Source organism: Marmota flaviventris, chromosome 14, assembly GCF_047511675.1.
Source record: "Marmota flaviventris isolate mMarFla1 chromosome 14, mMarFla1.hap1, whole genome shotgun sequence".
In the NCBI taxonomy this organism is placed as follows: domain Eukaryota; kingdom Metazoa; phylum Chordata; class Mammalia; order Rodentia; family Sciuridae; genus Marmota; species Marmota flaviventris.
Window position 1 is genome coordinate 82,962,109 of NC_092511.1, and position 69,583 is coordinate 83,031,691.

Sequence of the window (69,583 nt, forward strand, 5' to 3'; positions counted from 1 at the left end):
TCTGCCAAGGGAAGGAGCTGACTTTAGAAACGGAAAGGAGGAGGGTAGGGTGGAGCCAGGGTCGGATGGGGGCCTGCGGAGCCTGGGTCTGCTCCACTCCTGGGACTGGGAACTGGGGTCACTCTGCTTTCACTCTCCTGGGTAACCAGGAGCCTCCCTGGAAGGCCCCAGGCTGCACAAACTTCCTCCTCTCGGGCTGCAGAAATCCATCCCCATTCCAACCCTTTGCTTGGAAGAGCCCACCTCTTGGCCCCTGTGAGCTTGGGGAGTGGAAGGTTCTGGTTATGAAGATGGCCCAGGGGCCACAGACTAACTTCCTGCCCCTGCTGACCACAGCTGTGGCTGGGCCCCGGAGCAGCCTGGAGCTAGGAAGATGCAAGCCCGCCCCCCAGTGGCGGTATGTTACAACTGCATCCCCACCCGGCCTCCACCTGTCCACACAGACCCAGTCCTATGGACCCCGTGAGGCCAGCAGCCAGTCACCCCGTCGTGAAGGCTTCCCTTGCCCAGGTAAAAGGGAGGTGCAGGTTCTACATGAGCAAAGAAGAATCGGAGCAAAGCACCACACGTGCAGACTGACCTCCACCTTTTATTCTGGTGTCAGAAATGAAGACACATGTTCAATGAGGTCAAAAAGCCACCCCAGCTCCCTCAGCCTGAGAATACCAGGCCTGGACAAGTCAGGTCCACCTGATGCCGCGTTTCCACCTTAGTAAAAGTGACACTGGGCTCTCGGGTGGCTGTTAACTGCTACTATGCCTCAGTGACCTAAGTAGCTTTGAAGGCATGTACCCATTCCCCTGAGCAGAAGACTGAGCCGGAACCCCGGGGGAAAGGCAGGACTGTGGCTTTTCTATCAAGCTTCTCCAGCAAGATAGAATCTGTCTATACTGATGGCTGGGAGCCAGCGGGCAGAATTGTCAACTCACGGGGTCAGGGGCATGTTTAACTCATTTTTGGATCTCCTAGTACTGGCCTATATTGAGTGTCCAATGGTATCTGTGAAATGGACAGAAATGAAGGAATGGATAGAAATGATTCTTAGGGCCCCTCAACTTTGGAAAACCATAACTATGGTCCCATCATACACGGGAATGCCACACACACACACACACACACACAGCTGCGGCCCCCACCCTGCAGGTGGCCCTGATGCCCGCCCCCTTCTGCACACACTCATGCACGCTTCCTTCATGATGGCCTGTACTTATTGCACACCCAACGGGTGCCCCAGGCCCTGACAGAGACCCCATGTGGCCCCACTTTATGGAGCCCCAGGCCCAGGGCTGGTGACGAGCCTCGCCAGGAGGGAGGAGTGTGGCTCAGCAGGAAGGCGGGAGTGCCAGTGCGTCATGCAGGTGGCGGCAGGCAGCCTACTCACGCTTGGCTGGACAGAGACAATGGAGGCTGCCCCTCCAGCCAGCTCCTTCCCACAGGCTAAGCCCAAGTCCCCAAGTCTCCCGGAACCTCCCCTAGAGAACAGCCCCAGCTGGGAGGCTGCCAGGGCCGGCAAGGGGCTTTCCCAGGGGAGGGTAGCAAGGCCCCAGGGCACTGGCTGGGCGCCGACGGGGGGTCCTGGCAGCCATCAGGAATGCAGTTTTAGGGGTGCATAGGATCAGGTGCAGGGAGGAACCTCCAAGATGGCCAAGGACCCCAGACTCCAGCCTCCCTCCCCCACCCCTCCTCAGCTGAGCCTCAAGGGGACTGTCACCACTTCCCCCTCTACTGAACCTGAAGAACCCTCTTCCCTGCGCTGGGGAGACAAAGGTCCCTTGTCCCCAGCACTCCAGGGCTCTTGGCAGAACTCTGAGGCCCTGCCCCACTCAGGTCTTCAGAGGCTCCACTGGTCATCAAGTGGACAGGAAGCTCTCATGTGTCCCCGTGTATGGGTGATTATAATGGGAAGAGGAGCCACAGGAGACAGAGGCCTTACAGCCTCCCTGGGTGCTTGACACCTGTCCAGGTCCCTGCCAGAAGGGTGTCCCTTGGCGGGCAGGGCCTGAGTAACCTGAGTCATGAGCTGTGAGCTGAAGTCTCCCAAAAGTCCTTGCTCTGTTCTTCTGGGGCCTCCCCTAGCAGGTCCCTGTCCTCAGGGCTGTGGCTCCCTGGCTGGATGGCCCCAAGCTCACTCCCAGAAACCCAGGCCCATGTGCACAGGATACGAAATGTCCTGGATTCTGGGGATGGAGGTGGGATAGGTCCCTGGGATTGGAGCCCAGGCCCCACCTGACCTTCCTCTTCCCTGAGAGTGGTCAGGAGCAGGGACAGCAGAGGGCCTGGGGGGGGGGGTGAGCAGGCAGGCACCGCCAGGGAAGGACCACGGGGAAGAGCTTGGTCCTCCAGCAGAGGGTGGGCAGGCCTATCCCTCACCAAGAACCCAGAGAAATAAAGATCCTCCGTGGGTTCATTTCAGGTCCACCTGGATCAGGGCCAGTGTCAGAAGTGGCACCAACTTCACAGCTGATTGCGGGTCCGCTTGGGGATGATCTTCCGGTAGGTTCTGCGCTCTGAGATGTTGCGCTTCACCTTGGCCGTGGTGGGGGCCTCTTCCTGGTGCAGAGACGGGCTGGAGTGGGATTTCTTCAGGCTGGGCTTTGGCTCCCGCAGGCCTGCAGCTTCCCTCCCCAGCTGCTCTTCCCACAGGGCCAGGTCCCCGGAGGGACAGCGCAGCCGTGCCACCAGCAGCTGCACGTATGTCTCGTAGCGGGTTTTCTGCAACACAGAGGCACTGTGTCTTAGGCTGGGGGAGGCTGGATTCATAAGGGGCAACTCATGCTTGGGTGCACGAAGTAATGGTGACAGAGACCTCTGCAGAAAGAAGACGGCACCAACAGGGAGTGCATGTGCCTGAGCAGCCAGGCCAGAGCCCGCCTCTGACCTCAGCCAGTCCTGTTACAACCACTGGGGTCGTAGGGCTGCGACTGCCGTCCCCAGACCACGTTGAGCTCCGTGTCCCACTGTGCACAGGGTCTGTTAGCATACACGCACCCTCACATCTGGATGGAGCCCTCATGGCATCTGAACAGTGTTGTAGCAGCTGGCATCTGCGAGCTTGATGCCATCTACCCTGCCCTCGTCTGCGTCACAGGCAGTAAGCAGCACCCTTGGGCTCCCATTCCCGGTTTGCAAGGCCCTTTCCTACCCCTCCATCCCACGGGCTCCTCAGCCGTGCCCTGGGAGGCTAGACGGTGTCTCTGGTTTAGAAAAGGAGGACCTAAGGCCAAATGAGGGCTGACGGTCCCAGCAGGGCAGTAGTGGGAGGGGTTGGGTCCTTTCAGCCACACCCTGAGACCTCTGGGAAATGGGGTGCTCACAGCCAGGGGGGCGACCTAAATCAAACGGCTGACAGGGACCTTGAAAGCAGGCCAGGGAGGGAGCAGGCTGCATGGGCTCCTGCCGGGCACAGGCAGGACTTCCTTATCGCTCACACTGCGCCTGGCTTTCCCTGGCTGCCCACAACCTCAGCAGGACCGCCAGGACCTTGGACGAGGACACTCAGCATCAGGGTCCCAGAATGTGCACTGATGTGAGGCCAAAGAAGAACTGGGGTGTGTGGGGGGTCAGACTAGGTGCAAATACATCTTGGAATCCGTCACAGGGCTGAGGAAGGCCTTGCCTGAGCTAGGACCATAGGGGAGTGACTGGAGCGACAGGTGAACTTATCAGTTGCGTAGACTGTTAGCTCCCTATGCCTCGGTCTCCTGGTCTATAAAATGAGGATGCAAGTACCCAGCCCAGAGGCGTTAGATAATCACAAGAAGTAATTCGCGAGAGAAATACAAGTCCACATACACTACCTGTTATTATTAGGTAGGTACTGGGGAAATAATTCTGCTACAATAAAATTTGTCTTTCAACTTGGAAAAAAGCCAAATAAGCCCAGGAAGGAATATATATATATATATATAAAGAGACCTCCATCAGTTTTCAGACGGCATTGCTGTGCACCTCCAGGATGAGAGGTGAAGGGCCTGAGTGCACACAGACATACATTGTACACTCGTGCACATCTGTGTGCGCATCAGCACACCCCGGGCCTCCAAGCTGCTGGAGCGACGGCTGCAGGGACAGAGGCAGCCAGGAGGGGGCAGCAGAGCCTCACCTCGTACTCCAGGTACTCCTTCCGCAGGCGGTACTCCTCCAGCTCCCGGCTGCGGCCCCGCCGCTCAGGTAAGTTCCTCTGCAGATCTAGCAGGTCGTCAGAAGCCGCATCCAGGCAGTTCTCGTGGGATCGATGCTGCTCCTCCTAGGAGCAGGAGGCGGTGTAGAAGTTGTACATGGTAGTGGGCTGTAACACCACCGGAGGCACAGGTGTGCAGCCCTGCCAGCCCTCTGCACCCCAGCAGGTAGGGAGCCTACCAAGGAGCTCTGAGCAGGGCCCATAGGCAGGATGGGTCTCACAAATCGTCGCTGGGAGCCCACTGCAGCGGGGAAGGGCGGCGCCGAGTGCGTCGCTGCAGCCAGGTTGATGCGTGCGATCCAGGAGGTCATCTCCTTGGCAGTGCTGCAGGAGAGAAGCTCGTGGTCCCAGGGTCCCCCCGTCACCTGCTCCCCATCCCACACCTTCCGTGATCTACACAGCCTTCCATCCACTCAGAACTACCTCCCCAAACCAGCAGCCCTTCACTACTGGGCAGTTGCCCTCTGCCTGAGGTTTTTAATTATCAAAGAGGAAACTCCAGAGCTGCCTGGAGCTGCCTGTAATCCCAGACGCTTGGGAGGCTGAGGCAGGAGGACCAATCCTTGGAGGCCAGCCACAGCAACTTAGTGATCCTGTCTCCAAATAAGTTACAAGGGAGTTACAAGCACTGGTATGGTGCTTGCCTAGCATGCCCAAACCCTGGGTTCAATCCCCAGAAAGGCCGGAGGATCCAACAGATGTTATTTTAAATGTCAAAAATTGAGTGACCTCCTGGAATCCTATACCCAATACTGGGAGGCTTGACCTGGAATTAGAAGGAAACCGTGGATGCCTCAAGGAAGTTGGCCACACCTGGCTTCATCTCTGCATCCCCAGTATCTCTGGGGCCACGGCACTCTAAAGTTTCCTGGCCAGGAGGGTTGGGCCAGCAGGCATCAGAAGGGTCAGGCGGACAGGAGAGAGGCGAATTAGGGGCCCCGAGGCCTGGCCACTTTCCTCCCACCCTAGGGACTTACGGTGCCTGGAAGAGGAAGAGGCGCCAGTCAGCCGTCCGCAGCTGGAAGACGTGGGGCCTCTTGGTGTAATGGGTGGCGGGCGAGGCCAGAGAGTGGTGCACCCCCACAGGCTCGTCCACCATGTGCCCCACCAAGCTGTCCCCTTCCAGGCAGTGGTCCTCTCCCTGCCAGCAGGCACAGGGCTCAGAGACGGGTTTAGCCTCAGCTGCCCGCTCCAACAGCTGACCTCCCCGTACAGCCCCACCGCATCTGCCCATCAGGGTGCCGACTCCTTCCTACCTTCAGGAAGTAGAGGACCATTCCCCGCAGCAGAGTGTGGAACATCTTCCAGCCTCGCTTGCCCCACGGCGCTGTCCCAGACCAGACACAAAGGCAAGTGGCACGCCCGCACCCAGACACAGTGTGGGCAGGTCACCCTGCCCTCACCCTGCGTCCCTCCCCACCAGGATGCACATAAGCGCACAGAGAGCCATCACCAGGAAACTCAACGGCACCTCCTGGGTCTCCAGCCCAGTCCTGCTCCACCCAGCACCAGAGAACTATTTGCATACCAATGTGGGTATTTCTTCAGACCCTCTCTCGCCCTCACATCCCCCAAACCCCAGGCACAAACACAGCCGGGCCCAAACAGTTCCACTCAGACACCTTTCTGCAAGACACCCAACCTCCCAGGTCCTGCATGATGAGGAGCCACCTCCCTGGGGCCCTGCTCAGGCTGCTTCTGAATGTCACACTGGAATCTGCAATTCCAGAGGAGTCTATGGCGATGGCCAGGCTGCTGCCTTGGGCTGCTTGGGGCATGAGCCTTGCCCCAGTGCGTCCTCCAGGTAGAGTGACTCTGCCTGCTCTGTCCTCTGTGGGCGCATCCCCTGACCAACTGCAGAACTCCAGCTCCACTTGCCCCTCAAATTCCACTCAGGTCCACCAGTCACCTGCCCATTCCCCACATGCAGTCCCCAGAACAAAAACGAAACCCTTTGTTCCTCCATCTCCGAGCTCAGTCCAGCCCTCCCACCTTCACCTCGCTTGCTGACTTTCTTGCCTGATCTCTCCCCTACCACAGGGCCACAGCCCAGGCGGACAGGGGAGAGGAGAATTAGGGGCCCCGAGGCCTGGCCACTTTCCTCCCACCCTAGGGACTTACGGTGACCCCTTTCCCCTTCCCCAGCACCCAGGTCATGGTCATGTTCAGGAGGAAGCAGCACTCGCTGCCCATCCTCAGCAGGGCATCTCGCACACCACACACACAGGGTGGCCCCTGGGCAGCGCTTCCCCTCCAGCCTTGCTCATGGGCAGGAGACACTCACTCTTCTTGCCATCCGCATCCTGATGCATCTTCCGAGCCAGGATGCCCTGCTTGTAGGTGGGCGCCATGGGATCCTGAGCCAGCTGGAGGAAGGGGCTGCCCGTCTTGCCAGGTGGGGATGGCAGGGCCTTCTCAGGTCTGGCTGTGTCTTCCTCATCCCTGGATGTCAGAGAACCAGGCTGGGAGTGCTGAGTGGGCAAAGACCACCAGGAAGTTCCCACTGCCCCCCGGGGCCTCAGCACACTCTCTTTTGCTGGGGAGGTACATGGGATCCTCGTTCAGAGCCTACCATCAATTCCTGGGAATAGCCCCGTGGCCAGCACTTCTCCAAGATCGGCTGGCCAGCACTCTGCCTCTAGCTCCACCCCACACAGAGGGAGTATCCTCCCAAGACTCCGGTGACAGAAGGACAGGCCCAAAGGCAGGATCAAGGGCCAAGGAGGGGAGGGGAAGGGGATTTTCACTTACACAGCCCACTCGAGCTTCTCACTTCGGATAGACCAGTAGAGAGCCTGGAACAGAAGCACATGGTAGGCAGAGGGACCTCAGGGCTAGGCTACCTAAACTCACCCCTCAGACACAGAGCTAGGGGCATGTGTGCTGCCTGTCCTGGCACCCCCATCACAGGTATCCTTCTCCTTTGACTGGACAAGCACCTATCCACCTGTCCATCTATCTATCCACCCACCCACCTGTCCATCCATCTATCCATCCACCTGTCCATCCATCCATCCATCACCCATTCATCCATCCATCCACCTGTCTGTCCATTTGTCCATGCAACAAATTATTCCTGGAGCATTTCCCAGGTGCCAGGCCCGAGGCTGTATACTGGAGACACAGAGATGACCAAGGCAGCAAGTCCCTGCTCTGCCCAAACTTGGAAAGGCCTGAACTAGTTTTCTTGAAGGGGACATGCCATCGTGTACCAGCCAGCATGGAGGGATCAGACAGAGAGGGAATCAGCTAAGCAATCCCCACAATAAATGTCTGATCATGGAAGGAACTCATGAATGATGTGCTAGAATTCTGAATCAACATAGTGAGTAGTCCTGACAGAGGTGCATCTGGCTAGCTTGGTGCCCTCCAAATGCCTGGCAAAGTGTGCAGCATACAGTAAGCACTCAATAAATGTTCACTAGATGAAAGAACCAGAGATCTGCTTGGGAAGCAGGTGCTGCACCTGGCGAAGGTGATCTCATCTTGAGGAGGACACTATGAGGTGGGGATCTTGAGTGGCCCAGGGGTATGTTGTCCCACTCCCAAACCTGAGTTCGAGACATTTGCTGCATGAAACTTTGCCTGTCATCTACTCAGAGTGCTTCTCAGACTTCAAAGGGACAAAAATCACCTAGACGGACACTCTAGGGACTCCAGCCCTAGAGCGTGGCTCAGAGGGTCCAGGGCTAAGATCTGCAGTTAACCAATTCTGAGATGTCCCTGATGCTGCCACCAAGCCAAAATACATCCTCCTGGCATTTCAGCAGAGCCAGGCTAAGTTCTGCGTCCCCCTTGGGGCAAGGGACCAAGGACCAGGCTCCACGGGGAGCCTGGAGGGGGAGCCTGGACAGGGGAGCCTGGAGGGGGGGCCTCGAGGGGGGTGCCCGGCCACACCTTCAGCAGCTCCTTGGGGAAGTCACGGCCGTCCTGCAGGCCGTGCAGGTTGGTGACGAAGTCCTGGCAGCTCATGCTCTTCCCAATGTTCTGTGGCGTGGAGAGAAGAGGGACAGCTTGAGCACCCCCCACCCCGACTGAACACACCCCTGTCGGTCCCTCTGGGGGATCCTGCAGCGCCCCAGGCCCCTGTGCCCCAGGCCCTCAGCTCCCCGCCTCTCACCTGCCCGTGCAGGTCCGTGTTCAGGAGCATGATGGCACAGGTCAAGGTGTGCACAGAGTCTGCCCCAGGAAGAGAGAAGGGGAAGCCACGGAAATTCTGACTGCCATGTCCTCTGCCCACAGGGTGGGACGCACCCTCGCCCCGCACCCCCGCCCCACTTCTCGGCAGTCCCCACACGCCCCCAGCAGCCCCCGCCCAGGGAATGCCCCCAGCCCTGCCCCACCCGCAGCCGCCCACCCTACCTACTGAGGGGAAGGCCCCAGGGTTGCAGTGGTGGAAGCGCCGGGAGAACTGGTAGAGGACCCGCTCCCGCTCCTGGGTCTCCCCGCTGAGCACCAGGGCCTGGAGGAAGCCCCTGCAGGAGGACGCGGTCAAGGAGAGGCAAGTGGGTGGCCGCATTCCCAGGGCAGGGAGCCAACCCCATCCCGTGTCCCACGACTGCCCCCTCCACAGCCTCCCCAGGGAGGGCCCGCAGGTGGTACCGGAGGGCTCGGTCCAGGCTCTGGCCTCCAAACTGGAAGAAGGACAGGTACTCCTCGGCCACCGCCCTGCTGAAGTCATCGCTGCAGAGGGACAGCCGCCTGAGAGCTGGACTGGGGCAGGCTGGGCCTGGCCATGGCATGGGCCAGACATGGACCCCAGATCCCAAGATGGCAAGGGGCGGTCAGAGCTTACCTATCCCTGGCACCCACCCAGTGCTGTGTGGAGGGGCCTGTGGGTTCTGGGGTGGGCCGGGGGCTGGGCCGGGGCTCTAAGAAACATGGAGGGTGTGCAGCAGAGATGGTCCAGCTAGGACCAGAGGAAGCAGCAGGGGGCCAGAGAACTGGGGAAAGGCCGAGGGTGGGGTGTGGAGGAGGGCGGAACACTGGGAGGAGAGGCAGTAGTGGGCTTGGGGGTGGTGAGGAGGGGTCACAGGACAGGGAAGGAGGGGGACAGCCCATGCAGGGAGCCCGTGGGCAGCTGCCCTCTGTCCTGCCTCCCCTCTGGCCTTGCCCAGGCCTGAAGTCCTTACTTCTTCTGCAGGTGGACGGCCACTTCAGACTTCCGGAAGCCCTCCAGGTGATAGAGGCGTGAGGCCAAGTTCCACGCCGTCTTGTCCGTAGTCCGGAGGCCATTAGCCAGTTTGTCCCTAGCCAGTGTTTTCCGGCCTTCCTCTGGGGACTGCGCTTGGGGCGCAGAGCTCTCAGCATGCCTGGAAGAGTCCATCAGTGTCCTCAGACTCACACCTGGATGGCCTGCAGGCGTTCTGGGCCAGGGGTCCATGCAGGCCAGCCATGGAAGGGGGTGCCCAGAGCTCGGGGTTGGAGCTGGGCCCAGACCCTCACCCAGGGGAGACAGAATCTCAGCCTGCCTCACAGGAGAGTTGGGAGCCCCACACTTCCTCCTGGGGAGGATCTAAGCTTTCTCACCTGGAGCTCAGGTGCAGCCCTTCCAGGCCCCCAAGGTGTTCTGTCAACCAAGGTGAGTGGAGCGTTTCTCTCCCCTGAGCCCAGCCCTGTCCCCCGCTCCCACCCTAGCCAAGAAAGGCGAAGGCCGGGCTTAGAACAGGGAGCTAGACTGGCTTTGGATGGTGACAGGGGAGTCAAACAGGGGGGGGTTCCTGCCCTCCTGAGCCTGGCACTGCTCACCACCAAGAGCCTGGCGGGTGAGTTAAGCCAAGTGGCGCTTCACTCCAGGACCAGGAGCACTGAGCTCCACACCAAGGCCCTGAGAAGTCACTCAGCCCCATCTCTACCTGACTCTGCTGTGCTCCCTGCAAAGGTACCACCAGGTGTGGGTGTCCTAGTCATTCACATATTCATGAGCAAGTCGGCACAGTGACAGAGTCGCACAGAACGCAAATGTCAGCAAATATCATCACAAGATGAAAACGGCCGCCCGCAACCCGAGGGCTGATTAGACCCCCGAGGGTCCTCTCCACCTCTCGTGAACAGGTCCACTCTTGGCTGATAACTGCTCTGCTTCCTGAGTCTCCTAAACATCCCAAAATGCAGGATCAACATGACAGACACTGAAGAGCAAAAGGCAGGTCTTGCCAAAACCTGTAGGATTTCAGGAAGTCCATGAAAGTGACCCTGGAAGACTCCAGGAATCCCACAAGAAAGCCACTGACAGACGGGGACTGCCAGAGTTAGTCCCCCAGAAAACTGAAGAGGAAGAAATAGAAATAATGACACAATTGGCCAAGTAATGAGAACTATATGGATAATAAACTGATAAAGAGCCAGGTGCCGTGCCCATGCCTGTGATCGCTCAGGAGGCTAAGGCAGGAGGATCACAAGTTTGAGCCCTTGAGCAACTTGGCAAGACTCTGTCTCAAAATAAGAAATAAAATGTGAGGATGTGGCTCAGTGGCTAAGCACCCCTGAGTTCCATCTGTGGTACCGAAAAAAGAAAAAAAGATCTTTAGGATCTCACTATGAAAGGTGGCATAAATGAAAGAGGCCACCAAGGCTGTGTCAAGAAAATTGAACTTCCTACAGTGTGTTAAATGTAAGACTAAATAAACTTACTTATATGTTTAGCCAAGATAAAGCCATTCGCCAAGATAAAGCCCAATTAACCCTTTTCACCATTTATTTACTATGAAACTAGAGTTGTCACTTCAGGTGGAGTTACTTTTGCTTTGGGTTGGATTAACTAGTCTTTGGTATCTGCAGCCTCCCTTTTTGGAGGCTGAGATTTCTCTGGTTACCTGGCCTCTGAACAGCCCCATGGCAGGGAAGTTTCCAGAAGCATAAGGAAAGTGGTTCTGTGGTTTCTGGCACTGACTGACGTTTGTCATCGTCACCCAAGCACCCGAGATGGGAATAGGGCTGGCCTGTCGCAAGCCACCCATGGGCTGTGTGTGAGCTATGTGCATTTGAGCGTCTGAGGGGACTGGTCTGGCGTTACAAGGTTTTTGGGCTGTGTGACGTTTGTGTCATTTCCTCTCGCTCTGCCTGTGATCCCACACAGCACCTGTGATGGGTGTGACTTGCCGAGATGTCAATCAATCTGCTGACCACAGACATCACCAGGCGAGACTCCACCCTTCAAAACCCAACCCCTGGCCTTATTTGGGTGGAACTTTCTATTGAATGTCTTTTCCCCAATAAATAGAGGGGTTTGGGGTGCACTCTCTCTCTTTCCTTCCCTGATCCCCTTGCCTTCCAGCATGGAGCTGAGGTCTCAGGGCCATCCCTGACCCCCCAAAAAGGTATTTCTGTGTTTGTGTGGTTTTCTTAGTTGTCAGCCTGGCCAGCTGGTGACACTAACCCCCCATATCTGCACCATCCGGTCCAATATGCCCCTGTTAGCCAACCAGAGACAAAGCCCCGCTCCCCTGCCAAGTTCCAGGGGTCAGGAGTCTTGACGCAGCATGGGGGCTGGTAGTCAATGAGGTCCGCTTCCCAGGTGGCCTGCTCCCACCTCTGGCCACAGTCCTGAGGTGACACCTACCTGCAACGGGCCCCAAGAGCCACTCACTCAGTCCCCACCAGAGCTCCCCTCCGAGATCAAAGCCAGCACCCTGAGCCTAGGCTGTCAGGTGACTTTCTCCCAAACACTCCCTCAGTCCAAAGCCATCTCTAATCCCCACGTCACTGGACTACTCTCCCCCAAGGCGGCCAGGGCCCGGTCAGCTCCCCACAACGCCTCCCTGCCTTCCTCCTCACCTGGCGTCCAGCTGTGGACACTCCCCAGGGTCGGGCCTCTCCACCCTTCCACCTCCACCTGGGACCATCCGCCCATTTGTTTCTTGAGCTTCTAGACCCTCTGGTCCCTATCAGCTCTCTCCTGAGGCCGTTGAGACAGCCCAGCTGTGAGGCTGCCAGAAGGACTCATGGCCAGATAGCTTTACCCTCCATCCAGAGGAGGGCTGGGGGCTTGTGGATTCCTTTTCTTTTCTTTCCTTCATTCTTTTTCCTGGTGCTGGGGTTGAGCACACGCTTTCTCACATGCGAGGTAAGAGCTCTTACAACTGAGCTACTTATTTACTTGGAGACTCACTAAATTGCCCTGGCTGGCCTTGAACTTGCACTCTGCCCACCTCAGCCCCCCACCCCTGGTAGCTGGGATCACACGGCCAGCTCCACGCTGGGTACTCTGAATGCAACCATAACTAGGAGCCAGGGCGCCAGTTGGTCTGAGACTCACCCCTCCGCAGCAATGGAGTCCTCGCCAGGCTCAGCACCTGCAGCCTCTGGAGTCCTGGCTGGGCCCTCGCTCTGTGCCTCCTGCCCTGGGTGTGGAGCTTTCCCCGTCACCTCTTTCTTCAGGGAACTCGGCTCTGCCCCATCCGACTCCAGAAGAGAAGGGTGTGGAGCATCTCGTGACCACTTGGGGAAAGTGCCAGGGCTGTGGCGCTGGGACGGTGGGCTGCTCTCCGGGGAGGTGGAGGGGCTGGGCCTGGGGCCGAGGCCTCTGTGCTCAGACTCTGGGCTCCCCCAGGGCCCAGGGGCCAGGATGCAGGGGGCAGGTTCCTGGGGACGCCCGGCATCCCTTCCACCTGAGGGAGAGTGTGGAATGAGCAGGCACAGGGCAGGAGGCCCAGCCGGGCAGGCTGTCCTGCAGGCCTTCCGCCCAGGCACCCAGCTCTCCCCCTGGAGCCCCGCAGCCTTATCCTCCCTGGGGCTGTGCCTCTGCCACATGGGCAGCAGCCACCAGGATTCAGTCCCTAGGTGACTAAGAGCCCCAGACTTTTTCTGAACCAGTGAGACCCAGCCATTGGGAACGGAGGGTCTTGAAAACCCTTTTATTGGCAACAAAGTCTGGATTCAACCTCAGACTCTCTGGCTCCCACACAGAATGACGACCCCAAGAACCACCCCCGCTTCCTGCCACCGGACCCCTGCGTTGGGTCTCACCTCTATCCTGGGAGATAAGAGGCTCCTGGGGCCAGGAAAGACCCTCTTCTGTCTGGCAGGCCTCAGGGGTGGGTGGCTCCTGTGGAGATTTACAGAATCCCATAAGCCCCAGATTCAGAGTGAGGGGGAAGGGGAGAGAAGAACACGGGGCACCCGGAAGCCCCTCCCTCCTTGCCGACCCCCACCCGGAATACACAGGCACCAATCTGGGTCCTCAGTTCTGAAGAGGATCCCGGATGGGAGAAGACCCACATCCTAGGAGAGTAGAAATCAGCAGGTTCTTGTTCCTCCTTCATAGATGGAGAAGGTGAGGCCCAGAGAGGGGAATTGACTTGCCGAAGGCTGCACAGGATGTGTGGCAGGGCTAAGGTCAGCTCCATGGTGTGCAGTCTCCCAGGCCAGTGCCCTATCTTCATACGGTACCGCAGGTGAGGCCAGACGGGGCTGGTCCTCCAGAGAAGTCTAAGAGGAGGAGGGTGCAGAGGAGAGGTTTGACCAGAAGGAAATTATTCCCAGGATCTTTGCATATCCTACAAGTCTCCTCACCTCACCAGACGCCTGCTCAGGCAGTACTTGCCCTAGAGGGGCATGGGTCCAGGGAGGGTGCTGGCCCTGGGCACAGGCCTGGACGGCAGGCTCAGCCAGTGGGAAGGCAAGCCCCAGCTCCTCCCAGGCTTCCCTCTGAGGTCCTGAGACAGTGCCCCTCACAGGACGCAGCCCAGCCACCCCCTGGGCCCTGCCTGCCGGGCTCCTCGCACTCCATGTTCTCTGGAGAGATTAGAGAGCCACAGCCCCTCCGCCATCTTGAGCCTCCTTATCTCTGAAGGAGGCCTCCCTGGGAAAACTGTTCCCTATTGTCTCGTCCCCAGGGCTGGGTGATATCCCAGGCCCCCTGCCATGGTCATATGAGCCTGATCTATTGATCATGGATGGGGGACAGTGGAAGATGGGGAGCTACAAGTAACAGAACCCCGGTATCCCTCGGGACACTTTCTATTAGGGCAGAGGCCAGTCCTGCTGGTATTTGGGACAGTCTGGGGGGCGGGGAAGACTCAGAACCTGCCTGGGACACCCTGCAACGGAGGAGCTGTCTGTTCTTCACATGTCTCTAGACACAGCCCCTCGGAGATGGGGACTTCTGTGGACCTCACTACCATGGTCTTGGGCCGACACTGTGGCAGTGATGACCTTCCCATGGTTCTGAAGGCCACACTGGTCCTGCTGGTCAGCAGTGTACCTCAGACAACCAGTGGACCCTGCATTGAAGAGTGTTCGGCCCCAGGAAGGCCCTCCTCTGCGTGTCCCCAGGGCAGCCCTGGGAGTGAACTCACCTCGCCCTCCTGCGCGGCAGGTGCTGTGGGAGCCCCGTGGGTGGCCCAGCAGGAGGTGTGTAGCTTGTAGGAGGGCACAGGGAACGGAGGGGTGGCACACCCGCTGGACTCCGCGGTATTGCCCTTCAGGTCTGGCTCACTGCCCAGCTCCTGGGGCCCTGTGCCTCCCAGGAGCCGAGGCTCCAGAGCCTGCGGGCTGTGGGGCCTCGTCCTCACATCCAGGCAGGAGTCGGAGAAGCCCCAGGAGAAGCATTCCCCAGAGGCGCTGGTGTCCGAGCAGGGGCTCTCCAGGAAAAGGGGGTTGTCGAAGAACAGGCTCTCCTCCTCAGCACCCCACTCTGGGGAGGAGTCTGCTGCTCCCTCCAGGGCCCAGGCCTGGCTCTCCCCCTCAGGCCCACTACTGTCCTCCCCGGAGTCCTCCTCCACTGCTGGGCTGGGCCGCAGGTCCCTGTCGCCAGGGAGGCCCGGGGAGGACGAGGGCACGCAGCACCTCAGCTCAGCCCTGAGCCCTTCCGTCTTCTCCAGCTCCTCTTCCAGGTCCAGGACGCACATCTGGGCCTGCAGGATGCCGGCCCAGAACACCACCTGAGTGGAGGAGCTATGGTTCGGGCGGGGGCTCCCGGTGGGACAGCTGCCCCCTGGCGTTCCTGGGGAGGAGCAGCGTCCCACGTGCGCAGGCTCCACACCAGAGACCCTGGCAGGAGCGTCAGGCCTGCTGGTCTCGGGAGAGTCCAAGGCCCAGGTGTGTCCCCCGCAAGGCTCAGGAGGGCCTGGCTGGCCATGGGTCTCCCTCTGGCACACTCCTGGGTGGGGCTGCAGGTTGTCTCCCAAATAGAGGTTGAGCAGTTCCACGGGCTGCGGGTGGTCGGGGAGTCTCCTGTCGCCCATCATGCACAGAGCTCAAGCCGCACAGGAGCCTCTGGAGTGTCCACGTTCACCATCCCACGGGGTGTGACAGGGGATGTGTCCACCATTGGGGGCCACCGGGAGTCCAGCTCTGCCCTGGAAATGCCCAAAGGAGCGCAGGTTAGAGAAGTGTCCTGGGAGTGAGCACACGTCTGCAGCGTGAGGGGTCTGGAGGGCCTGCCGTGTGCAGGAGGCTGGGAAGCAACCCTGCCCGCGCCCTGCGGTGGAGCAGAATGTCCTGCACGTGCTGTCCGGTCCGCAATCTCAAGCCCACACCAGGGAGCCCCAAACACACCCATCTGCCGGTTGAAGGAACACCGTGTGGGTTAGCCAAGGACGAGCTGGCTGGAAGCATGGTGGAGCAGTGGCCAGTGAGAAGGAAATGCAAACCAAATACGCAGGAGACGCAGAGGCTGGGAGGGGAGCGGCCTGGCGGGGGAACAGGCACCACCCAGGAGACAAAGGCCCCAGCCCGCCTGACCCTGACCGTCCTGTCCTTGGGGCTGCACCATTCCCAGGGCTACTCCCAAGGCTGGGCTTCTGGCCCTTGCAGCCCGTAAGCAGCTGGGCGGAGGTGCAGCAGCAGCAAGGAGCTCCAGCCCTCTGCCCCGCGGCAAGGCCACCTGCAGCTCGGGGAGGGCAGCCTGGCCTTCTGGGAGCAGGCATGGCCACATCTGCCAGGAGCTGCCCACCCACGCGGGCTGCCCAGCACATCGTCCACAGGACAGGTCTGGGTGGGCCCTCATTCAGCACAGACCCTCCCAGGTGTACCCGAGGACGTGTGTCCACGGGTGCTCCACCCTCAGGAGTGATTCAGATACCCAGGAGCCGCAGCCCCTTCCACCCATCCAAGCCCATCCCCAGCCTCCACTCGCCAACCCAGACAGGGAAGGCCGGCGGGCACCTGCTGTGCCCTGTTTCACGGGGAGGGAGAAAGCCCGAGGCTGGCTCAATGTCCCCGCTGGGAACAGAGGCCAGGCCTGACCCCAGACCACCCACCCTCCAGTCCACAGCTCCCTCCTCCCACCCCCGCTGCAGGAGCCTCCCTCTGACATGGAGGGGGGGCTGCCAGATGGCCGCCCCAGCCCAGCCCCCTGCAGCACCATGGCCTGTCCTTGTCCAGGGCTCCAGACCTCATCCAAGGCCCCACCCAGGCAGGCTACAAGAAGGTAGGGCCAGACCTGGTGTGCAGGCCCAGAAAACCACAGGGACAACTTCTCCCTGCCTGGTGGCAGACAGCAAGGGCCTGGCCTCTCAATCTCCCTCTGCTACTTAGAACTGAGTGACAGCCGGGGAAGTGCCGCAGCCCTGTGGGGCCCAACTCAGAGGGGAGCTGGGGGAGCTCAGCCTTCAGCCCAGGTTCAGCCCACCACTGGACACCCAAAATGGAAACCCCACAACCCTGCAAACAAAGATCAGACAGGGCCCCCTACTGTTTAAGGCCACCAGAGCCAGGGGCCGTGTGTAGGCCATAATCCCAGGGATTAGGGAGGCTGAGGCAGGAGGATCACAAGTTTGAGGCCAGCCTCAGCAATTGAGTGAGACCCTGTCTCAAAATAAAATTTAAGAAAGGCTCAGTGTATGAGGCCCTGGTTCGATCTCCAGTGCTGGGGGAAGAAGAGTCCCCGAGAAACGAGGGAGTATTAACATGCATGTCAGCTTCTTACTCATCTTCAAACTATTCTCCTAACACTTCCTCAAAGATAGAGTCCCCTCCTAGGTTTTTACCCACTTCTGTTCTACCCCACGTCCCGTACTTTCCGTAGAACAGGAATCTGGGCCTGCAGAGGCTTCAGCCACTGAGATAGGTCACCTGATGTCCTTTATCAGTTAGTGATAAGTCAGCTCCGGTCCTGTTCTCAGCCCCTGTCCCTCTCCAGGCTCGGCTCCAGAGGCACCACCATCTCACGGCTGGAAAGGCTACTCATGCAGCTGATGCTCTGAAGCGACCTGAAGGGACGTAGCCTTGCCTGTCACCCTCTGCTCACCCCTCGCCCCACCCAGATCTGAGTGGCAATGCCTGCCCCCTCCCCCCCCCAGAGCTGCCCATCCCCCATCCTCACTTCTCTAGGTAAGAGGCTGGGGCCATCCTGGTTCGTTGGAAAAGGGACAAGGGGGCCCTGGGGCCGGCTAGGGTTTGGGTCTGCAGTGTCACTCAAAGTGCCCAGCATGGTGCTACCGGGAGGTGGTAGAAAGTGTAAGCAGCGGGCCTGGTGGGAGGTCTTCGCGTGGCGTGGGGAGGGGTCTGGGACCCTGGTCTCTTCTCTCTTTCCATCCCCGGCATGGGGGGAGCAGGGCAGCCCCCACACACATGTGCTCCTGCGGATGCCACAGCCCAAAGCAAAGGTGCCAATCAACCGTGGACTAAATCCAAGCTAAAATCAACCTTTTCTCTTCTCTTCACAAGCTGATTGACCAGGGCACCCCTGGATCACGATTCTCCCTCCTGGCCTGCTGGGGGGACAAGGACCATGTGGTAGCCAGAGGCAAAACAGCCCTGCTGTCCTCATGGGGTTGAAAGCCCCTAGGACAGGGCAGGCCTGGAGTCCAGGGAGGGAAGGTCCTGGACCTGCAGATCCCAGCCCTAGCCCAGCCTTCTGCCAGGCCCCAGGCTGCTTCCCTGCACCCCTCCCTGCCGAGACCCCTTGATCTGTGTCCACCCGGTTCCTCCTGAACCCCTCCCTCATCCTCATCTCCAGCCCCGACATGTTGCATCTGAACCTGTGCCAGCCTCACGTCCCTGTGGGCACCGTGGCAATTTGACATCAACTCGCTTAACAGGACAAGTTCACAAGCCCATGATGGGTCTGGGAGCAGGGGCAGGGCGGGTAGAAAGGGCACCCTGGATTTTTATGAGACCAGAGGGTGACCCACTTGGCTCTTTTTGCAAGTGTGCACTTAGGCACAGGGGTATGTGAAGGAGAAGTTCTGAAGACACATCATTACCCTGCAGTTCAAGTGGACCTGAAAGTTACAGGTCAATGCTGACTTGAGAAGTTCAGGTCCACTCCTGGACACCTGAGGTTCCATAGCTGGGTGGGAGGTAGTCCTAGTTCCATAGAAACCACCGGACACGAGCAGCACACACCTTCAAGGTGGGGGTGGCCAAGGGTAGCCATAACTGTATGAGGATGCCCAACATCTGGGACATACTTGTGCTAACAATTTATTCACTGTTTATGAGAAATTCAAATTAACTGGGCTTTCTGTCTTTTATCTGGCAACCCAACCCCACAGGGAAGGTATAAACAATGTTATCAAGCCCCTGCCACGTGCCAGCTCTCAGCTGATTCCTCTCTCTTCCCAACCACACCATGGCGAGACAAGTGGTGACATCCCTTCCTTCCTAACAAAGAAGCTGAGGCTCAGAGAGGTTCTGAAGTTGCACTAGGTAACTCAGCTGTAGGCAGGGGGCAGGGGTCTGAGTCCAGGTCCACAGCTCTCTTAGCCAGCACCTTCTTCCCATCCCCAAATCAATCCCCTTGGATAATCATGAGGTTCATGAAGGGGAAAAGTGCTTCTTCCTTCTTTTCTTTTTAAATCTGTCCCTCCTTCAGGTGGAAAGGCCTAAGGGTATGGTCACGTCTGAAAGCCACTGAGGTGTCCTGCCACTTACCTGGGTGAGGACAGAGACCAGCCTTTGCTTCCTGGAGGTGGGATGGCCCCTCTTAAGCAGAGACAAGGCAAGAACCCATGTCTTATGCATGCATCTAGAATTTTCTTTTTTGACATTCCCAGGTCCAGAGTTTAGTAAAAACCTCTTTTGAAATTTCCTGTGTCCAGTACGGAACAAAGAGAGAGGAAGGGATTCCGCAACAGAAGAATGTGGCACACGCCTGGTCTGGTGGCTTCTGTCACCTAATATAAAGTGGCCCTTTGCTTTTCTGCACTCTGCGATGGCTCAGGAAGTTTAAGGATAAATTCCGGGATATGGAGACTGGCTCTGCAGGATCCCAGAAAGAGATCTGGAGCAGGGGGAAGGGAGCCGCAAGGGGAAGGGAGCCGCAAGGGGATGAGGCGGAGAAGAGGGAAGACCCCATTCAGCTGCAGTGGGTCCCAGCCCTGCTCTCGAGCTTGCAGGGGACCCTCCTGGGGATTCGCCCTGGAGTGAAAGTGTCCCACCCCCACCCCAGGGCTGTGGTACAGTTTCCTTTTGATCTTACAGGGCAGGAGGGAGCCCTGGGGACACTGGACTGGACTTTGCTCTTTACCCTTGGCTTGGGGGATAAGCCTAGTCCTCTGGCTGAAGAATGGGGAGGCCCAGGCCTGGGTGCAGCTCAGTGGCAGAGCGCTTGCCTAGCACCTAGCATGCAAGTCCCCTCAGCCCTAGGCCCTGGGGACCGTCCCCTGCACCACCAAATAAAAATAAATGGGAAGGCCAGACACAGACTTGGGATGCGACAGGCCTGGGAACTTGGCCCACCTCCGTCCCTTGCCCACCTCGGAGTCATGGTGACCAGCAGTTCACAGCTAGAGGCACATCTGAGCTCTATGCCACCTGCCCAGCCAGGTGACTGAGAAGAAAACCTCACCTGAATGTGAGCTGGCGCCCTGAGAGCTCTGATCAGGGAGGCCCCACATCCTGCCCCTGAGAAGGAGCCTTCATGCAAATGTGCTCAGAGGTGGGGAGAGGTAGCTAGGGGCTCCTTGGGGGAGCCAGCTGGGGCTCAGGAAGGGAGCAGAAAAGGTGGGGAGGAGGTGGGGGTGTGAACCAAAGAGCCCCAGAACACCTAGTACTGTCCCCTCACCAGACTCCGGATGTCACCCCTCCCGCCACAAAGACCCCAGCAGCTGGCACCCATCCCTGTGCTGGGTGCTGCGTTGGCCTCAGGAGGCCGTGAGCAGCCCACAGCCCAGGGGCAGGTCTTTCAGGCCTAGCTGAGGTCCAGCCCTCTGAGGCGCCTTCTGGTCAGCTGAGGACAGGTCATCTTCCCAGCCTCCAAGCAGCACAGTGACTCCAGCGGGGGGACTTTAGCCTCTGGAGTAAAGGGGCAGTAGCTGGGCCTTCCCTCCATGAGACTCTACTGACCTTCAGGGTAACAAGTGGCCTTAAAGGATCTCAAACAGGGACACTGAGAGTGACAGCGTTCCTCCTGCACATCAGGACAATAGGCTTAAGCCAGAGAAAACAGGCAGCGTCCCCCACCCTAACCTGACCTTCCTGGGTGGGGCCTGGATGCAGGGTGAAGCTCCCCCTAACGGCAGGGCCTGCCTCTCCAACCCCACAGCCACCGACCGCACCCAGGCCAGCACCAAGACCTGGGCTCCCTCCCTGGGGTCCCGGACCAGGGCTTGCTCAGGGCCTCAGCCACAGAGGCCCTGGGGCTCTGGGAAGGCTTCCCCAGCCCCTGCCCTTCACTACTGCACACCTCTAGGGGCTCTGGGGACAGGGAACATCAGAGAAGGGCTGGGGAGGGGGTGTTGCCGGGTGGGAGGATGGAGAAGAGAAAGGGGAGGGGAGGGTCCAGGCCCAGGCCAGGTGCATGCAGTAGGTGCACACAGTGGGGCCCAGGCCCTGGCTTCCTGCCTGCCCACCTGTCCCCAGCCCCCGTCACAAGAGCCCCACATGTGGCTCACATTCTAGGCTCCATCCCCTCCAGCCCCTCCCCAGGCAGGTTCCCCCAGCTCACCTCCAAAGGGTCCAGAAGTGAGGAGCTGCCCTGCGCCCCCCAGTCCTGGGAGAACTTCCTGTCGAGCAGTCGTCTGCCCCACAAATGCGGCCGCTGTGCTTCCGACTTCCGCTCGCTCCCCTCATCACGATGACACACACCATCCTGCTCCCCGGGGCTCCCCAGGGCCCAGCACCTCACACTTCCTGCCCACAGGCCAGTCTTCCGTGCCCAGCGGCAGGCCTCAGCCCCTCTCCACATCCCCCTCGGGGGGCCCTTCCCAGCCCAGGAAGGACCTGCCATTGCTCTGCCTTCACCATGGAAGGGCCTGGAGAGGGAAGGGAAGGTGCTGGACGGGGACTGCGGCAGGCCCCTCCCCCTCCCTCCCTGCAGTTCTGCCCAGCTCAGCCACCTGCAGGCACCCTGTGGAGACAGGAGGGGGTCCCAAGCCAGCCAACTTTCCTTTTCCCTTTTAACATGACATCTCCATTTCTGCACGGCTATGTCTCATAATGACACCTGATACAAGCCTTGTCGTTACAAAGTGTCGCCAACTCTCCTTGCTGGGTTCTCCCACCTGCTTTATGATGCTTCACTGTGCCCACTCTACAGAGCGGGAGACGGGCTCCGAGAGGTCACACCAGCTCAGATGGGAAGTCACAAAGCCGGGGTCTGAACTCAGCACCTCTGAGCACAAGAGCCACCTCTTGCCCCATCTGTTCCCCACGCAGGTCCTGGGCACCAAGGCTAGAGGGGAGCCACCCCCATGGTCCCCTTCTCTCAGGCTACCCTGTCCACTTCTCCAGCCTCAGCCCCCGCTGACTTCTCAGACCACACCCCAAGCTCTAGACCGCCAGTCCACTTGCTGCCTAGGAGCCTCTTCCTCAGTCAAGTCCAAGGCCTTCAGTCCCAGGCCACCTGGGCCATTGTCAAGAGGGCCCCATTCTAGCCACACCCCTCCCCAGGGAACAGGGGAGTCCAGAGGAACATGGCTCCTGAAGCCCAGGCTCCCCTTCCTCCACCACACCAGGTGCCCAGGACCCTGGAACTCTGCCTCTGGGGCTGTGTGGCCTCCTCCTCCCACGGCCCCAGGCCTCGCTGCTCTGTGCAGCCCCGACTGGGGAAGAGAGGCCAGAAGGCTGACTGTGGACCAGCAGGGGGCCAGCAGGGGGCCATGGGGTGGGTAGGACTTGGGGCCATGGCCAGGTCTCCACCCTGTAGACTTGTGACAGGAGGCAGGGTGGGGAAGAGGAGGGAGGGGAGGCCACAGGAGAAGGCACATTCACAGGAGGCCCAGATTTCAGCTGACGCCTGGCCTCTGGGCTGCTCTGGAGTGAGGTAGGCGATCAGGTAGAAGAGGGCAGGACTCCCCTCCACCATGGGTCTCCAGCTTCATCTACACCCCTCACTTTCTGAGACTGACAGGCAGGCCTAGCTCACAGGCCCCTCAAACTGTGTGACACAGGCCTGGCTACGGTTCCTCACACAGATTTCACAACTCTCCGCCCCACTGGGCAGGCCACACCTGGTCACCAGGACCTTCATGCAAACCCTTCTCTCAGGCCCCCAGCCCTCAGGGCCTCTGCAATACCAGCCCAGGCCAGCACCTGCCCTGAGCATTCTTTGCTGGAAACTGCTAATCCATCAGGAATGACCACCTAGGAGCCTGTCCGCAGGGAGCTTCCAATCTGGTGACGCAGAATAAATGAGCGGGCTGAGGGTGAGTGGTGATGCAAGCTAGGGAGAAATGACAGCCGGTGGCAGGGCTGAGTGAGTCACCAAGGGAGGTCAGGGGGGCCTCTGCTGCCCTTGGACAGGTTGTCCAGGAGGAGGGCCAGTCAGGGAGGGCCAAGGGAACTGTAGATCTCACTCTTGCCTGGGGTGGGAAAGGTCTCCATGTGCTCAGAGTGGAAGAGATGGGCCCAGGGTCTGCAGGGGCAGAGCCCGACACGCCCCACCAGGTCTACAAAGTAAGCCAAGATGCCATTCAAGGTGGGCCAATGCCAGGTCAGAAAGCATTTACGTATCTGTGACTTTGTTCTTAAGGTCATCTCTCTGCTGTGCGGAGAACAGAGGGCAGGTAAAAGCAAGGAGACCAGTCACGTCTCTGTGCATGTCCAGCAGAGGGAGGGCAGACCTGGGGCTTGGGATCCACCCTCAGGACCAATGGTCACACTTCCTGCTCAAAGAAGAGGAGGAGAGATGGGCGAGTAGGCAAGGCAACTTCCAGGATTCCGGCTTGAGCCCCTGGCTGAGTGGTGACAGTGACATGTACAGAAACAGGAAGAACCGGGGAGAGAAAGCACTGGGCTGGGACTGTTAAGTACTGGGTTTGAGCTACTTGAGATATTCAAGTCCGCAACCGAAGATCGTACCTGGCCTTAGAGAAGTGTGTGACCAGAAGTCATCAGAGCCAGGGGTGGAGGAGCCCACCGGTACGGGAGGGGACAATCTGCAAAGGGGCCATGAAGTCGGTGAGAGAGAGAGAGAGGCGGGGAGAGAGAGCCCTGTCACTAAGAGGAGAGGCGGCTGCGGAGGAGGAAGTGGCCGGCTTTGTTGAAAGCTTCTGCAAAGTAGAGAAAGATAAGAAGAGAAAGTGGTAGATTGAGAGGGGCCACCCAGAGGTTAGGGCTAGCGAGGCTGGAGGGGACAATGGGGCAGAAGACGGGTGGCTGTGAGGGGAGGACGCACCACCTCCTTGCCCAGGCTGTGCCCCTCGGGTCCAGCTTCCCTGGCCCTCCCTAGCACCCTGCTCCTCAAAGCCGGAGTGCCACCTGGCCGGATCTGCACCCCTCCCCAGCTCTGCCCCCACTCGTTCCTGGGTCCATAGCTCCCCTTGACTGTGAGCTACTCAAGGGCAAGGACAGGTGCCGTCACTGTGCACCACAGCCGGGTTCCTGTAGATGTGTGATGTGTAACTAACACTCGAGTCACCTCAAGAGGACACCACAAGCAACACCAGCGCCCGTTGCTGTTCCAGGCCGTGGTCTGGGCGCATCCAGCGTGCTGGAGGTGGGCTGAGAGGTTCCCGCTTACACCAGGTTCAGGATGAGCCTCCCAGCCCTGCAGCACCTGCTCCTTCCTGTCTGCTTGACTCTTGTCTTCCCAGGGCCACAAGGAGCGTCGCTCGGGCAGAGGATCCTCGGTGGAGGACAGCGGGGTGTCCAGCACCGGGCAGGTTCCCACGCCCAGAGCCCTTCCAGCTGTCAGCCTGGATGCTGGGTCCTCCTGCCCAACTCCTGGGCTCTCTCCTGGGCCTCCTGCACCCCTCCCCAGGACCTGAGGCCACACGGCCTGTACCCACAGCCCTGGTGAGCAACTTCCTGTTTGCCTACAGAGGAAGCTGCTCAGCAGGTTGGTGGCCAGGTGGCTTCCCATACCCTGAGCCAGGAGGGGAAGCGGCCACCTTCTAAGAAGGAACCCTGGGTATTTCAGCAGAGTCTGGCCCTCCTGGGAGGCAGAGGGGAGAGAGCAGAGGGCAGCAGAGGAAGGGACATGGGCACTTGACTCACACCGCCCTTTCCTGAGGCCCTGCGTGCTGACCGACAGGCCCTCCACAGCACCTGACCAGACTCTAGGGGTGTGTGGGGGAGGGGTGTCTGAACCTACACCACAGACAGGGGAGGAGACGAAAGGTCACAGCTGTCACTCACGCTCACAGGCAGTCGGTGGAGAAGCCTGGATGTAAACCAGGGAGCTGACCCCAGCAAGCACACCCTCCGCTCTTCCCTGGCCACCCACGTGCCTCAGGGGGGTGAGCCAAGGCCGCCCTCCTCTTAAGCCAGCAGAGATGCTAGGGTGGGGTGAAGCCATTCCTCTCAACTCGGGCTTACTGTAGCGCTCAAGCTGATGGAATACTGTCCTTCTGGGGGGACCAGCCACCTGGCAGGGTGAGAAGGAGGCCTGGAGCAACTCAGAGGTTCCAGGACCCCTGAATTTGACACTGTGAACGTTTGTCCCCTTGGGGAAGCCTGGGGGTAAGGCAGCCAGGGGCTTCTCTCTTCAGCTCTGCGCCTCTGCCAGGCCAGGCCCCAGCAAGGCCAGACAGGACGCCTGCGCTCCCTCTGCTGAGTTAGACACTTATCCCCCATGGGCCTCTGAGGGTGGACCCCATGGCCAGAGCAGGGAGCTGGAGGTAGGCCTGAGGGGACAAAGGCGCCCCCTCTGGAGGGGAGGTCTTTCAAGGCAGGAGCAGGAGGACAGGGAACAGTCCAGGGGTAAGTCACTGCCCACTTCCCAGCACGAGCCTCTACTACTGTGTCTGCCACTCAACCAGAAGACCCTCTGTGTCTGCAGACAGAGCCTGGACACAGCACCAGGCTCTCACTGCCCCAGCATGAAGGTTTGCCTGGCCTCCCCTCTGGGCCTCCCCTCTGGGCCTCCCCTCCCGGCCTTTCCCAACACTGTGAGTTTTAAAGATGGGCACTTGCCAGGCAGCCTCTAGTTGTGGATCTGCCCTCTCAGGGTTGGGCTCTAGTTAGCTCTCCATCTCCCAGTCCCCTGGCACCAGAAGTCATCCACAGAACAGCTCCTGAAACACACGTGTGCGTCATTACTTACAGTGACAAAAATGCTCAGCCTTCAATATCCACAACAGCGAATCAGATAAATGGTTGGGGGTGGGGGGGCGGCTGTCACATGGCCACATGCAGACCCAGGCACCCTCTAGCAACCTCGTTTTTGAGGAGTATTTAGTGAAGTGGAAAGATGCTTATAGCATATTAAGTAATAAAACTATTTATATATTCATATTATCTCTACTTTTAAAACCTTGTTTATTTAGGCAATAAAACAGGAAAACAGCAATTGATAATCTGCATGGGAACCGAATACAAAGTTTTCATTTCTCTATGGAAATTTTGCTTGGAATGTACCTAATTTGGAAAAATAAGTATGTGTTTATCATCATCAAAAATAGTAAAGGTATCAGCAAATTAAACTCATTGGATTAAATAGTGATTGGTTCCTCCGTTCACAGGGCGGCTGGCAGACCCTTTCCAAACCTGTCTCCCCATTGCTAGTGGAGGCTGAGACACAGGGGTCCAGAGGGTCTGCACAGGTGGGTCTGGTTTTGTTTTGGTGGCACTGGGGGTTGAACCCAGAGGTCTGTACCACTGAGCCCCATCCCCAGCCCTTTTTATTTTGTTTTGAGATAGGTTCTCGCTAAGTTGCCCAGAATGGCCTTGAACTTGCGGTCCTGCTGCTCAGCCTCCAGGTAGCACCGGCAGTATTTGCTCTACTTGACCTAAAGCATCACTGTCTCTCAAGTGGCTGCCATGGTGACCTGTCAGATGTAGGTGTGGGAATCAACTTGGAAGCCCAGAGTTGGCACAAAAACCACCTAAAGGTGAAGACATTTGAGATTTGACAGCGACAGAAAGGGTTCTCCTGGAGCTTCTCTTCACGACTCCAAGCAGCAACGTCTGGGGAACAGGCTGCCCTAAAATCCTTGTCAGGAGTAGCTGTTCCCAGAAGGGAGAAGAGAAGTGAAGGCCACCCCAGACCCTTCCCTGTGACGGCTTTGTAGCCCTGAAGGCCATGGTGAGATCATGTCTGCACAAACGTTGCCCATAACTTTGTCTCTCATCTGTTCTCCTAAAAACCCATCCGGTTTTCCTACGGAAACCTATTTGTCTTCCCACAGAAGGCTTTTCTGCCCCTATTAATGTGTCTTTTGTCAGTTTAATTCACAGGTCCCAGCTACTAAGTCTAAGAGGGTAGAGGAGAGGGGGTTTCCCCCTGCCCAGGGTGGGGAGGAGGAAGCCCTGCCCCAGCGCCCCCTCCACAGAGGGAAAGCTCTGTCTGTCTGTCTGTCTGGGGGGTAACATGCGCACTGCACAGGTGCTGTACCTAACTACGTGAACCGGACAAAATACAAGTGGTGTACAGACCTATAATCTACCTCATGGATACACAGTAGAGTGGACAATGCCCACTTGATGAGAATTCAAAGAAAAAGATCAAACAATATTACAGGAGAGAAACTGTTGTATCAGAGGTCACGAGCAGGACAGGTAAGCAAGCAGACACCTGGTACGGCTGCGTTTGACATTTCCAGCATTGGGAGAAGGAAGGGGAAGGGTCCCTTAGGACGATCATCAGCCCTGAGAGGCCATCGATCATGGAACAGGAACCCAGGTGTGCGTGAGGAGCAGAGGGGTATCAAACAGAGCAGGCAAAGCAAGAGGGCAACTCAGAACAGGGCGATGCCTGAGCCACATGTTCTCTTGGGGGTGCCCACGCTCAAGCTGGGCCCTAGTACAAAGCCCCGAGCCTTTCAGAGCCCTCTCTACAGTCACCTTTGGGAGACAAAGAGGCAGCCTGGCTGGGCAGCTCCCAGCAGGGACTGTGCTGGAACCTGTGAGCTCTGCCTAGGGCTTTAGCCTGCACACCTGAGCTTCCCGAGGCTACCTCTGCCCCCTCTGCCTCAGCACGTTGAGGGCCCCCCGGGCTGCACCTCCAGCTTCTTGGAAGGTAGGATGGTTACTTGGGCCTTGTTGTGTGCAATCCTCACACCTCTGTCCAAGACGCAGAATGTTAAAGAACTGGCTCCAGGAGGATGCTTTCCTAACCCCTCAGCCAGAAAATGCTCTGGGTCTCCTGGGCCAGCTCAGCCATCCACCCACTCCTCCTGCCCGCCTGCCTGCCCCCGGCGCTGTTCTGGATTTTTCTCTCTGGCTCTTCACACTCTTCCGGGGAGACTTTACTCCCATGTATCCACCTCCAACAGTGCACTGCAGAGCCACAGACCCCTCTCGGGCCCAGAGTCCCAGATGCTCATGGGAATCTCAAGCAGGATCCAGACCTCGCGGCCTGTGCAAGGGCCCTGAGCGCCTCCCTAGCCCTGCGCGGGGCCGGCCCCTCTGGGCCCTCACATCTGCGCGCTGCCATGGGTCCCAGCACACTGTCCAGTGCAGGCCCACTGCCCTCCCTGGCACAGCCTCTAATCCGGGGAACTGCAGGACTGCCCACCTTCAGAGTCCATGTCCTCAGCCACCCCAATCCCCACTGCCAGGAATCGCTCCCACCCCGGAAAATCCTTACGACTGGATCCCCTCCACCCCAATGCCACCCCACGGCCTCTCCCTGGTACTTCAGGGACCATCTGGGACCTCCCACCTCCCTCCAGGACCACCCCCTTCCCCCACCCTAAGTCCCAGCAGTCCACCGGCCCTTCCCTAAATGTCCCAGTATGTGTCCTCACGCCATCCTGTCCACTCACCCAGTCCTCTCCATCCCTCAAGGTCCCCCTAACACCACTTCTCCAGACAACCTTTCTAGACCAATCCAACAAGAACCGGCTGCTACAATAATTCCATTAGCTCCAGCTCCAGCACAGCCTGACCATCAGAAGCAACAAGCTCAGGATACGCCTAGCAGTCAGATGCATCCTACCAAAAAAAAAAGCACTGTCTTGAGCTAGGCCTGGTGGTGCACACCTGTAATCCCAGCCGCTTGTGGATCAGGAGGATCGTGAGTTCAAAACCATCCTCAGCAACTAAGCAAGGCCCTGTCTCTAAATAAAGTATAAAAAGGGCTGGGGATGTGGCCAGTGGACAAGCGCCCCTGGGTCCAATCCCCTGTTCAAAAAAAAAAAAAAAGAAAGCATTGTCTTTAAAAAGTAAGGAAAAGTGTTGCTCCATAGCACAATGCGACTTATGTAAGTTTAAAATAGATACAGATATAAATAAACACCATATATTTTTCTAAAATATGCCCAGCTCCAAGGATAAGCCAGTCAGAAACATATCAGAATGTACACTCAGGAGAGTAGGGGTGCAGACATGAGGACATTTGTGGGACTAGGGATTTTTTCAGAGAAAAAAAAAGACCTCTTTTTTTTAAACATACTTTTTTTAGTTGTAGTTGGACACAATACCTTTATTTTATTTACTTAATTATTTTTATGTGGTACTGAGGATCGAACCCAGCTCCTCACACGGGCTAGACAAGCGCTGTACCGCTGAGCCACAATCACAGCCTGGGAAGACCTCTTATATTCAGTAATCAATAACAAAGACCAAAGTCTGATTTAACTCACAGGCCAAGGGCTATCGTCCCCCAAGTCCCAGCGTTAAAGGCTGGGTCCACCGTCCATGTGCTACTGGGAGGTGGTGTGGCCTTTAAGAGGGAGGGAGGCCTGGTGGGAGGATTAGGTCACAGGTGCACTCAAAGGGATAATGGTACCTCACCCCTTGCTCTCCTCTCATTTCCCCACCATGAGCTGGGCAGCTTTGCTCAACACAGGCTCCTGCTATGATGTGCTGCCTCACACAGACCCTAAACTAAAGGGCCAACTTGTGACAGAGACCTCCAAACTGCAAGCCAAAATAAACCTTTCTTCTTTATAAGTTCGTTGACTAAGGTATTTGGTTACAGTGACAGAAAACTAACACACCAAGGATATGAACAGTACACATAAAGACAAACAGCTTCAAACAAATGTGAGACTCACTAGAAAGAAATGCCCATTCAAACTACAGTGTGATGACATTTTTTTTTTATCCGTCACACTGGCAAGAAAAGAAGTTGGTGATACAGTGAGTGGGTGGCACTGTGGGGAATCAGCACTCTCACTAGTATAGTCACGTGCATCTCTGGAAAGCAGACTGGCAACGTCCACCATGATCTAGATCACACATAACCTGCGTTTGTGTATGAACCACATTTATGAGTTCTCCTGCTGGAACAGACACAGAAGTGAGAGAGGTGAGGTACACACAGGCTTAATGCATTTTGTCTATCATAGCAAACAATAAAAACAGGGAAAACAACTATAAATAAACCCACAGTGACTGGTTCCATAAACATGGTACATCCCTTCAAGGAGATATTCAACCCTTCCTGATAAAAGATGAACTCCATCTACGACTTGAAGATGAATTGTTCAGGATGATTTAGTTACTTGAGTATTAAATTCTGCTATTTATGTCCCAGTACACAGCTCTTGAACATCTCCTGCCTCCAGAATCATGGGCTAAATGAACATTTATTCTTTATAAATTACCAGCCTCAGGTATTTTGTTATAGCAACAGAAAACAGATGAAGACACCAACTGCCTCCAGACCACTTCACCCCACCTTAACTAAACTGCAATGGAGTCCCTGATCCAGGTGTCCCAGAGTGGACTCGGGGAGAGAAAGTGGTGGGAACAGGGCTGACCTCTAAGGCAAGCATGCGATGACAGCTGAGTTGCAACAGCAACCGGAAACTCAGCCCTGGGCGCCGGGCTGGACCTCACACTGGGGCAGAACAAAACAGAATCTAGGAGCTGACCTGGTGTGCACTTGATAGTGTTCCCTGTGTACCCATGTCCTCACTCTAGCCTGCGACTGCAGTCGTAAGAATAAGCCACATGGCCACAACTGCTTTATGAAGGGACCAACTGCCTTCATCAACTCTGTACCTCTCCAACAGCTGGGCCAGCAGAAGGAGCTCCACCTCGCTAGACTCTCTCTGTGGAGACTCCCGCAGCGTGAGCCTGAGGTTGGCTCTCGGACGTTAAAACCGCACAGTGGCTAAGAGCACTGGACAAAAACCACACCACCTGACGGTGAGTTCTGATTCTTCACTTACCTGCCTGCAAACCTTGGGCAACCTTCTTAGCATCTCTAGGTCCTTTTTCTCATCTGTGAAATGGGAGAGCAGAAGCATACACCTGCTGGGAGGATTGTTTGCTTTTTCTGCACATAAGGTGCTTAAAGGAGGACCTGGGTACAGCACGTGCTCAACAGGTATCCATTACTACATGCTCTCCTGCTAGAAGTGTTTTATAGAAGGGCGATAAATTCTCCTAATTGGATCACATAATTAGCTTTAAGACAAAAGACTAGATCACTGGAATTGTCCCAGAAGACAAGCTCCAATTCTCAGGGCCTTTTTTTAAAAAAATATTTTTTAGTTATAGACGGACGCAATACCTTTATTTTACTTATTTATTTTTATGTAGTGCTGAGGATCGAACTCAGGGCCTCACACGTACTAGGCGACCGCTCTACCGCTGAGCCCCAGCCCCAGCCCCCCCAGGGTCTTTACTGGTTCCAAACCTTGGATCTGCATCCTGGTTCTCTCTGTGTAAACAGACTCTGCTGCCAGGAGGCATGCTGTCCACCTTGGTGACCACCTGCCCTGCTTGGTGTGAACTTCCAGGCCTCACTCTGAGCTCTGGGGGGAGCTTGTAACTCTCCCACATCTTGCTGGGATGCTTTGTGCTCGGGCTGAGCTCTCTCAGATCCTGGGGCCTCCAGAGCCCACCTGCCTTTGCCTTCCTCCTCCAGACATGCAGCCTGCTCAAGCCTCCCTGTTCCCTGGGCTGCAGTCTTCTTCCCCCGGAGTCACATGGCTGAGTCCTGTCCTCATTCAGGTCTCTGGTCAATTTCACCTCCTCTGCTTGGCCGGTGTTGACGACCCTCTCTTGATCACTGCAGCCCATAACCTCCAAACCCTCACATTGTTTCTCCTGCATAGCACTCACCTAACATGGCGTAAAAATTATTGGTTGTTTTTGGGGGTTTTTTTTGTCCATTTGTCCCCAACAGAAAATAAGGATCCAGGGGTATGGGGGAGGTGGGTATCTTGATCACTAATGTTCCTTTAAAGCCTGGACTAGTACCTGGAACTTACAGACCAGCAATAAACATCTGTTGAATGAATGAAGAAATGAGTGGCCAAGGACACTGCAGAACATGTCCTCAAGATCTCCACCTCAGGCTGCAGCCTCCCAACAGGACACACTCGAGGACATTCTGTCCTGTGCCTCCAGATCCTAAGGGCCTGAGGACAGTCCCACTTCCCCCCCTCATCTAGAAAGTCGGCTTGCTGCCCTTTCTTGCTCTGGACCAATGTCTCTCATTTGTTTCACTGTTCTTGCTGTTTGTTTGCTCGTCTTTTGTTCTTTGCAGCACTTATCACTCTCTGAAACAATGTGATTCATCTGCCTCTCCCTCCTTTCTCTCTAGCAGCCCTGTCAGTGAAAGCAGAGCCTCCCAGCCTTCAGTGCAGCCTGGTGACCTACTGTGCAGCCTAGTGACTGCAGCCGGCATGGGTAGGTGTGTCTTGAGTAAATGAATGAAGGAGTGACTGCACACTCTCCAGCAAGAGGAAATGCCACGTGCAGGGAGGGAGAATGAGTCACAGCACTACAGCTGTCCACACCTGACCTCAGCATGTTTCTCAAGTAGTCTCTTCACAGACATCCAATTAATTGCTAATTACATTCAATCAGCTGTGGGCCTGGGGAGAGACAGGCTAATGATATTCAGGGGCTGGTGGGGCCTGGTGTCCTTCAGGACTTCACTCCTGACCTACACAGCAGGCCTGGGACACCGGGGTCAGGTGTGCATATCCACCAAGCGGCAAAATGCATCTTGTGGCCTGGAAAAGTCCAGCAAAGAACTCACGTCCCTGCTTCCATCATCCTCCCACTGAAAGGCTAGAGACAATTCCAGGGCCAGAAAGGAATCCTGGAGAGGATGCGCCCTTATCAGCTGGGCTGACACAGTGTACCGGGTCTCCCATGCCTTCTGGCCAGACAGACCAAACAGACCAGGGTAGGAAGAGGGGCCAGCATCCCCAGGGCGGGGGTTGGGGGGAGCCCCCAGCTGGCCTCACCCCAGTGTGCAGACCTGAGCTCCCACCGCGCCGCACCTAGCCTGGACGCAGGCACAGGGACCTGGGGAGATTGGGCGCAAAGCCCTGTGGGTCGCTGGGCTGGGACCCTGAGCTCTCCAGGCTCCCTGCTCGCCAGCGGGGCACGGAGCTCCCCACCTCAGGCCCAGACGGACTCTCCCAGGGGAGCACGGCCAAGCCTCCCGGTGTCCCAGTACCGCCGTCCGGCGAGGCTGGATTCTCACGGTGCCCTGCGTGCCCCTGAGCCTCCTGCAGCCTTTCCAGCTCCAGGCCCCTGACCAGACGCGCCCCGGCAGGTGCTCCCGGATCGCCGGCCAGCCCTCCCCGCGTCCCTTACCCCAGTCCCGCCGGCTCCTGCTCCCGCCTCCCGCCGGCCGGGCGCACCATGGCTCTGCGCCCAGGCGCGGGCGGGCCCGGGAGGGCTGCGGGCTGCTGCGCGGCGGGGCCGGTGCGCTCGGGCGCTCGGGGAGGGACGCGCTTCCGGGAGGCCGGGCCGATCCGGGCGGCGCCAGGCGAAGCCGTCGGACTGGTCTGGGCGGCCGCGCAGGCTGGGAAGGGCCGGGCCGGGCAGGACAGGGCCTCCCGCGCAGCGGGCCCCCCTGCGCCCCTGCCCCGAGCCGAGCCGCGGGCGCCCCTGGGCGCTCTGGCCTTTGTGTTTGCAGCACAGACACCGGAAACTGAGGCCAGGCCCAGACACGTGCGCCGCTGGGACAGGCGACAACTGAGAGTCCCTGCAAACCATTATTCGCTACTGATGGTGGAGGCTCTCTCTCTCTCTCTCTCTCTCTCTCACACACACACACACACACACACACACACACACACGCATTATTTGGGCTCGGAAACTCAGCCCTGTAACTGAATTTTGTTAAGTGGCTTTGGGGTTGGTGGCATGCTGGCAGATTGTTGTGACTTGAAGTTGAACATATCCTCAGACAGATTGGCCCCAGAGAGAGGCACTTATTCTTCAATACCCACTTGATGGCACAGTTGGCTTCTATTTCTGTTACTACAGAGGGCACCAGAGGTGAAAATCTGAGCTAAGTTATCGCTTATTTTCTACATACCCAGTGACATTTTAGCTCCCTTACAAATTGGCAACCCAGAAAAGCCCATCTTTTAATCTGAGGTTGCCTGGCACAGAGCTGACTGGGCTCTGTCTGGGTAGGCAACAGGAGCCACCAGGATGTCCAGCATCTGTGGAGTGCCAAGTGCTAGGTCATGAGCACTCTGTCTTAACAGATCTAATCCTCCCAGCAGTGCCGTGAGGTGGGGCGCTTTTCATATAATGAGGAGACCGAGGTATCAGAGATTGAGTCAGCGTCCCACCATCCCACCGTGAGACCCCCAGGACCCAGAGGCCATGCTCTGCAACACTGTGTGACACCCACTTTGTCTAAGATGGGGCGAGGACGCTAGGCTGTGGTCCTGTGTGAATATTCATTGTGCACCTGCTCCACACATGCAAGGCATTATGGGAAGGGAGGAGGAACCAACACTCTGAAAGCTGAAGTAGTATAATGCCCTCTCGCAGGGGTGGGCAGGAAAGGAGAGAGCCAGAGCAGGGAGGCCAACACATGCTCCCAAACTGTTTTCGAATCCCTGGCAGACTCCTGAATGAACAGGCAGGGGGCAAGAATCCCAATCACCCAAAGGAAACAGCCGTGAGCAGAGCCCTGCCCAGCTAGCCACCTGCTGCAAGGGGATGGACTTCAAAGCCTGCCCTTTTAGAGGGTCTTGGGAAACACTCCAGGCAGAAATTGAAATTCCAGAGCAGTCACACCCAAGGGAAAAGACTGCAACTCAGGATTAGGAGCTCTACTCTCGGATTCAGGACAGAACCAACAGAAATCCATCCAAGTACAAGACCAAGGCCCTGTGAAGTCCAGGTGAGCTTCCGGTGACTTAATTCCCTATGAGAAAAGGACCTGATGCTTTTCAGAGGAGAACAACAGAACAGGGAGCACCTGCAATAACACTTTCAACGTCACCATACGGTGTATTTTTTAAATAAAATATTAGACAGCCAAGGAAACAGAAAACTGTAGATAATCATCAAGAGGAAAAACAACAGCTGTCCATTGAGGACAACTCCCAGACAACCAGGATGTCAAAATGAGGAATATGGAACTAAAACGGTGATTGATATAATCAAACACAGTGAGATCTAGATAAATCTGCTCCAGCCAGGATGATATCTCTAAATTTATTACCTTAGAATGAAGTCACACGTCTCAAGTTTTGCCCTCTACAGGGAAGACAAGCAGACTGTCGTCCCTTAGGCCCTAAACAAGACCAGGCTTCCTGCTGTTGGGGGTCCTCACCTGTGGTTACTGCACTGTGGGTTCAGGCCATGCATGACCCATCACCCTGGTGTTAGCCAGCTTCCCGTCTGTGGTGAGCTCCCTGTAAATGACTTCAAAAGAGGGAAATTTGTTTGGGCTCAGGGTTTCAGGAGCTGTAGTCTGTCTTTCCCTGGCCCCGCTGCCTTGGACCTGTGGCAAGGCAGGACCTCAGGGCAGGGAGGCTGCTCACCTCATAGTGACCACTCAACCTTAGAGAGAGAAGAAGATGCCAGGGTCCCAGTGTTCCCCTCAATGACACCGCCCACCGTGACCTAGGTTCCCTCTACTAGGCCTCGCCACCTCCACAGCACCACAGGCCACTGAGCCTTTAGAGCAGGGGCCTTTGGGTGACATTTAAGATCCAACCATAGCGTGCACCACTGTGGAAATCGGTGCTCAGGGAGTCCATAGTGGTGTTTCCCTGATATTGCACTGAGAAATAAACTGCCATCTGCTACCTCCCGTCAGGAGGACCTGTGAGATTGTGGCAGGTTGACAGGTCACCTTACCAGCAGAATGAGGACTCAGACCCTTTCACTTGCCAACTTAACAGAGACAAGAGAAAACTCCTAAAATCCTCCAGAGGCGGGGGCATCAGAAACCCCTCGTCAGAACGCATGCTGGCCAGGTAGCAGGGAACGTGGACTTCCAAGGCTGGGAGAGAGTGACTGCTCACTTACAATTCTGTATCCACCATCTTTTTTTTAAAATAGGAAGCAAGATGTTTTAAAATAAACAAAATCTGAGAATATCATAAGAAAATGAAACAATTCAAGATGAAAGGAATGATATCAAATAAAAATTAGAATCTACAATGAAAGAACAAGGAGCCGCAAATAGGTGGATAGATACGAGAGTGTCTTTCTTGTTTGTATTGTTATTGAAAGTCCACTGACTAAAGCAAAAGTAGTCACATGTTGTAAGATTTATTAACACAGTGGAAACAAACACTCAGTGCGAACAGCACCAAGCACAGAGGAGAAGGTAAATGCAAGTTCTGACACTATATGTGGAGTTTGGGGATATTAATTCAGAGTCAAATCCAACTGAGTCACTAAAGAATAACTAACCCAAAGAGATTAGAAAAGTGAGAAAAAGAGAGAGAGAATAGAAGTTCCTGTAAGACAAACAGGAAAATGTATCAATAGTGACATTAGTAAGAAAAAAATTATCAGTAGTGACATTAAATGCCCCAGTTTAAAGGTAGTGCCATCAAATGAGCCAACTGAGTAGTGTTCACAAGCATCACACTTTATATATAAACACCACAGAATGGCTGGAAGAAAAAGGATGGGGAGATCTACGATGCAGTGTTCATTTTACACCAAGTAGATTTTGACACATGAGTATTATCAGAAATAAAAGGGGTCACTTTAAAATGATAAAAGGGTCAATGTATCAAGAAGACAATCCCAAATGTATATGAACCTAACAACGGAATTTCTAAATATCTCAAGTAAAAAGTGAAGGGATCAAGACAGAAATAGAAAAGCCACAATCAGAGTCAAAAATTTAAACCTCATATCAGTAATGAATTAAAAAGTACAGAGAAAAACCACTAAGGATGCAGAAAATTTAAACAACACTAGGATTCAGTTTGACCAAATCGACATAATAGAATATTACACCACCAATAGAAAGATATATATTCTTTTCTAGTACACATGGCACATTCTCCAATACTGACCACACAGAGGACTATAAAAGAATCTCTAAACTTGAATGGATAAAATTATAGGATCATGTTTTCTGAGCCAGGCCTATAATCCCAGTTGAGGCTGAGGCAGGAGGCCAGCCTCAGCAACTTAGTGAGACTTTGTCTTAAAATCAAATAAAAAGAGCTAGTGATGTAGCTCAGTAGAAGATCACCCCTGGAGTTCAATCCAGTCCTAGAAAAAAAGTGTTTTCTGATCACAATGGAATTCATTGAACAATCAACAATGATATCTTATCTAGAAAAATACACAAATATTTGGAAAACAAGTGAGACACTTCTAAGTAACTTAGGAGGTCAAAGAATAAATCATAGGAAACATGAGGAAATGCTACAAACTGAAATGGCATACATTGAGGAAAACAGATCAAAGTAACAGAATTAGAATGTCCAGATACAGATTCATATATCCTTTGACATAGGTGTCAAGGTACTTCATGGAGAAAAGAAAACAGTTTCAACAAATGGTGCTGGAATAACTAGAAATCTATCTGGTGAAAAAAAAAAATGGCCCTGGACCCTGGTGTTTATCATATATATAAATTTAACTCTCATAACCAATATAAAAAGATGGCTGACCCAACAGAGGCCAAGGCCATGAGCAGACGTTTCTCTAAGGAATACGTACACATGGAGGATGCACACCTGGAAAGGTGCCCACACCATCAGCCACAGGGAAACACACATCAAGACACACATCAAAAACGCATACCAAAATAATCAATGCATATAGCCCCTTGGTATAACTGATATTTAATTTAGGAAGACACACAGTGAGACGCATCAGCCAGGCTATGGGAAACTAGAACCCTCAGGCACCCCTGGTGGGGTTGGTAAATGGAGCAACTACTTTGGAAAACAGTTTGACAATTGCTCAAAACCTTAAGCATGGTGTTTCCATGACTCAGGAATTCCACTCTTAGGTGTAGACCAAGAGGAATGAAAACTATGTCCTCACAAAAATCTCATGCACAAATATTTATGGCAGTGTTATGCATGGTAGCCAAAAGGGGGGAACAACCCAAGTGTGTATCAGCTAGTGAACAGATGAACAAGATACAGTGTGTTCATACACCAGAATATTATTCAGCCAGTAAAAATGAAGTACTGAGACATTCTATAATATAGATGAATCTTGAAAGCATTATCCTAAGTGAATGGACTCAATCACAAAAGAATGATGTCATGCATATAAAATGTGCAGAATAGGCAAATGCAGAGATGGGAGGTGGATCAGGAGTTGCCTAGGCTGCAGAGGATGGAAGGCATGGGGTGATGGGTAACGGACACAGGTTCCTTTTTGGGACTGATGCAGTTTTTACGACATTGATTGTGGTCATGATTGCACAGCTCTAGGGATACACTAAACACCCTTGAACTGTACACCTCACGGGTGAATCACGTATTATATTGTTAATAAATCTGTCACCCAACAAATGAACCTTGGTTCTTTCTGCACACCATATATATATATTTGAACTAAACAATGGCTAATAAACCTAAATATGAAAACTAAAACTGCAGAACATCTAGACAAAAAAACAGGAGAAAACCTTGGCCACTTTAGGGATGGCAAAGATTTCTTAGTAGAAAGGAAGAATTGATGAATTGGACTTCATGAGATTTTTTTCAAATTCTGCCCATTGAATGCCCTGTGAAAAACGTGAGTTATGGATTTTAAAAACTCATATGTTTATAAAAATAAATAAAATTCTTATAAATCAGTAGGAAAAAGACAGACTGGCAGGAGACAGACAGACATGAGGGGTGGGGACGTGGGGTTAGTGGACCGATTCTGTAAACTAGGCCCACTGTGCTGACCTCACAGGCTTTCTTTTCTAAGAAGCCATTTCCCTGTAGCCCTGCCAGGCTTAAATCAATAGGATATGTTACTTTCTTTCTTTCTTTTTAAGAGAGGAGAGAGAGAGAGAGAGGGACAGAGAGAGAATTTTTTAATATTATTTTTTAGTTATCGGCGGACACAACATCTTTGTTTGTATGTGGTGCTGAGGATCGAACCCGCATGCCAGGCAAGCGCACTACCGCTTGAGCCACATCCCCAGCCCCAAGATATGTTACTTTCCTCAGCAAACTTCCTGTTATCTGCAGGAAAAATGCAGACCCCCAAATGTCAATAAAAAGAACACAAGTGACCCAGAAGAGGGGACTTTGGTCACATTTATACCAAACAGATCCCAGAACTCAGGGAGATAAGGATAATTCCCCTTATCATAAAATCTATAATAACAGCTTCCAGATAGAACTGGTCAGCATGGGCCAAAGTGACCTGAATGGTCATGGCCAGTGGGGACTTGCTAGTTTGATGTCACTCTGCTATCAGTCAAAAGACGAGAGGTGGACTCTGGAAAGTTCCCCAAGACCTCCAACAAAACTGGAGAGCAGGAGAGGCACGCTGTCCTTCTCCTCTCTGAGAGGACCCATTCTCTCCCTTGAGAGTGTCCCCTTGTCCCCTTTCCTATCCCTTCTAATAAACTCAGGCCTGTTACTCTGAGCAATGTGATTACAAGAATCGGGGTTTGAAAGGGGAAGCTTCCAAATGCCTCAGTTTCCTAGGAGGGCCCCACCCTGTAACAAGGCCACTTGATTAAAATTATGCCTGAAAGTCTTAAATAAACACTTTACAATAAAAGATAAATAACTAAGAAAAGATGCTTAATAGCCATGGTGGATACTCAAACCCTGATGAGGGTCCTCATGGCTCTAGGGGGATTGTTTGGCCCAAAACTGCCTCCTGGATATTTGAAGTTTGGCCGCAGGCTTTCTCTCTACCTAGTAAGCTGCAACCTAACTTGACGTGCAACCAGACTGTAATGGGCTCTTGTGACAAACCATGAGTCTCAGCCAATCACAAGTAGCCAGTTGTTCAACAGAGCCGACTGTCTCTGAACATTTCTGTACGTCATCCCCTTTCTCTGATTATAATTATAACCTCCCTGGGGTGACTAGAGCACTCTGGAGTCTTTTTGGTCAGGAATGCTCTCCAGTCCTAGGATTCCAAATACAGCTAATTATGAGATGCTATCATTTTCCCCTTTCAACAGTTCCCCACCAGAATGATTAAGATTTAAAACACTGATAATGCCGACTATGGACAGGGGACTTGCAAGTTTGATGTGGTGGTGGTGGTGGGGGGTGCTCGTATTTAGCCATGGGAGTGGAAAAGAGCTTGGCAATTTTTGGTAAACTACACATGCATTTGAGGCAGATGGTCCAGTCCCAGGCATTTATTCAAGAGAACTGAAAACCAGTCTCAACGCGAAGAGTGGTGTGGAAGAGCCGCTGGCTGTATTTGTCACAGAAACAAACTGTGGTAACAACCCCAAGTCCATGGGCAAACTGTTGCGATTAATGTGTAAGCTGGGTCCTCCTACTCAGCAGTAGAGAGAAAGGATCTGCTGAATCCTCACAGGGCCTGGACGGATCTCATAAGCATAGTGTTGAAAGGAAGAGCCATTTAAAGGGTACATACTGCGACTCCATTTATATGAGGTTAAGGAGGGCACGACTGGTCTTTGGGGACAGAAATCAGATCAGAGATTGCGTCTTAGGAGCGGAGATTTGAAGAGATTGAAAAGAATTTTCAAGACTTATGAAAATGTCCTAAATTGGGATGGTAGTCAAATGAAAGAATCCATTTGTCACGACTCAGGAAGAAAACGTTTAAGATCTAATGTATGTAAAGTATGCTTCAATAAAAAGCATCAATCAGCAACTCAGGGGGCTGAGGCAGGAAGATCACGAGTTCAAGGCCAAACCTTAGCAACTCAGCCAGACCCTGTCTCTAAATAAAATAGAAAAAGGACCAGAGATATAGCTCAGTGGTCAAGTGCCCCTGGACTCAATCCCAGGAGGAGGAGGGGAGGGGGAGGGGGACAAGGGGGAGGGGGACAAGGGGGAGGGGGACAAGGGGGAGGGGGACAAGGGGGAGGGGGACGAGAGGGAGGCGGACGAGGGGGAGGAGGAGGAGGAGAAGAAAGATAAATGGACATAATGAAACACATCTGGGGCGGGTGGATTTTTTGATCTAGGCAAAAGAATGAGACTTCAACTAAGTGTCTGCAAAGAAAATTCATTCTCCAAAAAAAAAAAAAAAAAAAGGAGAGAGAGAGCTGCTCAGAACAGGAGCCGCACGCTCTGCTGCCTCCTCTTTGTCTCTAAATCGACATCCGACTACAATGCCTGCAATGCCTCCCACCTGGGGAGGATGAGTCTTAGGAGATGAATGATCACCCAGGACGCACGACTGCTGGGTGGGGACACAAGCGCCACCTAGTGGCAGAAGGCCGGGATGCCCGTGTTCTTTCTGGACCCACTTGGTCCCTGGAGAATTGGCGGCTCGGGGCTGCCTGCAGGCGGTGTGTTTGACCCAGACCTTGATGGATAAGACAGAGAAGAGGGAAGTGTCAGGCTGAGGTTGTTGAGAGCCATGAGTGAGGTGCCTTACCTGGGTCATCTCAGAAAAAGGTGTTGGGGACACGTCAGGAGCAGCGAGAACTTCCAGGGCTTCTGAGTCAGGACCAGGACATTCAGATGAGTCACAGCTGGAGACACCTGGTGACCCTGAGACATAACACCATCAAATCTGTTTTTATAGCAAGCTTTCACACAAAGCACGTGGACGTGCTATTCAATTCTCACAACCAATCTGGGAAGTATCTCGGTCTTGATTTTCCAAGTGAATAAAAACAGCCTCAGGAAGCCTAAGTCCTTCAAAATCGCCAGGGGGAATCCTTAAGGGGCAGCTGGACCTCGTTCCTGAGGGCCCTCACTTCCACCTGGAGACCCTCCTGTCTGTCTTGCTGTGTCCTGTGTGGACCCAGGTGTGCTGGGCAGGCTCCCCTCCCCTCCGCAGCCTGGTCTTCCTGACGGAGTTTCTCAGAAATGGTGGGAGAGGACCTGTGTGCTTTGGCAGGGGGTCTGAGAGGACAGAAGCTCTGCCCCCAAAGAACTTGATAATAAGACGACTGTAACGTCACAGTTCTGCTCCCCTGTGGAGGGGGCCCGGGGCCCAGCACTGTACTTTGGTCTGTGTTTGGAGACCAGTGACACCAGGGGCCCACTGGGGTGGCAGGAGGTGGAGAATCGCGCGGGCCAGCGCTGGAGAGGGCCGGAGACCGAGCAGTAGGGCTCCTCAGGAGCCTGCCTCACGGGGCAGCCAGGGAGCCAGGTGCGCAGGACACCTCAGGCTCCAGGGACAATGTGGCCGCCTGTGCTGGGAACTTTGTTTGCTTTTTCTAATTTTTTTCTTTTTATTCTCTTCAGTTCATTGTATCTCATCCTCTGTGGTATCTCTGTGGCTCTCTAGAGGGAAGGCGCTGGGGACCCAGGGCTTGCTCTGCACGCTGTGGATGGACACAGAGACCCCAGGTCACTACAACCACAAGAATGGGATCCTAATTAGAATCAGCTATACTCCATGTACGTGTAATATGTCAGAACACTCTACTGCCCTGTGTATCTACAAAGAACAACTAAAAAACGTAGAGGACATTATACTAAGTGAACTAAGCCAGTCCTGAAAGGGCAAATACCACATGATTCCACTTATAGGAGGCATCCACAGCAGGAACACTGACGAGAGCAGAATGCAGAACTGTGGTTGCCAGGCTGGGGAGTGGGAAATGGGGAGATGCTCTTCCACGGACATAAAATTTCTGTTAAGCAAAATGAAAACGTTCTGGAGATCTGCTGTGCAACCTCGTACTTAGAGTTAGCCATGCTATATTATATACTTATAATATTTTGTTTGGAAAAAGAAGAAAAAAATTCTTCATTATTGGAGATCTTGATGGTCCAGAGACCAATATGTGCAAAAGCCATGATATTGGCCGAGATTTAGAAGGATCAGCTATGAATGTGGTGTCATTTTAGAAATAACTTAACCAACTTATTGAGTTGGTTAGGAGGACACAAGCCAGTTGGATCTCTGGAGTGGAGTATTCTAGAAAAGCAAAGCGTGGATGGGAAGCAGGTGTGATTGATATACTTCAGGACACGTCTGCAATGTGCTTTCAGGTAAGTGGCTCAGAACTCTGGAGGTGGCAGAATGCAAAACACTGAGTCCCTAACTTAAGGCACTCAGGGAACAGTGCTCATGGCCCTGGGAAAGGCCCCAGTGCTGGGTACATCAGGGGGCTGCGCCTCAGGTCCTCAGGGGGTTGGAACAGAGCCAGCCACTGAGGGCTGGTGTGGATGCTCCTCAGTGTTGCCATGGAGACCATCCCCCAAGAACCTGGCTCCAAGGAGATTTTATAGGCTTTAGGTGGTGCAGCAGGAGAGAGGCCTCACCAGAAGGGAGCCTGCGGCCCTGAAGGGGAGGACTCCAGAGTTCCCCAGGCCTGTTCACGCTGCAGAAGAGCTGGGCTTCCTTGTCATCTCCCACCAGACCTGCACCTGCCGAGCCCCTCCCTGCGCTGCAGCCATAGGTGTGCACGGGAAGGGAAGCCACCTCTAGGCCATACGAGACCATTGCCAAGGTGAAAAGAGGAGGTGACCGTGTGACCCACCGTGGCCCCAGGAAGAAGGCCTTGGCCGTGGGGCTCAGACATGCCCATCTCCTGGCAGGAGCTCCTTGGAGTGGAGCTGGAGTACAGGAGTGGGTGGCCGAGGTCATTGGCACTAGGACAGCCCCTCTGCTACAAGTCTGTGTCAGCTACCCCTGGTGAAAGGATGTGAGTGTGATTGTCCCCGAACAGATCCGTTCTTCACTATAATAAATGTCTAAGTCTTGTATCTGAGGTCTCCATCCACCATCCACCAACACTAAAAGCCCTTAGAGAAAGATCATTGGCCAGCCTGTCCCCCCAGCCCTCAGTGTCTCACAGGGCCATGGACACAACAAAGCAGGCATTTCCAGGTTTTATTGTAACAGGGTGTAAGAAGCTGTCCACCCAATGCACACAGCACCTGTCCACCCTGTGCCAGCCAAGGGCCAGGCTCAGTCCCACGAGACCTGACTCTCACACAAGTCCTGCTCCTTGCTCTGAGAAGCTTGGCCTGGAGGGGAGCCAGACAGAAGCACAGCCAGCTTCCACTCCAGTGTCCGGGTCAGAAGTGCCAGAATGGGCCAGCAGGAGGGACCTGGGGAGCCACATCTGCACATTGCCCTCTCAGGCCTCCAGGGCTCTGCACTGAGTCCAGCAGGTGGGGGTGTGTTCCGGGGCTGAGGGGGTAGGATCAGTTCCACACTTGAGTCGGCCATTCAGGGAAGAGGTCTTCAGCAGGAAGCCGGACCTGGGAGGGGGGCTTCAAAGCAGGTCCAGAAGGCCCTTGGAATTTCCTGGGTCTGAGCCTCTAGAGAACAGACATTAATCAGATACTGTCAGGGGCCAGGCCCTACATGTACACTATGAAATGTTTACCCCAAATTAGTTTAAGTGAAAATGTTTAAATGAAAAAAATAAATAAATTTTTCCTCGAGAGAAATCCAGAGTTTTCTTAGGGAGTCTTTAAAGCTATAACCTCCTACACTCTGAGGTCTGCAAAGCTTAACATTCCTCAACTGAACCAATGGCAGTGTTTGTGTTTCTGGGGACCTTTCCAGAATAGCATCAGGCACGTTTGAAAGGCTGCCCCCTGGTGGACATTTCCTGAGCTTCTTTTCTTGCCCCCTCCATACTTGAGGCAGTTGGAGATCTCTTGGTCATTCTGGCACGTTCTTTGGAAAGTCCCTAGTACCTCTATTCAAATGTTCTTCAGTTAGAGGTGAAGAACCCCCAAATCTATTTCCAATCTTCCCGACATTTCCTGATAAAACAAAGTTTAATATCAGCTTGTTGAGATTTGCTGCTGTGGCTTAGGGATTTCATAGTGACCCAAAGAGAAAACACAGAATTATTTGGTTTCTCCAAGTTTTGCAAAAAAGTATTCCCCAATTTGGCAAAAAAAGCAAAATGAAAAGTGAACCTCAAAGAGTCTTAACCAGTCTTGAGATTGAGAAAGTAGAAAACCTTCTACCTTTAGCCCAATTTAGCAAGTAGTTGAAATGTACTGCTGACTTGGAAAGGATCCCCTCCCCAAAGTGAGGCCATCTGCCTCCTTTACATTGACAGACACTGCCAGGTGTGGGCAGCTAGGAGGACGTGGCCTCAGGGCCCCAGAGGGTCTCAGCAGTGGCTGAAACGTCATTGTGCCACCCAGGCCACCAGGCCAGAATCTCTGTGGGGATGGGAAGGTCAGGTATTGGCACTGAATGCAGATCTACTCCAGTCCCTTCCTTTTACCAGCGAGAACATTGAGACCCAGGAAGGAGGGACCGCTGGACCTGGCCACGTTATTGAGAACTGACGGGAATGTGGGTCAGAAAATCTTGAATTCAGTTGGAAATTTCCAAACTCGTTCTGGATTCTGTGGTGACACCTAGAGGTGATGATGTCCCACCTGGGTGCTTGTTCAGGTCTATTTCTCTGCCTTTCCTCCCACAGAGACCCTCCTGCCTCTCAGTCACCTTGCACTGCCTCCTAATAGCCTGGCCTGCTCCCCAGGCCTAGCTGTCCAGAGCCACCTCCCCGTCCTCGTATCACACAGAGGAGCCACAGCTGGGCTCTGGGTACTGAGTAGGAAGTGGGTTTCTTTGCTGTAGGCTGAGACCAGATCCGTTAGCTCAATACCTCACCTGCCACCAAACTCAAATATTTGCACATCCAGTGACTTAAATACAGTCCAAAGAGGTGACTGTTTCTCCATTCAGAGCTGCTTGCTTTTCCTCCTGCATGAAGCTGTACCCAGGAACAGGGACAAGGACCTGGCCCCAAGTTGCTGCCCTTTGGAGCCTTCTGAAGCAGAGACTCCCCATTGTACTGCAGAATGACATCTGGGCACACAGTCCACCTCCTGTTCCCTGTCCCTGGGAATCCCCTTGGCCTCTCCCCACCTCCTCATTGTGACCTCTGGACAGACCCCTGCTGTGAAGAAATTCTTCCCATGGCAAACCTTCCAGAGAGCATCAGGGCATCGCCCAGCATTGCTCATACTACTGTCACCTCATGGTCATATCTTTTCCTAGCTAGGTCCCCAAGTCCCTTGAATCCCTGTTGATATATCAGTGGCCAAGTCATTGATTTTCCAAGTAGCTGATGCGTGCAGAGCACGCCAAGCCTTGAGCTGGGGACTTGGGACACACAATGGAAGAAAGCAGACAGAAACCTCTGCCTGTGTTGGGCTGACATTTTGGCAGAGTTGTGACAGCCAAAAGATTTCCCTTAGAACAGCTGGAGTCAAAGAAAGGCAGGAAGAGGGGAGTTTGGGGATTGGTCCCCGAGCTAGTGGGATGGAGAGCAAGGACAAGAATTGGGTGTGAAGAATCCCCTGGATAAATATGTCAGAGCTCATACGCTGCATGGGGGCTGCATTAGAGCAGCCTTTCTCAGACTTTAACCTGCTGGGCTCACGGAGGCTGGGTGAAGATCAAGATGCCAAGCTGGGAAGTGTGACGGGAGGCCAGGCGTGTGCATTTTAACTCCGAGTGGTGCTGACAGAACTGACCCACAGACCACACTGGGAGCAACAGGGTTTTAGGGCAGATCGCTCTGCACACAGACTCTTGCTGGACTCATCGCAGTAACCACAGATGGCTGTCGCTAGGCTCTCTGCATTATCTCTTATTTACATTGACAGATAAGAAAACTGAGCCTCTGAGATTGGAGCTGACGCCAGTGTGCACATGGAGCAAGCAGGAGAGCCAGGGTGTGGCTAGGCTCCCAGAGCTCCCCTGAGGGTCTAGGCTGGACCTGGCTCACACAAAGCCTCTGGACCCTTAGGATCCTCAGACCCCACATCATGCTGTAAGATTTGCCTGTCACGTCGGGTGCCGCTGGCTGTGGCTTATTCACTGTCTTTGCTATGAGGGTCACACTACATGCAATGGATGGAGGTGATGGGCATTGGTGGTTTTTCCGGTTGGGGCTCTTTGTGGACAGTGCTGACCACACCTGCCAGGCTGGGACATTTGCTCCCATGTAATCTGGTGACCATGAGGACCAAGGAGGAAAGGACTCTCAGACGAGAGGCTCTCAGAGAGAAATAGATCATTGGCCTGCCTGTCCACCCAGCCCTCCATGCCCCGAGCCTCACAGGGTGACAGACATCTGCAACACAGTAGGCATGTTCGAGGTTTTATTGTAACACAGCGCTGAAGTCACAAGGAGTAAGTTTTCCACCCAACGCACAGAGCACCTGTCATTGTGTGCTGGCCAAGGGCCAGGCTCAGTCCCAGGGACCTGAGACACACACAAGTCCTGTTCCCTGCCCGAGGAGCCCACGGCCTGAGGGGGAGCCAGATGGAGGCAAGCCAGTCCCACTCCAGTCTCCGCATCAGAAGCGCCAGAATGGGCCAGGAGCAACTCCTCGGTCCTGGCAGAGCAGGAGGGACCTGGGGGAGCCCCATCTGCCCAGTGCAGAGCAGGGGACTTACGTGGAGTGCAGATGGTGCTCGGGGCCAGGCATGGGCTCAGAGTACGGGAATGTTTCAAAAAGAACAAGAACAGGGCTCCAATACAGTCCACTAACGTTTAATTTCTAAAGTTTGGGACATTACAAAAGGAAGGGAAATGAGGTCATATGCCGCCTGCTTTCTCGTTTCCCGCCACCTCACAGTTGCAGGACATCCTAATGCCCCATCCCTCTCAGAAGGGATCCAACCTCCAAATTCCTTCATAGGGAGTACAGTTGGCTGATAAATATTACCATGAACTCCCTAATCTCTACTTTCCATAGACCCTTAAAGACTTTCCCACGGCCAGGGATGGAGCTCAGTGGAAGAGCTGGTGCCTTCGCACAGGGAGACCCCGGGTCCAATCCCCAACACCAAAACCAAAACCAACAACAGCAAACTTCCCCAGGGACCAGCCTCAGCTGGTAACACAGGTCATGAAGCCACCTGGGGAGGGCACTGACCTGATGGATGGGGGTCATGTGTGGGGCAGGGGGAACGGAGCAGAGGGAGGAGAGCAGGGGGCGCTCAGCGGGCAGGTGGTCTGGATTTCCCCACCTCACCTCGCCCAGAGAGAGGTCAGAGGCAACCTAGAAGGGTTTGGAGCAGGGGCTGCCGGGATCCCATCTGCACTTGGAGAGATGATCATTCTGGAGGCAGCATGGAGGTGGGGGTCACCAAAAGGCTGCAGGCAGAATCCTGTTGTGGGGTTCTGATGCCTCCTTCCAGGGTCCACCCTGAAAAGGTCCCGCCTCTGACCTCACAGCTGTCAGGAGCCCCCAGGCAGGGGTGGACAGGCAGGCCCTGGAGTCATCGATGGCCCGGGAGTGTGGAAGGGCAGGTCTGGCCTGTACTACTGGTCCTCCTGGAAGTAGAACTTGGTGACCACAAGGGTGTCTTCGGGCCTGTTGGTGAGGCTGACAGGCTGGTCAGCTTCCAACGCCGTGCAGATGAACCAGCCCGGGCAGGCTGCAGACTCAAAGCTGGTGGTGGGGCCGTTGTCTGAGCGGATGAAGGAGAAGCGCTTGTCCTGCTCCTTGGTCCTGCTCAGGTCGGTGATGTTAACTGCCTGGAAGTCAAGAGTCAGGTGGGTGATGGCTGAGGGCCTGGGAAGTCCTGCCCTCACCGTGCTGTGGGCCCCTGGCTGGGCCAGGCTAAAGTGTTGGAGAAATGCCTGGACCCAGCCAGCAACCACAGCCCAGGTCTCATAGGACAGCACCAAGATCTCCAGAGACCACGGGTCCCAGGTCTCATAGGACAGCATGGATACAAACAGTTGGCCCCTCATCATACCCTGACTTTGGAAATGTGGTCACTCTGGCCACAGACCAGGAAGTCTGCTAAAAACAAGACCCATCCACAGAGGCCAGGGCTGGGGTCTGTCAGGGTTGAGCCTCCAAGGAAAGTGGGTGGAGGAGAGATGGGCAGAGTCTCAAGGCTCATTTGACTTGTTACATGAGCTATCCTGGCCAGCCCTGCTCCACACAGAACAACTGTCACCCTCCAAAAAGTTCTCTTGTCTACTGGTGGAGGGAAGTGACATTGTCATGGATATGGACACTTGCATTTGGATGAAGATGTTGCCCAACAAGCCCCTGAGACAAAGCCATCTTTCCCCAGACTGGTACAGCCCATTACTATTGAATGGGACCAGGGAGTAGCAAGGGTCAGGTTGGGATCCCTACCATTCAAGCTAAATAGACAAGATTCAGAAGAGAAAGGTCCTAAGGATAGGCCTTGTTCAAAGAGGCAGGTCCCCCGGGCAGTGCTGTGGCCCATAGTGGTTCAGGACCTGTGATAAAGTGTCATGTTGGTGGTCCCAATGAACTGTGCCCCCTCCTAGCGTTCACACTCTTGGGCCATCCCCTCCCAAGCTGAATCCAGACTTAGCCATGCAGCCGCCATTTGCGGATAGGAGCACACAAGTAGAAGTTTAATAGGTGCTTTCCCATTGAGGCTTGTCTCTTTGGGATGATCCCTTGTGGAGGCCAGCCGCCATGTTGTGAGGAAGTCTGGCTAACTCCCAAACATTGAGAGCCTCGGGGGCCAGGAACCATGGTGGACACCAGCACCAGTCAAGGTCACTGAGGAAGGCAGCCGCAGGAGGACCCCAGCACCTTTCTCCAAGTGAACCCGAACAGCCCAGCTGATCCTGGGCCACTCACAGAATCATGAGAACAAACTGCTTTAAGCCACTGGGCTTTGGAGGGGTTGGATGCCCCAGAACAGATCCTTACCTCCAACTGGAGCCGGATGTCATCACCAGACTTGACACAGGACAGGCACAACTTCCCCCCGTGGATCCCCAAGAACATAGCATGAGGGTCGATGGGCACCATGTCTATCTTTTCTGGGGAAGAGAAGAGAGGAGGATCAGGAGGAAGGAAGAAGAGGCAGGGATGTGGAGGAGACCCTGAGTATTGTTTTTGGTCCCCTCTCCACAGCTAAAATCCAGGGTCAGAAGGACAGGGAGGCCCCACCTTCCTGTCTGTGTCCAGAGGGAAGTTCACTCCCTGCTTAAGCACTCCCCAGAGGCTGAGGCTCTAGTCTCTGCTTCATGTGACTTCTCCCCTCGCTCTCCCAGGACACCTGTGCTCCAGGTCAACAACCCTGCTGCCAACCGCCAGGGACAGCAGCACACAAGAATGAGTGGGGCTCCAGGGGACCCTGGGGACTGGGAGTCCAGCTTCCCCATGCTCTCGTGTAGCAGGAATAATCTCAGCCTCCCTGTGCTTCAGCAAGTTCATGGGGAGAACTACCAGCAGGACAGGAAGGTAGGTCTCTGATTCTTTCCACGTAAGGTAGGGCAGAGGGAGCAAGGGGTTGGGCAGGGTGGGGCGAGGGAGACAGCACCATGCTACCTACCAAACAGGGAAGTGAGAGTATCTGGATGCCAGGGCTGAAAGAATCTCAAATCCTCCACCCCAGGACCCTCAGCTTACTAAAGGGAAAACTAGGCACGGGGTGAAGTTCATCCAAGTTCATCCAGCTGGTTTGGAGTGTGAACCAGAACATGGTGTCCGTGATTATTCATGGGACATGGCCCAGCCTTGCACAGGGGGTCTTAATCAGGGGCTGGCTCAAGTTTGAATGACACAGGAATGTGGGAGCCCTAATAGGCACAGGAGGAAGGGAAGGTCCCGTGTGACCTGTAGTGGTTCCCATCTCCCCAGCTTCCAACTCACAGGGATTAGAACATGGCACCTGAAATTGCAGGGACAGATGGCAATGCTGGGACTCCGGGAACAGAGTGAGCCAATTCCCATACAACAATGGTTCCCCTGGAAACTACTCACCTTCTAATTTGATATTTGGCCCCTGCAAGTATCCGGCGACTAGTTGGTTGTTCCTCAGGTAGAAGGTTTTCTGATTAATATCCCAGATCCTGAAAAGGAAAAGAACCCAGTTGTAGTGGACACCTGGTATGTGCATGGTCCACTCATCAGCACCTTCCTGTGTCCCCCAGAGCTCACCTAGTCTGCTTCCGGTTCTACCAGGAGTGTGGACTTGCACACTCAGGACAGGAATGAGAAGACTAAAGCCGACAGCCCAACTCCCCCAGCTGGTGAGTGGAGAGCCCCTCCTACGCATCCCCTCAGCCTGCTTCTCTACAAGGGATTAAGGTTATTCCTGGAGTTATTGATTCTGATTATGCTGGAGACATTAAGATTTTAGTAGAGCCCTCATCTCAAAAAAGTTTGATTATTCATTAAGGGCAAAGGATTGCTCAGATCTTGTTACTTCCCTATGTATCGATAGGAAATTGAGCTATTTCAGAAGATCAAAGACAAACTAGAGGTTTTGGTTCTAGTGACTTGGCATTCGGGGTTAAAAAAAATTCAAACCTCTCGTCCTATGAAAAAATTAAAGATTCAAGGAAAAATAATTGAAGGCTATTGGACACAGGAGCAGACGTTACTTGTGTAGCAGGAAAAGCTTGTCCCTTGACCTGGCCTACAACGGTGACTCCCTCAATACTCAGGGGACTTGGAACTGCTACTAATGTAAAAAAAAAAAAAAGCACACAAATACTTAAATGGGCTGATGACAAAAATTCTGTCACTTTTCTGCCGTATGTGATTCCTCCTCTTCCTTTTACTCTATAGAGTCGAGACATAATGTTTAAAATGGGGGTTTCTCTCTGTACTGCTCTTGTAGAAGAGGCTCAACAGGATTTTTAATTGGGGCCATTGTTGAAACAGCAGATAAAATGACTTGGAAAAATGATGAGCCTGTATGGGTAGAACAGTGGCCCCTTATAACAGAAAAATTACAGGCTGCAGACTTGCTGGTTAAGGAACAGCTAATTTAAAACACATAGAACCCTCCAATAGTCCACGGAATACTACTATATTCGTTATTAAGAAATCAGGGGAATGGAGATTACTACAAGATCTAAGAGCTATCAATGCCACCATAGAAGATAGGGGGTCCCTACAACCAGGACTCCCTTCTCCAACAGCTGTCCCTAAAGGATCTCACGTTATGGTAATAGACTTACAAGACTGCTTTTTTACTATTCCATTACATCCTGATGATTGTAAGAAGGTTTGCTTTTAGCCTTCCCTCTGCCAATTTGAAACGACCATGCCAACGATTTCAGAGGAAGATATTACCTCAAGGTATGAAGAACAGCCCTACTCTCTGTCAAAAATATGTTGCATCGGCAGTACAACCACTAAGAGATAAATATAAAGATGCCTATGTTATCCATTATATGAATGATATATTAATTTCTCATGAAAACGTTCAATTGCTTTATCATATTTTATTGATGTTAACAATCTTTAAAAATTTTTGGTCTAATCATTGCCCCAGATAAAATTCAGCAAAGCCCTTCTTATAATTATTTGGGTAGAATTATAAGTACTCAAGCTATTTCCCATCAAAATTTAAAATTAAGAATTGAGCATTTATAGACTTTAAATGATTTTCAAAAACTTTTAGAGATATTAATTGGATTCATCCTTTTTTGAAACTCACTACTACAGAACTTAAACCATTATTTGATATTTTGAGAGGAGACTCAAACCCACATTCTCTTCGGGTTTTGACAGAAGAGGCTAATCTGGCCTTATGCAAGGTAGAAGCGGTTAATAACAGTTGCAAAGAGTTGGCTATACTCAGATTTGGGATTTTCTTATTTTAGCTACTCCTCATACACCCACAGGGGATTTGTGGCAGTCGGGTCCTTTAGAATGGATGCATATGCCAGTTACCTCTGAGAAGGTTATCTGTTCATATCCTGCTGTGGTTGCATTATTAATAATCAAGGGAAGGCATAGAAGTAGAGTTATTTGGGAAAGATGTGCATAATTTTGTGATTCCTTATGCTAGAGATCAACTAAATACACTATGGAATATTCTGAAGACTGGCAAATAGCCCTACAGGGATTTTATGGTCACGTTAAATTTCATCTGCCATCTCATCCTTTGTTATACCTGGTTAAGAACCACCCTATCATTTTTCCAAAATTGTTCTCTTCTGAGCCCTTACCTCAACCAGCAGTCTTAGTTTTCACTGATGGTTCTTCAAATGGACAAGCATCTTTAGTTATTAGTGATAAAACTTATGTTCAAAAGACAGAGGAAACTTCTGCTCAGAGGGCAGAAATGGTACCTGGAATCATGGTCAAATGTGAAAATCTTTCCTCATATAGAAACAGCCTCTCTTTCTCAGCATAAGACTACAATTTTTCATTAATTCCTTACAAAAGTTGATCCTAGAAAGACAACATCTATTTTATAGGACACATCTGAGGACATTCTAACTTTTCAGGAAAGTGTCACAAGGTAATGCTTTAGCAGATTCATAAACCCCCAATTCTTACTGTTCAAGAAGCTACAGCTAGTCACACTTTGTATCATCAAAATGCCTCCGCCCATCGACAGCAATTTCATATCCCTAGGGAATCAGCTAGGACTGTTGTTAGAAATTATCAAACCTGCCCAACATTATGGCTCTACCCATGGGGGTTAATTCTCGGGGTTTAAGACCTAATGATTTATGGCAAATGGATGTCACTCATATTCCTTCATTTGGAAAATTAGTTTATGTTCATGTCATTGTTGATATATTTTCCCATGTGATTATTGCCTCAGCAAAAACTGGGGAAGCATATAAATATATGGTCCAACATCTGTTTATTTGTTTCTCATATTTTGGGGATGCCTAAAGCACTAAAAACAGAAAATGCACCAGCTTATACTTCAAATGCCTTTAAAAATTTTTATGACATGTTCACAGTCTCTCATTCTACGGGGATTCCCTGTAACCCTCGAGGACAAGCTATAGTTGAGAGAGCTCATCAAACACTAAAGGCTCAAATTGCTAAACTTCAAGGAAAATATAAATACAGTTCTCCTCATCATGGTCTACAACATGCCTTGTTTGTGATTAACCTCCTTAATTGTGACTATAAAGGAGTAACTCTCATGCTAAGACATTGGGAAAATGAGAAAATATCAGCAAAACCCTTAGTGAAATGGAAAGATCTCTTGAAGGGAAAATGGAAAGGACCTGATTAATATATTATTAACTTGTGGGAGAGGGTATGCTTGTTTCTTCCCACAGGATGCGGATTCTCCCATTTGGATCCTGATAGACTGATTCTGTGTCCCAGCCTTCAGAACAGGAAGCGGAACAGATGGTTCCCTCCAAATCTCCAATACTTCCCACAATTGACCATGGTGCCCAAGGAAGATCTGACAACCACCTTGATTCCACCTCTTTCTCAATTACACTTCAACACTTCTCAACTCTTACCTAAACAAGCATCTTCTATGAGATCCGCAAGACCACCAACTTGGGGACAGATAGAACAACTGACTGATCAAGCTCCAGTACTTATTTTTTCTCAAATTCCTATGCACCATTAACCCTTTTTGCCTGTCAAGTAGCAAATATATCTTCTGAATATTTTGGGGCACATTATCCTGACCCACCTTTGTTTCATCTTACTATCTGGGGAAAAGGAGACATGAGGGTATTTACCAATAATACTGATCTAATTATTTTATTACTCCTGTCTCGACTCATAATTTTAATTTTAAGGGTGACAGTCATTTATCTCTTCTTTGTTTTACTCATTGTGTTGCTAGACCAATAGGCTGTTTATCACTTAATTACAGGACATTTTAAGCAGATTCCCCATCTAATAAAAACAAAAAGGATCTTTGGGCACTTTCTATTTTAACCTTAGGTTTACATAATTTTAAAGATTATTTATGTACAGAAAAGGCTCCTCCTGTGGTTCAAAACTGTTCCCAAGTTGAGGTTCATCTTAAAAGTTCATGGTCAGGGATAGATAGACTATTTGGATTTCCTTCCTGGCATAAATGTGTGTATATTGAAAAAGGATTTAAATTTTTCCCTCGAGATTCTTCTTTTCCAATATGTGATCATTCTATCTTTTTCTCCTGATCATGATCATCACAGATTTTCAACAACAAAGTCCTTTCTTTGCTAGACAATGGCCAAGTATTATGTTGTCTAAACCGGAACCTATTTATCAATGGTTCTCAGTTGGATGGGTTACTCCTATCCAGGAGTAGACTTTAAATTCTAGATGGCCAAGAATATAACTGGTGGTTCATGACTTAAAGGCTGTTTTACTATCTCTCAGGACCTTGAGGACAAAACAGAAAAATATCCACAATCATTCTGGGAACTGCTACAGGAACTCTGGACACCACAATTGATTATATCAACTAAGAATCCAATTCATGTCCTCAGTCTCTTAAAAAGCCTAAGCAGATAGTTATCATGCCTGTGGCACGAAGCCCACCATATGTAGCCTGTTTAATTAAGGATAGGTTATGGTATTCATCCAGGGGAGAAAAGGTTTGTAAAAGTATGTTGTCCTTCTAATAGACCCTCTCTTACTTTCGGGATTTATGATGAGCATAGATGATGTTATTGGCAGGGGGATTGACATGCAGAACCTGGCCTTTCGTTAAAGATTACAAAGATTTAAGACTGCTGTACTTTGACTAAGGAACAAAGACACTCTCTGAAGAAGCAGCTTAACCAGTTTTATGAGAATCAATGTAGGCATTTTTAGATGCTTTTAGAATATATTATAAGATTGTTAGAGGGGTCTTTTAGATGGGATCTTAAGTACAGGTGTATACCCATAATGACGAGAAAAAGAAGAATAAAAGGAGAGAGAGAGAGAGAGAGCAGCTGACAGCTCTCTCTCTGGAGATTGCTCCAACAGAACGACTCCTGTCTCATCCTTTGCACCGATGCCACTCATCCTTCAGGACCCCCTGGACCCCACTGGGGCAGGACCCCAGCAAACACCCTCCTGTGTCCCCCAGAGCTCACCTAATCTGCTTCCAGTTCTACCAGGAGTGTGGACTTGCACACCCAGGACATGGGTGAGAAGACTGAGGCCGACAGCCCAACTCCCCCAGCTGGTGAGTGGAGCTCCTGCTACCCATGCCCTCTGCCTGCTTCTCATCCCAGACCCCAGCACGGGCACCTCCTGCATTAGCAGAGCATGCTCTAGAGCATCCCTGTCCCATAGACCTTCCTGGGATGCAGAAAAGCCTTGCAGTCACCCTGTCCAATATGGCAGCCACCTGTGTCCATTGAATTTCAGAATTGCCAGTGGGGGGGTGGGGGTTGACTTGAATTTTGACTCTATTGTCATTCATTTCAATATAAACAGCCCCCTGAGATTGGGGGCTACTGCAGCTCAGTGTAAGAAGTTCCAGGGACACAACACCTTGCCGCTAACTCACTGAGCCTTGGACCCACAGGGTCTGTTGCTAGAAACCTTCTCCTATCTAGTGACCTGCCCTAGGTCTGGCAGGGGCAGCTGTCTCCCCGGGGGACAAGTTGGCTTCCTCTAGCTCATCCAGTCACCTGTTGGTGGATCCCAGTCCTCTCTTCTCGCTGACGTGTCCCTGTGGCTGACAGCAGGACTGGCAACTTGAGATGGAGTAAACAGAGCCAGCCCGGGGCCCAGAAGGGCCTCATCTCCTCACCTGTGAAGCCCTCTGATGACACCTGCCATCCTGGGGTTTGAGCAGCACTAGCTCAGGGAGGGGTCCTCAGGCCAACCAAAGGGCTGTGCACGTGTGAGCATTGGACTTCTTTTGATTGTCCTTAGTTCCCAGATGAGTCTCAGCCTGAAGGGATCCAACATCCCTGCTAGAGAACCCCAGAGCCCTTCTGCAACCCCCAGCTGGTGAGAGGCACTCAGAAAGCAGACAGTCCTGCGTCTGGGAAGGGAGGGCCTCGTCTTGGGACCCACACGGACCCTGACACACTCAAAGTCCCAACCTGCAGCCATGGACCAGAAACATCCAGGGACGGAGACGGATTTCGCTGAACATGCCTTCCCTCCTGGGACGAGTCCTGGCCCGGGGGACCCACACAGGCAGCACACTCATATGCACTAGCGGTGCCATCGCCTGGGGCTCCGGACCTAATCTCAAAACTCACAATCATTTTTAGGCACTCTCGGTCACCAGGACACTGTTACACTGTCTTCGGTGCAATTGCTTTTCATTCACGACAACCCATAAGACACGCAGGAAGTCATCATGAGCCCAAGTCAGAGACAGGGAAACTGAGGCACCAGGAAGTGAAGCCTCCAATAAGTCAACACAGACCGGGGTCTCCACAGTCAGTGGGGGTCTCTGGCTGTGTCCTGCCCTGCCCCGCTCTGCTGGCCCAGACACCAGCATCTCTGCACGTGCCTGACCCTGGGTGAGCTGCCCTAGTCTCTGGGGAGGTAGCTGCGCTTCAGCCCTGCTTCACACATCTGGGGTATTCTAAAACACAAGCCCTAGAGACGGTCCAGGCAGCTCGCAGATCTTGTGCACAGCACTTCTGTTGCCCACCCAAACCCAGCTCTTGGAGCCCGCAGAGCCAGTGGCCCCAGAAGGCCTGTGTGGCCTCATGTCCTTACCTGAAGGCTTGCATCCTGCAGGGTCTCCTCCCCAGGGGGCGGCAGGCTGCCTCTGAGTGGAGCAGGAAGAGGAGAAGAGAGATTAGGTGGCTGCAGGTACCCCTGCACATTTCCATCCTGTGGTCCCAGCGAGGCAGTGGAGACTGCCATTTGGGGGCCGGTGTTGCTGCTTATAAAGAAGGTAGTCACTCACCGGGGCCAGGCTGCTGCCACCAGTCCCACTGCAAGAAGCGGAAATACCCTCGCAATTCCAAAACGAGAAACCCTTGCTGTTGTCACTTTCAACCCCAACGAGTGTCGCAATGGGGTGTTGTAACCGATGCCCTCCCCTTTTTCCCCTGTGCAATTTCCCCAAAATCAAGATTTCTATTTCCCCTTCACTGGGTTCGTGGGAAGAGAACAATGAAAGTCCAAGTCCCTCCTTTGCCTGACAGGTAGTCTGGGATGTTGACTTGTTAAAACCAGATCTGAGCAGAAATGTCCCCTTGTCCCCACAGAGCCCAGAACAGGGCTCCAGTACGTGGGATTGTATCATGTCACTCTGTTTTCTGTGAAGGAGGGATGGCCTGCTGGACTTTGGGCAGGGGACTGCCAAACACTCTGTACAGAACCAGATTGTAAATATTTTGGGCTTTGTGGGCCGTCCAGCTGACGCGATCACCCAACTCAGCCGTCCCACTGAACAAGCGGCTACGGACTGTCTGCAAACAGGAAGGTCACACTGTGCTCCAACACAACTTTATTTACAGACCAGGGGGCCACCGGAGTGCGCCGGAAGTGTGCTGATCCCTGTTCTAGAGAAAAGCGAGTCCTTCCTGAGAGGTACTCTCAAACCAGTTCTCTCCCCACTCCCCACATCTTTAAAGACATGGTCTTGGAGAAATGGAGGGCACTCAGCCCTTGGATAGAAATAGGCCCAAATTCTCCCTCTGCATCTAGGCCTCAGCGTGAAGATGACGGTGTCCTCCTTGCAGGTGGCGGGGGTGGGGGGGAGGGAGGATGGCAGGATGGAAGGAAAGGGCAACTCCTGGCCCGTTCTGGGTTGATAAACATGAATTTCCTGTCTTCCAATATTCTAAACAGGAAAAGGCCATCATGTTTCCCGTTTATGGATGCAAAAAGCTGAAGGGGGTTTCTATGTGATGGGAAATGGCATTGCAGAAGCACAGATTTGGCATTTTTAGATAAGAGGGTAAGGATCAAACATCTCATTTGTTTTAAGGAGATCTGAAGGTCCCAGAAGGGAGAAGGGGCATGCCCAAGGTCACAGAGCTTGTTAATGCCAAGTGTATGTCCAGGAATCCTGGTCTTCTCACCTGCAGCCCGGGATCCTCCCACCACCACACTTGATCTCAATGCATTTGACTTCATCTTCAACCAACAAATCAAAGTCTGTGGAGGTTGCAAATGAATTCCCTGGGTCTTTAAAGCAAATGAACATTTCTGCAAAGCTCACTCTGGGTGATAGCTTTGGCAGGCAAGGTGGCTCGCCTGTGTCCCTTCACAGTCCTCAGAAGCTGTGTGGACTTGAATGGATCATTTGGCCTCTTTGAAACCATAGAAAACTATGAACCTACGGGGCTGTTTGGTCTGCTCATATGTTTGCTTTGGTTGTTCTCCTGAGCCCTGGTGGAATGATGCGATGAGCATGGACCTGTGCAGTTATTGGTCACTTCCAGAATTCACTGAAATTTCTGGAACAGCTATTAATCATCTGGGGCATATCACTGTCATTACGTCTGCGGAAGGGCAGGCAGCCAGCCCGGCTGTGCAAGCTCCCTCCTGCCCGGCTCCCCTGGGCTACTCTACAGCCCCCCTGAATTTTAACTTAGCACTCTCTCAAAACACATCTTTAGAGATGGGAGAGAAGGGGCTCTCGGGGGTGGGGTGGGGTGTCTCCATCCTGGTTCTGCCTTCAGGCAGCATTCCAAGGAAGGGTCTCACCCACGCGGGTGAACCGCTTCTCTGACTCCAATTTGAATTCAAAGGGAACGAGATTTCTCCTGTGGAACGGAGTTCTGGGCTCCCGGACTCTCTAGGCTCTGCATCCTTTTCCCATGTTCTCTGCAAAAGACCCCCAGCCAGTGGGGAGGGAGTCCCTGGGGCCCAGCTGAGCCTGAATCCTCCCCTGTCATTTACTAGCTGGGTCATCTCAGACGATGAGCCAGGCTGTCTGGGTGCCAATTTCATTATCTGTTAGATGGGGCCAATAACAGAAGCACATCCTGGGTTGCTGTAAGAATGAAATAAGATGCTGTGTGTGGTGTCCTTAGCCCTGTCCCTGGCACGTGAGAAGTAGCCAAGTAGCAAAGATCATGTGTGCTCTTTCACCCTAGGTAAAGTGGGAGAAATGAGTCACACTGCCCCAGCCCCCACACCCTGCCCTGCACTCCCAGCCTCTCCTCTGCTTACGGACTTACCCTCCTTTCCCTGGGTACTGATCCCTGCTCCTTTCCCTGTGTACTGACCCACCCTCCTTTCCCTGGGTACTGATCCCTGATCTTTTCCCTATATACTGACCCACCCTCCTTTCCCTGGGTACTGATCCCTGCTCCTTTCCCTATGTACTGACCCACCCTCCTTTCCCTGGGTACTGATCCCTGCTCCTTTCTTCATGTACAGACTCACCCTCCTTTCCTGTGGTACTGATCCCTGCTCCTTTCCCTATGTACTGACCCACCCTCCTTTCCCTGGGTACTGATCCCTGCTCCTTTCTTCATGTACATACTCACCCTCCTTTCCTTGGGTACTGATCCCTGCTCTGTTCCCTATATACTGACCCTCCCTCCTTTCCCTAGGTACTGATCCCTTCTCCTTTCCCTGTGTACTGACCCACCCTCCTTTCTTGCTCCAGATGCAAGTCTGCTCCCCTGCCCAAAGGAGGAGACAGGGAGAAGGGGGAGGGGAAGCTCTCTCCCTGTCCTCACGCTTCTGGCCACAGTTCCAATCTTGGTTCCATTTATTGCACCAAACCAGTTGGTGTCCGTGTGATTTCTGCCCACAGGACATCTCTGACTAAACTTCTTCTCAGTTCTAGGTACTTAGCCCCCAACTCTGCTTCCTGAATGAAGCTAAATGACCACAGTACTTAAAGGACCCTGCTCTCCTGACCAATACTGGTGACTTCCCTCTGGGCTTTGGGTCACACAGCTGTATCTAGTGCCTTCTAGACACTGAGCCTGATGCTAGTAGACAGTGGCACCATCAGAAATGATGAGGACCTGCTTAAAGGGACCCTGCCGAGCGGGAGATGGAGGCAGGCTGTCCGCGTCTTGGCAGGCTGTCTGCCGTCTTAGGAGACAGCAGAGTAAAAAGAAGAGTGCTACCACAGGGGACCGGGGAGCCCCGAGGGGACCCTGCAGGGAAGTGGGAGGGCGACTTTGCCACTGTCTTCTGATGCTGCCTGTGAAGTGCTAACCATGGCCCCGGCCACGTGGGGTGTGTTCAATAGTGTGAGCTGTTTCTCAATCCCAGTTAATTATATCTTTCCGATCTAGGATTTCCATTTGGTTCCTCCTTTGCATGCTCACAGCTCTCTGCCAAAATTTTCAATCTTGCCTTCTAAATCTTTGAGCATACTATCCACGGGTCTTTTAAAAGCTGACAACTGCATTATTTGAAACCCTGCTGGGTCTCCTTCTGCTGTCTGTTTTTCTTTAATGCACAGGTTGTCTCGCACATATGCTGTGGGTCGGATAAGTGCTCCCCCAAGGTTCTTTTGCGGGAGGACTCGTCCCAGGGTGGCACTAGGGGAGGTGGAGAGCCTCCAGTGGCGGGGCTCGTTGGGTTACTGGAAGCGTGCTCCCGAGGGGGGTCGTGCTCCCCAGCCCCTTCCCTCCCTGTTGCTTTTCCTTCTTTTCTTTTTCTTTTTTTCTTTTTGGTGTTTTCAGTATTGCAAACCAGGGGCACTCTACACTGAGTTGCACCCCCAACCCTTTTTATCTTTATTTTGACTCAGGGTCTCACTAAATTTCTCAGGCTGGCCTTGAACTTGTGATTCCCCTGCAAGTCGCTGGGAGGACAGGTGCACACCCCCACCCCTGGCTCTTCCTGCTCTTTGCCCTTTGTTTCCCGGCTGGCAAGGTGAGCAAGTTTGTCCCATCATGCACTCTCTGCGATTGCCACCTGTTACCCTCACCAGAGACCCAAAGCAATGGGCCCACCTGATCTTGGACGGAAATTTCCAAAATCATGAGCTGATTGAACCTTTTCTCTCTGTAAATTAACTATCTCAGGTATTTCATTATGGTAACACAAAACTTACTAATATAACATGCCTGATTACTTCTTATTGATTGATGGACACTATACATCAAAACCTGTAGAGATCATTGGCACCTCTGGGTGGGGCTGTCTTTACTCCAGATGAGTTACTTTGTTCCTGCTGGGAAGCTGGGTAGGGAGAACTGCAGCCCCAGGTGACCTTCACCCAAACATGACTTGAGGTGGTTCAGAGGGGGGCTTCCCTGCTGGAGAGGGCTGCTGAATTTCTCCTCCACTTTTACCCTCCAGGTACCAGCCCATACTGTGTGGGAGTTTTCAGGACCCTTCATCCTAAATAGAGTATAGTACAAATTTCACCCACGTGCCCCCACCAAGGAGGACCCAGGAATCCACAGCTCAGCTTGGTGGGCTGGGTGCTGGGGACGGAACCAGGGCCTCACCCATGCTGAGCATGTGCTCTAGCACTGAGCTACCCCAACCCAGCCAAGCCTTTTGGAACCTGCAGATGGCCCTGGTGAAAGGCCTCTGGGCTGGCCCCACCTCCCTGGGCCCTGCAGTCCTTCAGCCTTGGCACCTTCGAGCATCTTATCTGACTGTTCTAGATGTTTTTGCAGGAGGGTCTATCCTGAAAAACCTAGCCAGAGGTAGAACCTGGGGCCATCTTATTCGGGAAGGTTGGAATGTGAGTGTCACCTGAGGGTAGAGGCAGAAGTGACTGCAGAGCTGGGGGGAGACAGAGCAGAAGGACCTTGGTGTCATCCCAAGGATCTGGGAATTGACCTTTAGTAAAATTGAATCAGAGCATGATGTCATATTTCTTTTTATGTTAAGGTCCTCCTGGTTGGTGAGAGTGGACAGATGGGGTAGATTTGAATCAGCGTGACTAACCCTGAAATCAGGGCCGTGTTGAGCTGGTAAACAGCAAGTGTCCACTTGTGGCATTTGCTGGTCCCTGTGGTATGAGTCCTCCCACCAGAGATGAGCTCAAGCCACTGACGTGACTGCACTGAACGGGAACTGGGGAGACGTGGGCACAGTCAGACCCTGCAGGCTGCAGCGCCCCAGGGTGTCAGGGAGGCTTGGCTGCTCTTCATCCATTCTAGAGAGAAACCATCTCCACATGTTCCAACTCCCACCTCCTTCCTCTCAGCACAAGTGACTCTCCAGAGGTCCTCTCACCTTTGCAGGAAATAATCCTACTGATGAATCCAGTGTATCAGAAACACTTACTGAATCTGGATGCAGACACTTTCCATGAGCCTGCTGGATCTGCGAGTGCATCAGCCAGTGCTGTGGCTAAGACGCAAGCACCCGGCTTTGGTGAGCAGCTGTGCACCCTGGGTTCCAATGACTTTATTCACCATCTTCCGCCAGCATGCCATGCCCTAGTGCCTACCACCCAGAACAGGCACTACTGTCCAAACTTTGTAATTTTTTACTAAGACAATGGTACAAACACCCTAGTTGTTCTTTCCAAGTCATGGATATATATTTTAATATGAAGAGGAAGAAAACAAAATACAAACCCCTACAGTATAATTTGATGTCTCTCTTTGTCTATCTCCCCTCAGCCAGCCCTGCCAGGTACTAGTTCATTTGAACCACATCTAGCAGTTTATTAGAAGGTGCCCTGGCAGCAAGCCAGGCTTGGAGTCTGGCCTCCGGGGCGTCTCTGCCCACCAAGCTACATCCCTCCCGCTAGCTGACATCAGAGTGACCACATTTGCTCTTCTGGCTGCTGCAGAGCATTCTTTGTGTATAAACCAACCATTATGGCTCACTGTTTGCAAGAAGCTTGTTCTCCTACCAGATCCAAATAGTAACTCCTACGGATCCTTTCTGAAGTTCAGTCTTGCCAAGTGGTTTTTGCTCCCGTGTGTTACTACAGATCTGCAGGGAAAGTCAGCATTTGTCAATTTCCCTTAAGTTTTTGGAGATACGTGTTTGCTCTTGCCTTCTTGGCTTTGATGATTAACTCTGCAAGACAGCTTCTCTGCAGGCAAGAGGAGCCAGAGAGGAGGAGGAGACAGCTGTGTGGCCGCAGCTGCGCTGGGGAGTGGCCTGGGGCCTCGTGCATGCTGGGCTCACCTTGCCACTGAGCTGGGCCCCAGCCTGTGTGACACTACCTCCTCCAGATCTCTGGTCCTCTGGTCCATAACAGCACCCATTTTCATGATGGAAACATTCTCGTAGCTACTTTGCAGAGAAAGAACTTAAGGCTCAGAAAGATTAAGCCACTTCTCCAGACCCCAGTGAGCTTGGATTTGAATCCAGTTTGGTTAGTCCTTCCCACACTGGAGTCAGCCAGAGAGAAAGCTCGGTTTTCTCTGCTCATTGAATGGTTGAAAGAAGCAAGAATTGTGTTCATTCTTGTGGCACTCCATTGGTTTGAATTTACACTGCTTAGGCAACTATTTAGTTCATATTTTGGAGGTTATTTTTTTTTTAATTTGTAGTAAGGAAAGAACAAGTCTAAAACTTTAATCGGGGTCACAGGGCAAGCTTTTTACCTAATTGTGTCCTCAGGTGACCAATTGCCCTAATTTGCAGGATTTGACTTTTTTGTTAGCCTTTGACACATGAACATTTGGAAGACCTTCCAGATCCTACCGTAACCGCATTATGACTGCAAGTTCTTCATCTCAGCAAACCTCTCAGCCCCTGATAAACCAGGACCACCGGTCACTCATTCTTTTTCTGTCTTTTTGGTACTGGGATTTGATTGACCACTGAGCCACATCCCAGCTCTCTTTATTTTGTACTTTGAGACAGGGTCTCTCTAAGTTGACTAAGGCCTAGCTAAGTTGCCAAGGCTAGCTTTGAACTCGCAACCGTCCTGCCTCCGCCTCCCAAGTCGCTGCTTGTGGGTCATTCTAACTTATGAAGGCTTAAAAGGCAAAGGCACCTCTGACGGCTGGTGCCACAAATTGCAGACACAATTAGTTTATCCTTGTACCCTGCCAATTCAGCTTGTTTTTGTTGGCAGAGAGGTGACCCATCTAGAGAGAGATCCAAAAACCACAGTGAGTCTCCACTCAGGAAAAGAGACTGCAGCCAATGCGGCAGCGATCAATCACAGCAGTCAACAACTGCCACTCTGTCAAGCTAATTTTCAACTAATACATTCATCCTCAACATCTTCCAGCTGCATGATCAAGATACCGTGGACACGGGGTAGCTTAAAGCTGTGTTCCAACCTGGGTCCTCAAAGGGATGGACATTTTCTTCATCTTCTCCTTCCTCTCCTCGTCCCCCTCCTCCTCACACACGTCAGCTGCAGGGTAAGTGGGGACCTCGTTGTACAGAGAGGAAGCAGAGTCCTGGAGCGGGGGGCCCGAGCCGTGCTAAGCGTGTGCAGTGACCCCATCCTTGTCCTTGTTCCTTGTCCTTTCTCCCAGCTTTCATCAGAACACACATCTCCCCGGCTTCTCTGCCTGGCAGGGTCGATGCCTGCCGTAGTCCTGGCTTAGAGGGAGACTGTGGTTCCTTCTTCTAGGTAGCATGGTGTCTTCTCTGGGCTTGCTGGTACTGGTTTCCTGAATCCAATCCAGGTCAAGCTCATGCACATTTATTTAGCACCTATCTGTGCCAGATCAATCTCGCAGCTCTGGGGTGAAACCAGGGCCTGGCACACACTGGGCAGGTGCTGTGCTCCTGTGCTACCCACCCAGCAACTGCCTTTCTGGAATGGACTATTTAAGTAAAGAAATTTCTTCACAACGTACCACTGTCTGGTTCTGACAGTGGTTTCAAGCTCCAAGCATTGTCTGTACACCTGAGGAAACCACACAAGACCCTGAGCTAGATCTTAGCACATCCCACTAGAGATGCCTGCAGCCTGGGGAGGGGCGGATCTGCTGCCTCAGGATCACTGCTGTGGCTTCCCCAGCTCCTCCTCCCGTGATCTCATCCAGCCTAGGCCCGTACTGCAGCACAGCATGGTGGATGGGAGATAGACTCATCTGCAGTCCACCCGGGCTTAGACTGGCTGTCTGGCTTGGGCAAATGACTTCATCTTTCTATGTCTATTTCCTCTTCTTCATCTGGCACTGTGAGGACAGAACAAGACGAGCCGGGTAAGGGCATCTAGCAGTAAGCTGGCGGGAGTGTGAGCATCCTCCTGACCGTGAACCCCTGAGCATTTACCCCCTTTCTCCTGAGACCAGGAAAGCCAGACTAAGTAGGGAGAAACTGTCTGCTCACAAGGGCCAAATAAATGCAAATAGAATCTGGGTTCTCAGATCAGCAATCCTAAGATTTTTTTTCCTTTGCCCCATACGTATCCTAATGAGAGGTTAAAACTAGTGACTCATAGATGGAATATTTTACCTGCTTGCTTTATGGTCTTATTTAACCAGAGCATTACTCACAATGAAATCTGAATATTTGGCTTTGAGAGAGAGAGAGAGAGAGCAAGAGAGAGATCAGTTTGGCTCCAGGCCTGCATTCTCACGGGTCACCCATCTACTGGAACTACCTGGTGTCAATCATTTAATTCTCTGCAGGCCCCACCCTCCCCTGTCACCACTCCGACCTTGTGAATCACGGCTGGGTTCTATTGGTATCTCTCATTACACACAGACTCTTCTTTCCCTCGTTTTACAGAGATATTTCCCTGGTTCTATCATTGACCAACAGACTCCAGGGCTCCCTGAGCGGTCCTGTGGTGGTACAGCCTCGAGCATGGCCCCACTTCCCTGGCCTCCCAGACAGACAGGCCTAGAGGTCATGCTCTCAACGCTCCTCTGGAAGCACTGGGTGAATACTGGCCCTTCCACCAGTGGAACACGTTTTCCTCCCCCACGTTTCAGATGGGAAAATGGGATTGGAAGGAGCTTACCTAGAGCCATGAGGGCCTGATTGGATACGAGGTCTCCCGAGCTCTCCCGAGGTCCTCAGCCTCCAGCTCTAGACCGACTTGCTCAAATAAAGACTGTGGGGGCGGTACCTGTGCCACCTCCCAGTGTGGCGCTGTCCTCCCTCCTGACCACCTGAGGACAAGGGAGGAGGGAGTGGCCCTCCCACACACCCACACAGGGCCAGACAGCCCCAGGAGGAGGTGGGCCCGCTGGGGAGTTGAGCTCAGCTTCCAGGAGGGTGACTCAGGCCGCAGAAGCCAAACTGGTTCTTATCTGCATAAAACGGGACAGTAGGTAGAAACCCAAGTGGGTTTATGGGCTTTGTGCCCACCCCAGCCCCGACCGCCACCAGTTCAGACAAGTGTACATACATTCATCCAAAAAGCATGTGTCGGCCTGACCCTGCCTATGGGACTCTCTACCAGGCATGGGAAGCAAGACAGACAAGGTCCCAAGGAAGAAATCAGACTAGAAATGAGTTGCAAGAATGAGGCTTGAGGGGTGGGTGAGTGCTCTTGGTCACCTGGAAAGCATGGCATGCCTCTGAGGGACACAAGGGTGGGTGGGTATACAGAAACTAAGTGCTTGAGCTGGAATCGGAAGGATGCCTAGGACGGGGAGAACATTCCAGGTGGAGGAAATCTCAGGCAAAGGCCCTGGGGCAGAGTCTTCGGCCACTTTGAGTATCACCTGGAAGCTGGTGTGGTCACATGTGACTTCAGCAGTCACGGAGCGTCCACCCCTTCTTCCATTAACACTGAGCCTCACATGCTGGCCACTGCTGGACTCTGTCCAGAAGGCCAGATCGGCTCCCTGCACTTTCTCTGGGAGATCCCAAAGGTCTAACCCTTCTCCCTCTTTGCCTCCCAGCACCCACCCGCTCCAGCTTCACACCCCTGTGCCTGCCATCAGGGAGCCCACACCCCTGTGTGCTCAGAACCATCAGTGGATGCGTGGCAGGTCGCAAGGGTTCCCTGGGTTGGTCCCCAGCTCTACCCAGCTGGGTGAGTCTAGGCACCTCACTCTGCCCTCCGGGTCTTGGTTTGATGGTGGCAAAATGACCCTGGCACTTGCTGCCCTAATTGTGACATGGGCTGGCTGGAAGAATGAGCAGCCTGCACGTGACAGTTCCCTCTATCAACTGTGCGTTTGTGCAGGACCTCACTCCAGGCGGGGACGGGGAGGGCGTGCGGCTTCCAGTTCTGCCACCTCTGAGTGTTTAGGGAGTCTGGACTGGTTCCCAGGATCTCCTCAATGGACTCACATGCCTGGCAATGGGTCCGGGAGATACAGGAGCCCAGACAAGAAAGGCTCCCTGCCAGGGTGCCCCTGACCACAGGGACTTCCCGGCCTCACTTCCTGCTCTCGTTGGTGGTGGCTTCCCAGGCTAGAGGGCTAAGACCGCTAAGCTTTGCCTGACAAGTCTTCAAGTAGCTTTTGAAGAGAAATGCCTGTTTGCTGAGGAATCAGAAACCAAACTTGCAAACCTGGAAACTTTGTAAAGGCCACTTTGCAAACCTGGAAAGTTGAGCTGAGCGCAGCCTGTGAAGCTGCTGGCGAGCTGGTCACATCTTGTGACAATGCACATCATTGTGCATTTCTGGGATGACAAATAGGAAGTCACGTGGTGCAGGGGGCTCTGGTGCCCAGGAGGTCAAATCTCAGCCTCACGGATTTTATCTCGGTGCTCTTTGCAACATCTACAAAATGAGGGCAGACTGCTGCCACGTCATAGTGCAGTTTAGGACTGAGCGGACTAGTGGAAGGAGCTTACAATAAGCACGAAGTCCTCAGCCCTCTGTGTCTGCAGCTCCGCATCTGTGGGTTCAAACAACCGTGGACTGAAAATAACTTCAAAAAGGCCTGTGTTGAGATGCTGTGGAATCCCAGCATCTCAGGGGGCTAAGGCAGGAGGATCGTAAGTTCAAGACCAGACTCAGCCACTTAGTGAGACCCTGTCTCAAAATAAAACATAAAAAGGGCTGGGGATGTGGCAAGGTGACTAAGCACCTCTGGGTTCAATGGCCAGTACCAAAAGAAAAAAAAAATACTTAAAAAAAAATGGCCCCTGTTCTGAACACATTCAGATGTTTTGGGTCATTATTCCTTGGATAACACTGTGACAGCTATTTACATAGCCCTCACATTACATCAGGTGCTAGAAGTGATCTAGAGATGAGTCCAAGTGTACAGAAGGACGTTCTCATCATGTGTAAACACTGTGCCACTCCACATAAGGGACTTGAGCACGGATGGATTGGGTATCTGCATGGGGTCCTGGAGCCAGTCCTCTATGGACCCTGGGGGACCACAGCATGAGCTATGATTATCGTGGGCTTGGGTTTGATTTCTTCCCTGGGAAGCTTGCATCTGGACTAGTCTAGGGCTGGTCACTAAGAGTAAACTTGGCTGCCAGTCAGGGCCAGAGTATTCCAAGTCCATCAGGGCAGGAGCCTGGGGTTTCCTGTTGGCCCTGACACTGAGCATGTCCAGAGGTCGTGAGGGTCCTGTTATGGGCACCTGAGCCCCCCAGTGCCTGGCCCACCCAGAACTCCCCTGTGCAGGATTGCCACCACTCCTCCAAAGCTTTGCAGCTTTGAGGGGGACAGTGGACTGGCAGAGGGTGCTTGGAGCATCTTTCCCAGAGCTGGGGGCAAATGGTAGAAGTGAGGAGGACTGGCACTCGAGGACTTGGGAATTCCAGGTGTCCAGGGACCCTGGTCCATGGGAAGGGGCTTCTGAAGAACACTTAGGAGCCCCAACCTCAGTGACGGTGATGCATTGCTTGCTCCAGCACTGACCCACCTGGCACCAGAACACTGCCTGGAGAGGGGACAAAGGACAGACAGAGGAGGGGGGAAGGCAGGAGGTAGCAGGGGAGAGGAGCGAGACATGAGGTCAATGTCCTCAGAACCCCTCTCTTGGTTTGAGACAGTCCCAGGTGAGAGAGACCCCCAGACTCCCCAAGGGAAGTGTCCTGGGGGGACAGAAGTCTGGGCCATTAGCTGGGCTCAGGGCAGGGCTGGCGCCGCTGTGGGAAGACCAAGGGTTTTAGCTGTGGGAGCCTGAGCAAGAACCCTGAGGTCTGAAGAGGGTGGGATTGGTTTCACAGTACCGATGACTAAACCGTTGAACTTTTCCCATGGTCACAGGTAAACCCCAAAGACCTGGTTCAGAGTCTGCAGAGCTGGATCCAGGTCAGCCTATAAGACAGCCCCTGTTCTCTGAGCCGCGTGGGCCGCCTTTTAGTTCCTCACAGTCACCTCCTCCTTCCGCCTCAGGACGTTGACATGCACCAGCCTCCCTACGCTGCTCTGCGCTCCAGCCGGCTGTCCTCACCATTTCCACCTCAGCTCAGATGCTTCATGGGGGGTCCACCCTGTAATATCTGTCCCCTGGGCAGGTCACAGTAAGAACCACATCCGTTTTGTTCACCACTGTGTCCC

At 53.3% G+C, this 69,583-nt stretch overlaps 2 protein-coding genes and 1 long non-coding RNA gene across 8 annotated transcripts; 1 reads left to right on the forward strand and 2 right to left on the reverse strand.

Moving 5' to 3' along the window:
• Positions 1–569: 569 nt before the first annotated feature.
• On the reverse strand, positions 570–21,217 carry Psd4 (pleckstrin and Sec7 domain containing 4). Its single transcript, XM_027952064.3, has 17 exons — positions 21,015–21,217; positions 14,479–15,480; positions 13,484–13,609; positions 13,148–13,226; positions 12,438–12,789; positions 9,313–9,492; positions 8,783–8,863; positions 8,543–8,655; positions 8,301–8,359; positions 8,078–8,167; positions 6,932–6,975; positions 6,465–6,622; positions 5,437–5,507; positions 5,158–5,321; positions 4,360–4,504; positions 4,103–4,246; positions 570–2,712 (listed from the first exon to the last, which is right to left on the reverse strand). Exons 2-17 carry the CDS (start codon positions 15,367–15,369, stop codon positions 2,455–2,457), a joined length of 2,955 nt encoding a protein of 984 aa, XP_027807865.2. The 5' UTR covers positions 15,370–15,480; positions 21,015–21,217; the 3' UTR covers positions 570–2,454.
• Positions 21,218–22,031: 814 nt separating this feature from the next.
• Positions 22,032–26,876, forward strand: LOC114105532 (uncharacterized). Of its 5 annotated transcripts, none has more exons than XR_011704415.1 (4): positions 22,032–22,713; positions 24,103–25,884; positions 25,972–26,052; positions 26,125–26,876. It is a non-coding gene; the product is annotated as an uncharacterized lncRNA (long non-coding RNA). The 5 variants fall into 5 exon arrangements; XR_003585026.3 differs by having other exon boundaries at positions 26,150–26,876; XR_004618837.2 differs by having other exon boundaries at positions 24,103–24,304; positions 26,150–26,876.
• Positions 26,877–46,801: 19,925 nt separating this feature from the next.
• Il1rn (interleukin 1 receptor antagonist) lies at positions 46,802–57,297 on the reverse strand. Of its 2 annotated transcripts, XM_027952061.2 has the most exons (5): positions 57,248–57,297; positions 57,055–57,106; positions 50,428–50,516; positions 49,369–49,481; positions 46,802–48,200 (listed from the first exon to the last, which is right to left on the reverse strand). In XM_027952061.2, the coding sequence occupies exons 2-5, from the start codon at positions 57,066–57,068 to the stop codon at positions 47,985–47,987; spliced, it is 432 nt and encodes a 143-aa protein (XP_027807862.1). In that variant the 5' UTR covers positions 57,069–57,106; positions 57,248–57,297; the 3' UTR covers positions 46,802–47,984. The 2 variants fall into 2 exon arrangements, with proteins under 2 accessions (XP_027807862.1, XP_027807861.2); XM_027952060.2 differs by lacking the exon at positions 57,248–57,297 and having other exon boundaries at positions 57,055–57,241.
• Positions 57,298–69,583: the final 12,286 nt, after the last annotated feature.

Excerpts from the sequence above, each read along its gene's own strand:
- Psd4 (XM_027952064.3), bottom strand. The coding sequence starts at position 15,369 with ATGATGGGCGACAGGAGACTCCCCGACCACCCGCAGCCCGTGGAACTG. Across the intron at positions 6,623-6,931 it reads GAGAAGCTCGAGTGGGCTGT|GGATGAGGAAGACACAGCCA; the intron begins GTAAGTGAAAAT and ends TCTGACATCCAG. Across the intron at positions 4,505-5,157 it reads CTCTTCCTCTTCCAGGCACC|CACTGCCAAGGAGATGACCT; the intron begins GTAAGTCCCTAG and ends TCTCTCCTGCAG.
- Il1rn (XM_027952060.2), bottom strand. The coding sequence starts at position 57,170 with ATGGAAATGTGCAGGGGTACCTGCAGCCACCTAATCTCTCTTCTCCTC. Across the intron at positions 49,482-50,427 it reads GCCAAATATCAAATTAGAAG|AAAAGATAGACATGGTGCCC; the intron begins GTGAGTAGTTTC and ends TCTCTTCCCCAG. Across the intron at positions 48,201-49,368 it reads ACATCCGGCTCCAGTTGGAG|GCAGTTAACATCACCGACCT; the intron begins GTAAGGATCTGT and ends CTTGACTTCCAG.